The 70,968-nt window shown below is 42.4% G+C and overlaps 1 protein-coding gene across 2 annotated transcripts; it reads right to left on the bottom strand.

The window, feature by feature from the left end:
• Positions 1-12,368: 12,368 nt before the first annotated feature.
• CAMLG (calcium modulating ligand) lies at positions 12,369-62,223 on the bottom strand. 2 transcript variants are annotated; one of them, XM_075274924.1, is made up of 4 exons: positions 61,989-62,223; positions 49,440-49,867; positions 36,204-36,269; positions 12,369-12,678 (listed from the first exon to the last, which is right to left on the bottom strand). In XM_075274924.1, the coding sequence occupies exons 1-4, from the start codon at positions 62,137-62,139 to the stop codon at positions 12,487-12,489; spliced, it is 837 nt and encodes a 278-aa protein (XP_075131025.1). In that variant the 5' UTR covers positions 62,140-62,223; the 3' UTR covers positions 12,369-12,486. The 2 variants fall into 2 exon arrangements, with proteins under 2 accessions (XP_075131025.1, XP_075131026.1); XM_075274925.1 differs by having other exon boundaries at positions 49,440-49,864.
• Between the last annotated feature and the right edge of the window lie 8,745 nt (positions 62,224-70,968).

The raw sequence follows: 70,968 nt of genomic DNA, 5'->3' as shown, positions 1-70,968 counted from the left end.
ACATTGGATTTATTCAGTCCCGATGGCCAAAGGGAATTTATATAAACTCTGTTGTATTGGGATCTGTATATATACACACATATATGATGATAGAAAATAGTATGGCAATGTAGTTATAGTGTTGCAAGTATGGTCAATGAATATACCATAGTCTCCATACTTTTAGTTTAAAAATGTGTTTTTTTTTTTTTTTTAATGATAGAATCCCTCTAACGAAAACAGCAATATCTCACCAAGCACGGCACCGATTCACAAGGGAAAAAAACCCCTGTATAATACACTTCATGTGGCAATAACTTTGATATGCTTTAAATTACTAGAGTGATTGAGATTATTTTTTAGTATTTTTTTTTGACACATTGTACTTCATTTTAGTAGTAAACATTGGTTAATTTGTTTTGCATTTGTTTTTTTTTTGTTTTTTTTTTAAAAAAACATTTGATGGAAATTTGCTAAATTTCAAAATGGGAAATGCTCTGCTTTTCAGACAGTCATACCACCAAAAAACATTGATAAACATTATCTGGCATATCTCTGCTTTATCTTGGCATCCATCTTATTTGTCCTTCCATTTATTTTGGACATTTTTAAATCTTACAATTCTAACAGCATTCTTCCAGATTTCCAAACCTATTTGTCAGGGACATTAGAAACCCCCATAAAGCACTCCATTTTCAAAACAGCACCCTTAACTTTAGCTCTACGTCCCTCCCAGGGTGGCACTTCTGTGATGGAGGATGTAGCTACTATTCTATCTTCCCTACTGTTGCCGATATCTTAGGGCTGGATGGAGCTATCTTGATGGTTTAAGATTCATTTTAAAGATGATAATCTCATCTTTAAAATTAAATCACGGTCTTCATGATAGCACTTAGAGTTTTCAACAGTGAATCGCTCCCTAACAATAAGTGCTATCATGAAGACTGTGGTATCATTTTAAAGATGATATTGTCATCTTTAAAATGAATCTTAAACCATCAAGATAGCCCCATCTAACCCTGAGATATAGGGCTCTAAAGTGTCCCTATCCCTCCTGTCTCAGGAAGTATCTTACGAACTATAGTAAGAATGGGAGGGGGAAGGAGGAGCCCTGCAGCCTCCACAGAGGCGGTGAATGATTCTCATCTCTACGTAACCTGTATGTGACCCCAGGAGTGGGGTAGTAGGGGCTTATGTCCTGTTACCACCTCTTCTGTCAATCAGAGAGCATTCTATACTTTTGCTCTGATTGTCACATACAGGTATACTGTAATTCCCCCTCGGTCTTACTAGAGGGGTATTTTTATCTAATACCCTCTAAACATAACCAGTTTAATTGGTGCTGTGACCCAGATGTTTACCATTGTCCAGGTCACAGCGCCAAAAAAAAGTCGCACCAAACACATAACACACAGTAAAATACACCTCTAGCGATATCCGTTACACGCTAAAATAATAGTAATAACGATTATCACTAGAGATGAACATATAGATTGCTAAAATTTTTATACGGGGATGGAAAATAACAATTTTATGTAAAGTCCTATTTAATTTGCATGCACAAAATGGGTTGGTGCATTTCTGCGACTTTGGCGTTTCTCTAAAACCCATCCCTATATATATATATATATATATATATATATATATATATATATATATATATATAAAACTACAAGATGTGAGGAGTTCATACATGCCACACATATGTGTGTGTGGGGGGGGGGAATGCAGCAGCTACTGGAAAATTTCGAGAATTAAAATGGTCGGAGTTTTTGGGTGCAGTAGGTGCTGGGAAAGTCGAGGAGGTGTTTTGGTTGTCTATCTGCCCCTACCCTGAGCTTGAGGACTGGGTTGTTTTTCCCCCACTTGGAATTCAGCCTGGCTGAATTTAGGGTATCTGCAGTGTTCCTATTAACCCCTTCTCAATGGAACAGGAGCACTGCAGATACCCTATATTCAGTAGACCGGACACTTTCAAACACAGGGATACCCTGTGTTTTCACAGTAGTTTTCTACTTTTATATGTATATACATTTATATGTATATACTTTTATATGTATGTATATACTCGAGCATAAGCCGAGTTTTTCAGCACAGTTTCTGTGCTGAAAAAGCCCCCATCGGTTTATACTTGAGTCGAGCAAAAAAAAAAAAAAAATTCTGTTTTTTTTAAGGGGGGGGGGGTGTTTGGAGGGGGGTCTATGACCATTCACAATAGTAATGTATAGAATCTTTAAAAAAAATATATAACAAAATAGAATAAAGTTATAAATCACTTTTTCCCCAAAATACCGTATATACTCGAGTATAAGCCAACCCGAATATAAGCCGAGGCCCCTAATTTTATACTCGAGTATATACAAATTATGTGCAATATACATTTTTAACATATTAGTGAATAACAGCAAAATCCTGCCTGTAACAGAATACAGATATTAGTGTTTTTGGGAGCCCAAACTCTTGTTGTAGTTGATGTTTGCGGTACATAAACCGAGGGGGAAAAATGCAGCAGCTACTGGAAAATTTCAAAAATTAAAATGGTCAGAGTTTTTGGGTGCAGTAGTTGCTGTGGGCTGGGAAAGGGGAGGGGGTGTTTTGGTTGTCTGTCTGGCCCTTCCCTGAGTTTGAGGACTGTTTTTTTTTCTCTCCCATTTGGAATTCAGCCTGGCTGAATATAGGGTATCTGCAGTGCTCCTATTAACCCCTTCCCGATGGAACAGGAGCACTGCAGATACCCTATATTCAGTAGACCAGGCACTTTCAGACAGAGGGATACCTAATGTGTATGTGTTTCACAGTAATTTTTTTAATTTTTTTTTTTTTTGCTTAACTCGAGTATAAGCAGAGGGTTTTTTTTTTCAGCACTAAAACTGTGCTGAAAAAATTCTGCTTATACTTGAGTATATACATTATTTTAAATGTATTTTGTATATGAATCTGAGATTGAATATGCGTTTTAGGTGCAAATATGTGTTTTAGAGCAATTTTCAAAAAATTATTTGTGTTAGCCACATCCACCTTCATGAAACTTTCTGACAATCGATGACCCATTGAGACATTTGCAATCTTCAGGTTGTCTACTTTCAAAAAATATATAGGGTTTAGGGATTCACTTACTTTTCATGGTGTGTAATCCCTACATTTTATAGGATAATACTTTTTTAACATTTCCAGCTTCAAAGCAGATTTTTGTTCCTTCCAGTTCTAGCAATTTTTTTTAAGACATGTGTATGTGGGTGTAAGCCATAGTGATATGAATGAACTCTGCACATGTTGAACTCTTATTTTTAGGAGGTTTGGTGCATATAAATTTTTTGTTTGGTTTCTGCTTTTAGCAACTAATATACATTAGCATTTTTTTTTCATAAAACATTCACTTTAAATCAAAATTGCGCGAAGGTGCCTGTTCGCATACAGTACCAAGAGGCATTCTGACAATGCTGCAGGTTTCTACTTTAAGAAAATATACAGGTATAGGGGGGTTGGACAGACAAATCAAACCTAAATTGCAACATTAAAAAATCATCCATCTCAAAACAGAAAATTGCTCTGGCATCCAGAGGTGCAAAATTTCCAGAGACCCTTGGCAGTGAAAAGGTTAAAGGGATTCTTCGGTTTGCTTATGAGTTTTGGCTTCTTCTGGATTTAAAATTCATGCACGCGCAAGCGCATGTCTGCGGCCATTTTCTTGTGGCCGCTTACACAGTACGCTCATGTAACCAGCTGCAAGAAAATTGCTGCAGATATGCACAGTCGGCTCTGCCCGATGGAAGAAGACATTGCGGGGAGACATGCTAGAGGAACACAGAGGACGGCGCTGGAGAGATGTACCAAAGTAAACCGGGATAGCTAGGGAACGGCGCCGCGGAGAAGACATCTAAAGGTAGGAGAAGAATAGCCTTTCTTCAGGCTATTCCTATGTGCTATTGAGAAAAAATGCAATTTTAATGATTAAATAGTTAAAAACCACATTTATGAAGTTTGTTAAACCATTTCATGTTCCCATGAAAAACAATATGGAGGTGAAATTTAAAAATTTCATTATTTCGAATAATATGTTCATTTATCCCAAAATTTACAAATTTACAAGGGGTGATCGGGCACAACGAGTAATACTAAATGGCTACACATCGAACTGGAAGAAAGTCAAAAGCGGGGTGCCGCAGGGCTCTGTTCTGGGCCCAGTACTTTTTAATATTTTTATAAATGATCTGGATGATGGAATTATTGGGGAACTCATAAAATTTGCAGATGATACGAAGATAGGAGGAATAGCCAACACTAGAGAGGAGAGAGTGTATTCAAAAGGACTTAGACACACTGGAACAATGGGCTGAGGCGAACAAAATGGTATTTAACAGGGAGAAATGCAAAGTTCTACATCTGGGTAACAGAAATGTAAAAAACATATATAGTATGGGAGGAATAGAGCTAAGTGATAGCATAGGGGAAAAGGACTTGGGCATAATAGTAGATCACAAATTCAACATGAGCCAACAGTGCGGTGCTGCTGCAAAAAAGGCTAATAAAATTCTGGGATGTATTAAGACAAGCATTGAATCTAGATCAAGAGAGGTCATTATTCCGCTCTACTCTTCCCTGGTCAGACCACACCTGGAATACTGTGTACAGTTCTGGGCGCCTCAATTCAAGAAAGACATCGATATATTGGAGCAAGTCCAGAGAAGAGCAACCAAAATGGTGGAAGGTCTGCAAACCATGTCCTATGAGGAGCGGCTAAAAGAACTGGGATTGTTTAGTTTGCAGAAGAGAAGGCTGAGGGGAGATTTAATAGCAGTCTACAAATATCTGAAAGGTAGTCACAGTGCAGAGGGATCTACCCTATTCTCATTAGCACAAGGAAGTACAAGAAGCAATGGGATGAAACTAAAGGGAAAGAGATACAGATTAGACATTAGGAAAAACTTTCTGACAGTGAGGGTAGTGAGAGAGTGGAATAGGCTGCCACGGGAGGTGGTGGGCGCTCCATCAATGGAAATCTTCAAGCGGAATCTGGATAAACATATAGCTGGGATGATCTAGGAAAACCTGCACTCGCAGGGGGTTGGACCCGATGGCCCTTGAGGTCCCTTCCAACTCTACCATAAGAAGAAGAATAAGAAAATTCTCTGGAGAAATTGAATAACAACTGCACATATGCATCTATATGTGGATGCAAACTGATGGTTGGGCACACGGCAGTGCACAAAAAGGAAAGAGTGCCACTGGGGGGTTTGGAAAGCAGATTTTGCTGGAATAGTTATCAAATCCCCCAATGGAAACCCTAACAAGTGATATAAAAATGAAATCACTAAAATGTCACTTTATCCCCAAATCTAAAATTTTTACAAGGCGTTAAAGGAGAAAAATCACCACACAGTTTGTCACAGAATTTCTCCTGAACACGGCAATACCCCAAATATGATGATGTATATATGGTGGGGTTCAGAATGGAAAGAGCGCTATTTGGCTTTAGAGGGCAGATTCTGCTGGATAGGTTTCAGGTGCCATGTTGTATTTGCAGTACCCTAAAGTACCAGTAAGTAACCTGAAAAAGTGACCGTATTTTGGAAACTACACCCCCTATACAATATTGAGGCCAAGAGTGCTTCTTAAAAATTAATGTAAAAGTGAAAATATAAATTTTTAAAGAAATATGCCATTTCAGTGCCAAATATGTGTCAAATATGAGATGCATTCCTAAAACTTTTGAGTGGGTTATCCTGGGTACGAAAACGTATATGTGGATGTAAACTAATGTTTGGGCACAAAGCAGGGCTCAGAAGGGAATAAATAAACTGTGTTTATTTTTTTTATTTTGTTTTTGGAGTATAAATTTAGAGGAACTGGTCTTTAGAAACCATATTTTTTTGCAGGATCCTGTAGGTAGAATTACCCATTGTGTAAGGGATATTTTAGGGTATCTGCAAAGGAGACACGGTGTCCAAAAACCAATCAAATCAATCAATCAAAATATGTGCTCCAAAAGCACATAGCACAGCAGTTGATACACTCATGTATGAAACTGGATAACAATGCCATATGTGGGGATAATCTGATGTTTGAAAACATGGCAGGGTTCAGAAAAGAAGGAACACTTTTTGCCACTTTTTCAGAGTCCCTGAATTGCCAGTAAATTGGAATCTACTGACACGTGTGTTGAAATGATTTCGTTTCCAGAAATGAATGCACAGCTGATGATGAAAACTGAAAATAGCAATTTTTCCAGAAAAACATAATTTCAGTGTTGTGCTCACCTTGTGTCAGCAGAAACAAACAAGTTTGGACTCCGGTCACACGGACTAATGAAGATAAGTATAAGGAAAATGTTTGTTTTTGTACCGTGTTAGCCAGTGGGTAGGAAATATAAAAACAAAAAACTTGAGAGTCTTCAGTAGTTGATACCTTTTTTAATGGCTAACTAATAATGATGACAGATTACAATGTTTCAAAGCTCTGGGCTTCTTCTTTAGGTATATCTAAAAACAATTTCTGAAGGATGCATATTTATGTACAAAAAGACACTCAGGATTAGAATTCTAGGAGGGAGGGTGGAAGAAAGTTATTGGTACATACAAATAAACAAATCATCAATTTGCAATGTTCTTATCAGTTTAAGATTCGTCTTTTATGGTTGTCTCAGTTCAGTGATTTCTGTAGAATGCCATGAACCTATATGACAGATTCATCCCTTCTTGCAATGTTTGAAGCAGGGTCATAAACTTGTACTCATAAATCAGTCTCTCTTTCCTTGATTTAAAATTCCCTCCTAAAACCAAATTTTTCATGTCATTGGTGATATTATGATCTTCATTGCTGAAATGTTTTGAAACGGGAAGGTCCATTCTTTGTTCTCTAATTGTGTGATGGTGTGAATTCATCATCAGTCTAAGCTTCCAACATACAAATCTTCAGTGGAACATTTGGTGCATATTATTAAATACACTACATTAGGTGTGTTACAGGTGAACATACCTGGGATTTTATATTCCGTGTTAGAATTTCATATCTCTATCTTATCAGTGGTCAGTATGAGAGGGCAGGTTTTGCACCTTTTTATTATTGTTATTATTATTGTTTATTTATATAGCACCATTAATTCCATGGTGCTTTACATTTGGGGGTTTACATACAATACACAAAATATACAGGGAAGGGGAGGCAGTGTTTTGATTGTCTGTCTGCCCCTTTCCTGAGCTTGAGAACTGGGATTTTTATCCCCCACCTGGAATTCAGCCTGGCTGAATATAGGGTATCTGCAGTGCTCCTATTAACTCCTTCCCGTTGGAATAGGAGCACTGTAGATATCCTATATTCAGCCTGGCTGTAGACTGAATTCCAAGTGTGGGGGGGTATGCCCCTTTAAGCTCAGGAAAGGGGCAGACAGACAACCAACACCCCCCTCCCCCTTCCCCAGCACCTACTGCACCTCAAACCCCAACCCTCCATCAACATCAATCTAGTATTTATCCCCTAGGGTTGTCCAGCCAGGTGGTCTACGGGGAGTGCAGCGGGATGCCCTCATTGTCCGGCTCCTGCGGCAGCTCCAAGCCGGTGATGGTTCAAGTGCAGCTGCTCGTCGCTCTCTGCCTTCAGCTCCTGCCGGCCCGGACCCGCGGGGTGCGCCATCTTCCTGTGGACCCTGCCAGCATCGTCATTTAACTGCGCAGAGAGTCAGCAGTTTTGGCTGCAAGGTCGACACTGAAACTGCTGACTCTCTGCGCAGTTAGTGACGATGCTGGCGGGGTCCACAGGAAGATGGCGCTCCCCGAGGGTCTGGACCGGCGGCAGCTGAAGGTGGAGAGCGAGGAGCAGCTGAACCAACACCAGCCTGGAGCTGCCGCAGGAGCCGGACAGTGAGGACAGCATCCCACTGCACTCTCTGTGGACCTTCTGGCTGGACAACCTTCTCTCCCTGGAACAATGGCAGTAGAATGTGAGTGCAACCTACATCATGCAAACAATACAGTGTCTGGAGTGTATATAACAATATCCCCCCTGCGCTTGACTCGATTATAAGCCGAGGGGGACTTTTTCAGCACAAAAACTGTGCTGAAAAACTTGGCTTACATTATTACAAGATTACATTTTTATACGGTAAGTAAACTGTGCAGAGTGAATTGGGAACGCCAGATTCCTATACTTTTCATTAATACCATTTTGGGCTATATATGACTTTCTGATCACTTTTTATTTCATATTATCTGAGGCAAAATGAAAAAAATTGTTACTTCTAGCGTTTTTATTTCCCCGTCGTTTACTGTGCGGATTAACTAATTATTTACTTTTATTTTAATGGCCAGTTCTGGTCACGTGACTCGGCATCAAGGTTGGGGATATCCATGTATTTTATTATGAATGATCGTTAGACGTATTCATGGGAGGAGCTTAATTACTATATGGAGATGTTTCTCACTTTCTATTGGCTGGCCGAAAAAAACGTGACCGGAATAGTCTTGGTGAAGCATTTTCCCTGTGTCTCCTATCTATTTAGGATGGTAAAACTAGTTATATATAATTTTGGTCACTTTAATCCACTTTAGTTACACAACAGATCGTTACTGCTTCCAGAGAAGGGAGTTATATAATACTTGTAAGTACACTCGGTTATGCGGGTGTTGTAAAGTAGGAAATAGTTGCTGTGTGTTGATCGATTTTAGACTTAAAACACATTACAGTCCCATTGAAGCAGATGGTTGGTTGATATACTGGATACCTCTGGTGAGACTACATTGATTTTGACTTGTAGGGGGATGACAAAAAAGTGCAGCCAGTGTGAATTGAGTTATATCTGTTCATTGGTAGATAACTACTAGCTGAATTAGATCATTAGCATATTTCCGAATATAATTTAATAATTTGCTTTAGTTAAAAATGACGTAGAGGAACTAATTTGAGGTTTTCTGATAAAGCTACGTAAGATTCCTTGCTGTCCAAATAAAGAGAATTTAAAAGGTCTGGAATGAAACAATCGGAAGAAAAATGGTGAAATTATAGTCAGATATTTTTTATAGTTATGAATACTATATAAAAAAAATAAGGAGTTCATATATATGTGTTTAGATAAATTTTTGCTTATTGAAAAGAGTGAAAATGTGACGCTGCAGAAATACGTTACATGATGGAAACACATGAATGTGTATTTTGACTATTTAGATTGGGTTGTGACATTTGTTTTGTGGGTATGTCCAGGTGTACTCAATCTAATCCAATGAAGTTACGACATGTTGGAAACCTATATATACCTAAGTTAGTTTAACTAACATGCGCTCTGAGGAAGGAACTATGTTTCCGAAATGCATCTGCGTTTTTTAGGGGATTTATTTAATTTATTTTCTTTTCCAATATCACATCAATTTTTTTGTCATTTTATGGTGTTTTTTATGTTATATTTTAATATCGGAGAGCTGCCGGACAAATTTTCTTCTTTCTATTGTGGATCTTTTACACTCATGGAATAGAGTGTGTTGCCGTGCACCCCGAGGAATAAATTTTCCAAAGCCGTGAAATGGAATCAACTTTTTGGTGAGCTGAATTTTCCTTTTTCTATGGTGAATTGACCCTGAAGCAGGATCTAGAGCAGACTAGAGCAGACGAATGTGAACCTGGGGCCTACGGAAAAGGTCCTGGGCTGCAGAATTAGGTCAAAGAACCAAGTAATTGCAGTTTAGCTACTATTCATGAGCTGATCTGCAATCACCTGGTTTGCCAACTACACAGTGAATGGAGCTGTCTGCCTTGAGCTCTATGCTCTGCATATCAGCTGCCAAGAACAAATGATAAACAGAGTACCTAGTGTCAGACTCCCACCAGTCTGATACTGTTAATCTATCCTTAGGATAGGTCATCAATATTTTTGTCCAGAAAACCCCTTCAACTCAATTAAAGGAGTAGACCCACTTAAAGAAACATACCTGAAAACATACAGTCAAAAATGTATTAATATATTAATATGTTCAGTAGATCTTGATTATTAAAAAATAAAAGCAAAAGTACATCCTCTGGTTGTCATGGTAGTGTCTACCTGAGAGATGCAGCTGCTTGAAAATCAAATGGCATGTCTTTATTTTCATGGGAGGTTTCTTGTGTGTAGGTTAATAATTCCGCTCTATTTCTTTTATTAACTTTGGCTTCAGCTCTTTTTGTCATCCACTTTGTCATGTGTGTTGTCATTCAATGGGCGTATGAGAGCCAGGGGTTATCCACAGTGGATGACAAAAAGAGCTGAAGCCAAAGTTAATAAAAGAAATAGAGCGGAATTATTAACGAAAACACAAGAAACCTCCCATGAAAATAAAGAGGCTTTACCTTTAGTTTTTTCAACTCCATTCAGTATGGAAAAAAAGAAACTTTACTAATAAATACAAATTTAATAATAACAAAAAGATCTAATTCCATTAAAATTCCATTCTTAGAGTTGTCTAGTTGGTAGTACTGATGTGATCTAAAGATAAAAATAAAAATAAATTGAGTTTCCACATATATAACTTCGTGAGAATAATATGCCTATTTTTCCATAAGCTTTAGTCCCTATATTACACGTTTCAACTGAACTTGAATGTAAGATACCATAAGTAGGTTATCTTATTTGAAGGAGTTTTTTACTGTATAGTCTGCATGAGTACTTACTGGTGTGCGATTTAAACAGAATTTGTATCCCGGTTATAGTGTTGCCGATTGTGAGTAGTTTGCTTAGTTAACCATCAATGAGAAATATAAGATTAAGTTTTAGGTGTGGGTTAAATACAATCAGACCCAATTTCACATGCAATACACACTAGGCGGTTCTCATGCCGGTAGGACATTTGTTTGGTTGGTGTAGCCTTTATGGATTACTTTATTATTTATTCTAGTGAACTGATTTATAAATATTAGATTGGAATATAAATTAAAAATGTTAACCTAATAAGAGTACTACCTAGAAGATTATAATTTTGTGAAACTGATTGGAGAGGTTTTCACTATAGAGTATAAGTACCAGCACAAGAAGGGTTAGTTCTAGATAATTATGTACAGGTGTGTAGTGGGTGGATATCAGCCCCACTAAGCTTCTTAAACAACAGAATGTTAGTTTGCTGGCAGCTACGACTAAGACACGTATGTGTCGAAACGCGTCAGCCGAGATGCGGTTTTAAACACTTTATGTTTTCCTACTCTTTCACTGATGTCCATGTGTCTGTCTATGGAATTTTAAGAAGAATGAATTAAAAGTCACGCTTTATACGACTACCGGTTGTGCCGTTCCACCTATTTTTCTTCTATACACTGCTATGATGGAGCTTAAACAGTCCAAAGCTGGAACCGTGCACCCGGACCTTTGAACAGCCTGATAGCAATTCGTGGTGAGCATATGCTTATTTTTCTTTTTTATATATTAAGCAGTCCACTACATACTGTTCTGAAGCAAATAAGAAATGTTCACACTGGTATTGTTTGGTCCATGGTTCTGATCTGTCCTCTGATAAAGAAAAGTTAACAAGATATATAGACAGAACATGTATTGTTTGCATCCTTCATCATTGCGCAGAACTTAATCTTCCATTGACAAAAAAAATATTACATTTTTTTTCTTAACATATGAGTAAGGATGCAAACAGAAAGTGCTCTGTCTTCATCCTTCATTCTGTCAACTTTTCAGTCCAAGGATGGATCAGACCAACAGACTGAATAGCACCAATAGCTTTACAAGCCTCCATGTCTAAAATCTGATAAATATTAGAAATACAAGTAGAAATTGTTGCTGAATCCATTAGGAAAAACTGAAATTATTATTTCTCAGAAGAACAAAAGCCACAACAATGTCATAAGAGGCGTTCCCCACAAAAGACAGTTGTGACAAAGACCTAGGATATTCCTAAAATGTGTCAGAGAGACACCTCTGGGACACACACGTCTATCTGAAAAAAATCTCCCAAGGGTCAGTTGTTGTCAGGTTTTACAGAACCATTGTAAATCTCTGAGCTACACTGTTTCAGAATGGAGGTAACATATAGTGTAGCTTTTTTTTCATAATTCCTCACCACAATTGAAAGTCAGGATTTGAGGGACACCTGGGCGATGGAGTCTAAGTGGTTTAAATGTCTGTTGTGGGCAAAACCCTGTAACTATAACAATGTCATATATAATGTCATATATACTTCCTGTGAAAATGCCATAATTGTCTTTCAGCGAAAATCCCTTTAATAGTTGTAGAGAATGCAAAGTCTTTTCATACAGTGATTTATATAATCTTCAGAAATGCTGTTGTAATCACAGAATTTAGTACATTATTCTTTTCATATTATATTCTGATGAATGCATACATTTTATATTGTATACTTTCTAATTGATTGCTATACAAATAAAATAAAGAATAAAATAAGAAATTAAAACTTCTGAAAATTTTAAACATAAAATGTACATTAGATTAAAAAAAAAATAGGGAAGCTGCTTATTTCTCAGCTAAGTTGTTGATGATTAATTTATTTAGAATCTATATAACAAATTATTATGGACAGAAACACACAATCATGGATCTTCTTTAACAAAATATGAAAGTACTTCATGACAGAAGATAAAGGTAAAGAAGTAAACACAAAGGTCAGTAAAAACATCCACCATCTTGCCATATGTATCCAATGAACGACTTATCACCTCAGAAGGGATTCCAGATAATAGAAGAGCTGCAGTAAGGACAGTTGTTTTAGTCTTCTTCTCCCCCTAAAAAAAAAAAAAGTCAAAATAATGTAAATATTGGCACTTGTAAAACTTTTCTACACATTTTTACCCACTGAAGGACATGTTTTACTCACTGAAGGACATGTTCTGGATGCAAATGTTTAAGCTTTTTGTTCTCTGCATTTTAAAAGTATACATAAACTTGGAAACGTTTTATTTTCTGGAAGCATTTGTAACAGTGATAATATTTTACTATACTTTATTAACAACTTTTTGGCTTTCTGTGAGATTTTGTGCCCAAATCTTTTTTCTTTCCATGTTTATTGCTAGCTGAAATACACTGAATGTACACTGCCTCTAACTCAAGAATGGACAGACAGGCTTATGTGCTCAGAGAAGCTGAGGCATGGCTAGGGTTTCTTCAGGTGGATGAGATTCTGGAGTCATGTGAAAGATCAGAGAAGATCACACGTTTACCTTTAGGACAGGCATATTTTGATATATCTGTATTTTCAGCTGGCAAGATCTACAAAAATTACCATATAAAAGTTGAGAATCATAAAACGCACAAGATAAAGTGACACCTCAACCTAAATTTCCCTGCATTATACTAGAGCTCACTCATCTGTACAAAGCAGGGCTGTGGAGTCGGTAAGCCACAGTTGCGACTCCGACTCCTGGATTTTATCAGGTTCCGGCTCCGACTCCTTCAAAAATGGCCAATTCGTAATAATAAATTTACTGTTGTAAACTATTAGCATCGTGCTTATTCAGTTTCTCAGCATCATATAAGTAATCAGACCACTTAGAGCAAAAACTATATTTATTAGAATACAATTAGAATATAGCAAATAACTTTTATAAACTTTTCTAAACTCTTGTAAGTAAATATGCAAAAAACACTGTTATGCAGTTAATAAGAAGACATCTATAAATTTGTCCTCAGAAAAAGTATTGCCTCTGTCAGATCCTCCTTCATGGATGCCCTTAAATCTGATCTAATTATTTTGAGAGCAGAGAACAACCTCTCTACACTAACTTGGGTTGGTGGCAAAGCAGTAACCACTCGGGCAACATCTCTGACAATGTCAGTAACATTTATAAAATTCAATTATGAAATATTAATACTTTATTTTAAAGCTGGAGTCGGAGTCGGTACATTTCTACCGACTCCGACTCCAACCAAAACTAACTCCGACTCCACAGCCCTGGCAGTGGAAAGCAGTACACAGATCTCACTTAGCAATAATAAAAAAAAATAAGAAAAAGAAAGGGGACTTCACAGGAAGGAGTGACAACTAGAGATGAGCAAACAGTAAAATATCACAGCAAGGAGTGACAACTAGAGATGAGCAAACAGTAAAATATTCGATATTCGTTTCGAATAACTGCTCAATATTCGACTACTCGATCGAATATCGAACCCTGTTATAGTCTATGGGGAAAAATGCTTCGTTTCAGGGGAACCCACCATTCGACTCAGGGGGGTCACCAAGTCCCTCAGCAAATGACACCTCAGCAAATGATGCCAACATCTCTGGAATGCAACTGGGACAGTAGGGGAAGCATGCCTGGGGGCATCTAACAATCCCAAGTCACAGTTTTACCCCACCATCACAGCCTATCAACTACACACTTTCCACACTTATAAAAACTTCTATCAAAGTGGGAAAATACCTGGAAACCTTCTTTCTTTCCCAAATGGATGGACAGAAACCCAAATTTAAGCTAAAGAAACATTAACAAGCACCCCTTTAAATCACGTTGCCCATGACAACCACAAATGGAATAGGCAATGGGAAATCCAAAAGCCCCCACCCTTAACGGTCATTGTGGATGTGTGTGTGTGTATGTGTTTCTGGCCCTTAACATGAGCCCTTCCAAATTAAGTTAGAGGCCCTTAAGCTGAGCTACCAGCAGAGTTTTCGGCCCTTTAACTTAGTTCAGCCTTGCACCAGCAGAGTTTTTAGCCCTTTGGGGAGTTGAGCCTTGCACCAGCAGAGTGTTAGCCCCTTTAAAATTCTTAGCCCCTAAAACGGTGTTTCCAGAACCATCAATCTCATTGTGTTGGATGGATGTAGTGGATTGGACTGAGGACCCAGACATTGACCTTGATTTTGATTGGGAAATTGATAACATTTTGGCATCAAGTCCTGGGGATAGCTTTTATTTAGAGGACCGCAAAGGTAGAGAATTGGCTGTAACTACTACTACTGGTAATGGTCCTCTAATATCGGACTCTACATTACGTCTACAGGGTTCTGATCAGGAGTTAATAGTCCAAACAACATGCTCCAGTACTTTAGATGTAGATCAGAAACCACTTTCCCTTCCGACACCAGATTTAACCAAGATGGGAACTGAACAAAATTCACCAGCAGTGTTTTTGGCCCTTAGGGTGAGTTGAGCCTTGCACCTGCACGTGTCCCGTAACATCAGGCGGGCCCTAAGTTCTGCGCTAAGTTGCACAAAGTTCCACTTGACCACCGACGCGTGGGCAAGTGCATGCAGCCAGGGACGCTGCATCTCAATCGTGGCACACTGGCTGAATGTAGTTGAGGCTGGGACGGGTCGCAAACTGTGGCAGCCTGCCTCGTCTCCCCGCCCAGTATTCCTGGCAGGAGTGCTGAAACACCACCCTCCTCCTCCGCCGCCGTTAAATCGACCCCGCTACGAGCTAGAAACGCTGCAACACTGGCGTGGGGAGATGTCAGCAGGCCGTGCTGAAGCTCATCAGCTTGGGGGACAGACAGCACAGTGCCTCCGATGCCAGGGATGTCATCCTGGATGAGATGGCAATGTTTTTGGCCCCGCTGGGCGTATGTGATAAAGGCTTGAACCTGGTAGCAGATCTGGAGCTTGCCAGACTCAAACACGGTCCACACATGGCCTACGTTTTCAAATTATTGGTGCAACGGTTTCTAACAACTTACCCCAATTTACACAAGCTACTGGTTAAAGTGCGGCGCTTGTGCTCCCACTTTGGCAAGTCTAAAGTACCTGGTGCTAGCCTCAATACACTCCAGCAACGCCTACATCTGCCTGAAGCACCGGCTGTTGTGTGAGGTCACCAAACGCTGAAACCCTAGATACCGTATGTTGAGCAGGGTGTGTGAGCAGCAGAGACTTTTGATGGAGTTCCATCTACAAAACCCAAGGGTTCATCAAAGTCAGCTCCCTCAGTTTCTGCACCATGAGTTTCCATGGGTGGCAGACTTATGTGAAATCCTATCCCATCCTTTCCATTGGACAAGAAACATTAGCATGCGATCATCACAATTGCTGATATGACAGCTGCGTTAAGCAGGGTGTATGGTACAACGCAGACCAGGCCCGAGGGAACAGGTGTTACAATGGCTAGCGGATAATGCTTCCAGCTGCTTTTCCTGCACTACCTGCAGTTGTATTCATACCCAAGAGTCTGCCCCTCCTTCCTCCCAACATGCCAAATCTTCCCAACAGAGTCATCCCACCCTTGCCCCCTCCCAGGATCTTTTTTCGGGTCCTTTTACTGTGTCTCCCTCTGTTGAACCACTTCCCGAATCCCAGGAGCTACCAGACGACTTTGTGTGTACTGATGCCCAAACACTGGAGCATCCGCCATCACCTGGCGATTTTGTGGTTGTGGACCCGCAACCAGCATTTTCCGTCCTCAGTGATGATGATGAGACACAGTTGCCATCAGGGCATGCTGTTGTCATGTTCAGTTTGCAGTAGGAGGAGTGAGCAATTGGAAGAGGAGTTGGTGGACGACGAGGCCACCGACCCTAAATGGACAGGGGTGATGTATAAGCGGAGAAAGCAGGGTAGCAGTATTTTAACCCTATAAGTGCTTAACAGGAAATACAAAATGGAGGTGAAATTTTCAAATTTGATTTTATTTTACTAATATTTTTGTTTAGCCCTAGAATTTGCACATTCACAAGGGGTAAAAGGAGAAAACGCATCCCACAATTTGTTATGCAAGTTCTCCCGACTACCATAGTACCCCACTTGTGGGTGTAAACTAATATATGGACGCACAAGAGACGCAGAAGGGAAGGCACGCCAAGGAACTTTTAGAGGGCAGATCTGGCTGTGATCAGTTTCAGGAACCATGTCGCATTTACAAAGCCCTTGAGGAGTCAAAACAGTGCAAACCTCTAGAAAGTGACCCCATTTTGAAAACCGCACCCCTCAAAGAATTGATCAAGTGTTGTAGTGAGCATTAGTAACCCCGAAGTGAATATGTAAGCTGTGCGGAGTAAATTGGGTACACCATATCCCATTCTATTTTCCCACTAGCTCCTATGACAGGGAAGAGGGGCATTCTGGGGGATCAGCGCTTATCTCTCATAAGCTCTAAATATGGGGTGTCCCCTGAAAACGCTCGCACAGCTTGCACATTTCCTTCTAGTCGCAGCCACTTATGTCCTAATGATTCAGCGACTTTTGGGGTTTTTGTCTTCACATTGTACAAGCTAGATTTTTATTTTTATTTTCTGGCAAAGTGGCCATATGAGGGCTTGGTGTTTGCGGTATTAGATGTACTTTTCAATGCCACTATTTTGGGGTCCCTGTAACTTATTGACTACATTTTATTAACTCTTTCTGCGTGGGATGTAAAAGGAAACATCAATTCTGGCATTTTTTCTTAGCATTTTTTTTTCCTGTGCAGAGTACAGCATAAGTAACATGTTACCTTTATTCTGCGGGTCGGTACGGTTACGGCGATACCTCATTTATATTATTTTTTAATGCATTGCTATTTGTGCAGAATAAGATTCAATTTAGGGAAAAAAATCAATTATTTTTGCATCGCCATCTTCTGAAAGGCATAACATTTTTATTTTTCGGTAGACAGAGCTGGTTGAGGGCTTATTTTTTGTGGGATTACCTCTGCTTTTTATTGGTACCATTTTGGTTTTCATCTGACCATTTGATTACTTTTTATTGAATATTTTGTAAGGGAAAGGTAGTGAATCATTATTTTGTGTGGTTTTCTACGTTTTTAACCGTTCGGGTTAAATGTTTTAATTTTATTGTTCAGGTTATTACGGATGCGGTGATACCAAATATGTAATGTTTTTTTTCTATTTTTCTTTATTTTACATAATAAAACATTTTATATGGGGAAAAAGGGATTTTTGGGGTTTGATTTATTTCTAATTTATTTTAAAGGACAGTGATTGAGGGATAAACCCCAAAGAAACACCAATTTATTTTAAACTTAAACTTTTTTATTTTCTGCTGATCACTGCTTCACTAGATGTATCTGCAATACATGTGTTACACATGTATTGCAGAGCACAGGAAGCAGTCATCTTGTGCAGACGCACGGGATGACTGCGTCCAATCCTGGCAGGATCAACCAGGTTAAGGAGGGACAGCATGGGGCAGACCCGGGGTCACTGATCAGACCCCGGGCTGCCCACTGCCAACACCGGCACTCCCTGAAACCGTTGCGGGGGGTTCCGATCGGCGCCATTATGTCGCGATCCCTGGAGGGGTTAACACCCGCGATCGGACCCGGGTTATGTTACGGCTGACACCCGCAGGGCATGGTGTGCACACAGGTTCTGTGTGCGCAACATGCAGCGGCCGTAGTAGTATGGCGGTTTGCGGGAAGTCCTTCCCGGCAGCGCCGTACTATTACGGCGGATGTCGGGAAGGGGTTACAGAGTGTGAAAAGTGTGTGAGAAGGGAGAAGGAAGAAGAGAGGGACTCACATGAATGGTGTTTACTGGTGGTAGAGCTGGAGGAGAGGTCTGCAGGAAGACAATAGCTAAGATAGTAAGTGACAGTGCAGCTATAGGATACCATGTGGTAAAACTTGTGTTTTAGGTTGAAATTTAGGTATCGCCAACAGAGCAGGTGCTCATCTCTAGTGAGAACCTAAAGTATATTATAATATTTATTATTCAAAAATTCTGACCGAAAAAAAGATATTTGTTTGAAAATTTAGTTACTTTTTAATCTCTTCCCAACATCTGTCGTAATAGTATGGGAGATAATAGATCTTTAAATATGGTGCCTACTCAGAAGATTAGCAGGCACCATAGCCACCAAATATCTGCCTTTCTATATAGCCGAGACGAAGGGACGTGTGGTCCCGAAACGCGTTGCTCTATTCTCAGGCCAGACTTCTGCTATGATGGCACAGTTTTATTTATGATAAAATAAAAGTTAAATTTTAATCCGCGGACCTTCATTTCCATCGACCGGACGAGTGTAGCTGGCACTTTTACCACGTTGTTGTACTTGGTGGCAATGTTTGCGATTGAACTGATCCTCCAAAAAGTCCGCCATCTGGTTCCAGGGCTTAATCAAATTCACATGGTAGATTTGAAAAGGCTTCCTTTTCCCTGGTTGGCGAACCTTATAGTTGACTGGCCCTACTTTTTCCACAATTTCATATGGGCCTTGCTATTTCGCTAAGAACTTGCTCTCCACAGTAGGCACCAAAATAAGGACTCTGTTCCCTGGGTTAAACTCTCGGTCTCTGGCAGAACAATTGTAAATTCTGCTTTGGGCCTCTTGTGCTCTTTGCAGATGTTCTTTTACAATTGGCATGGCTGTTGCTCTATGACACTATGGTATGGGGAAGCCTCTATTTCCCAGGTTTCTTTGGCTATATCAAGTAAGCCCCTGGGGTGTCTACCATAGACTAATTCAAAAGGGGAAAAACCTGTAGATGCTTGTGGAACCTCTTTAATAGAGAACATCAGATATGGCAACAGGCAATCCCAGTCACGACCATCTTTTTCTACCACCTTTTTAAGCATATGCTTGAGAGTCTTATTAAAGCGCTCCACTAACCCATCTGTCTTCGGGTGATACACAGACGTCCGTAAGTGGGTAATTTTAAATAGCTTGCATAGCTCTTTCATCACCTTTGACATAAAGGGCGTGCCTTGGTCAGTCAGTATCTCTTTAGGTATGCCTGTTCTTGAAAACATATAGAATAACTCACGGGCAATACTCTTTGATGTCGTATTACGCAAGGGAACCGCCTCAGGATAGCGTGTAGCGTAATCTAAGACAACCAGAATTAATTGGTGACCTCTAGCTGACTTGACGATTGGACTGACCAAGTCCATACCAATCCTTTCAAAAGGCACTTCAATGATGGGCAGGGGAACCAAGGGACTAAGGAAATGTGGGGCTGGGGCATGTACCTGACACATAGGACAGAACGCACAGTAGTCCTTCACTTCCCTGTACACGCCTGGCCAATAAAATCTTTGGAGAATCCTCTCCTGTGTTTTCTCCGCCCTAGGTGTCCCCCAAGCACATGATTATGGGCCATATCAAATACCACACGGCGGTATGGCTTTGGTACAAGAAGCTGCTCCACAATTTCCCCATTAATTTTTGCAACCCGATAAAAGAGGTCATTATTCATAGCAAAATGTGGGAATTGGTGGTCAGCATCAGGTTCCTGAGGCACATTTTTAACAACTGTCACATTATCATGAGCATTAGCAAGAGTGGGATCTGTCAACTGTGCAGTACCAATATTATCCCGTGAGACCTCTAATTCAGGTATGTTAGGCTCAGGAACTGGGGAAGAGACATCATCCTCCTCTCCAGCTAGGACCCATAAAGGAAAGGTGTCGCCCTCCTCATGCACTTTGGGCGTAGGCGGGGTTTCCACCTTTGGCTGTGTGGTTGCACCTTTTCCCCATAAATCCCAGAACAAAGGTAAATCACGTCCCAAAATCACATTATGCATAAGGTTTTGTACAACACCCAATTCATAATAAACAGATCCTAATATAGTCTCTACTGTGACCTTGGACATGGGGTAGTCCTTGACATTCCCATGGATTCAACAAACACTCATACATTTGTCCGGGATAAGCTGACATACAACAGAGTGACCAGGCTACCAGAGTCCAACAACGCCTGGACAGAATGGCCATTCATCTCAACTTGACAGACCTGAGGCCCAGTCTCTAGTCTTGGTGCCACAGCACAGACAGGCCTGGCAAATAATGATCGAGGCCCACCAGCGTCACAGTCCATTGGCTCAGAGGTGACTGGGCACTGGGCAGCAATATGTCCCTGGCATCTCCAACACTGTACCAGCCCTGGTTTCTCCAGCAGAGAGTCCCTTCTTGGGCTGGTGGACTGCCTAGAAAAAAACATCTCCAGCTCTTTTCCCTCCGCTCTCAAATAACGGAACAGTCTTACCGGGAGGTGCCCTCTGCCAGGTGTTCTTGGGGGATGGTCGCGCTGTAGGGTCATCATGGAGTTCCGCCTAAGTCGTCAGGTGCCTTTCCAGAAGGCTGACGAGCTGGTTGGCATCTTTGGGGTCTCCATGTACAACCCAGTGCTGCAACGCAGGAGGAAGAGCTCTGGTGAACCCTTCTAGGACAACCTTCTCCACCATCTTTGCAGGGGTACAGGTGTCTGGTTCCAGCCACTTTTTCACCAGGTGAATCAGGTCGTACATCTGGGATCTGGAAGGCTTCTTCATATGATAGCTCCAGGTATGTACTCGCCGGGCACGGACAGCAGTGGTTATCCCCAGCCGAACAAGAATTTCCACCTTTAACTTATCATAATCCTGGACATCTTGCTGGCAGAGTTCATAATAGGCCTTCTGGGGTTCACCAGTCAAATAGGGTGCAATATCATCTGCCCAGTCAGCAGCTGGCAATTTCTCCCGTTCGGCAACTCTCTCAAACACAGTCAGGAAGGCCTCCACGGGGTCATCTTTTGCAAAGCTCTTTGCACAGCTCGCTTCTCATCTCTGTGCTCCACAGGTCTTTGCGGGTAGTGACAACAGTTTCTTTAAGGAGCGCAAATTGCTCCATCAGCAAATGATTCGTTTGTTGTTGCTGCACATTGGACTGTACAAGATGCTTCAGCATCTCCTCCATAGTCTGGGTCTGTATTGTGGCAGCAGCCTTCCCCCCAAGACATAAAAAACATTTTCTCCAGCAAGGAGTGGACATGTCATTGCCACTAGCAACCAATGTATCTCACAGATGCGAAAGAAAAGAAGAAAGTCTCGATCTCACCATATAAGTATGCTCCAAGATAACCCTCCGGGTGCACGGCCTTTAACCTCCGGACTGAATAAGGCAACTCCACAGCTGAATCTTTAACCAAAAATAGTAGGTCCGCACTCCTCGGGTTCCATAAAATATAAATTTTAATAAGCCATTAAAAACTCACACAACATAGAACACTTTGTGAAAAAAGTAGGAAAAAGACACATAGTGCTTAAAACCGCCGACGCGTTTCGAAGCTTTACAGCTCCTTAGTCATGGCATGGCGGTTTTAAGCACTATGTGTCTTTTTCCTACTTTTTTCACAAAGTGTTCTATGTTGTGTGAGTTTTTAATGGCTTATTAAAAGTTATATTTTATGGAACCCGAGGAGTGCGGACCTACTATTTTTGGTTAAAGATTCAACCAATGAATCCCCTAGCAACCGATGTATCCCCGTGTCCTCCACCAATTGCCAGGGTCTGGGGTTGCTGGCATAGACACACAAGTCCAGTTTCTTTTAGTCCAAAACAAAGGTAGAGAGTTTATTTTCACTCAAAAAGGTTAGAACAGCAACAAAAGAAAAACAATACAAAAATAAATACCTGCCCGGCTAGGCTCTAACTAAACACAGAATAGGTTACCTCACCTAGAATAACAGAAATCCAAAAAAAGCCAGTAGAATCATTCAGGACACAGCTCCCAAAAATATGACCTCTCTGTCAGCTCTCCAGCCAAACTCTGCCAAAGTGTTGCTGCTGGAGCTGGCTTCTTAAGCCTCCTTGACAAGGAAACTCTCTGCAGCTGAGTCGCTGCCGGAACATCACCAAAGTGTGGACTGGAGGGGGGTGGAATGACAAGACCCACTACCAATCCTACCTGTCATTCCTAAAAATCCAACCCAAAATGCTCAGCAGACGAATGTTGTCTGCTGAGAACAAATATTCCTGGAGTATTCTCGTCTCACCCACCTGAGTAATCTGGGTGAGATGTACACCCCCTCCATTACTTGACCAGCCATCAGCTTACAGACATATGTTCAGTAGGAGTCTGAACAATCTGCTAGGTGTTCCGACACTCTGATTCTAATCTGACGTATAGTGCAAAGTAGGTTGCAAGACGTGCATTCTGTTATGTACACTGTATAACTGCTATTGCATTTTAGATAGTTTGAGATTTTAAATAAAGATTTGTTTTGTGCAGTACCGAAACTGGTGGTCTTTTTACATAACTTGCAGACTGTACACCTATTATGACCACATCTATAAAAACCTGGATTCTTTAACCAAGTGGACTTAGCCTCTGTTTTGGACGTGAACATACTGGGTGAGAGAATATCTCCCAATGACTTGACTAGAAACAAACTTTCAAAAAAAAATTCAAGTATTTGCAAATTTTTCTTAATAATTTGAGTTATTTGATTAAATTGTACACTAGATGGTGTTGAAAAATCTAATGTAACATTATTGCCATATTAACTGCATGAGTAATTTTGTAGTTCATGTGATTTTGTGTCCATGTTGGCGTTTTTATATCGGAAAAACCATTAGAAATCTCTATGTGCAATTTAGAGAACATTTCAGATCCATAACTACTGGTAAGGGTTCCCCAAGATTAATAGAACATATTAATGAGGCTCATGGAGGTAGGGCATAATGTCCTTTCTTTGCTGGTTTATTACAGGTAAAAGCACTACCGCAAGGAGGCGACAGATGTCGCCGACTATTACAGGAGGAAGCAAAAATTATTCTCTGCACGTTCGCTACAGGTTCCTTAGGCTTAAACGATAATTTGGACAAGAGTGTGATTTTATAAATGGTGTCTGTAGTTCTGAAATAACCCTCTTATTGTAATCCTCTGGTTTGCTAATGCTATGTATTTTGAAGCTCTTATGAATATTCCTCTTGACCTACGTTCACAGTGAAACGGTTTTCTTAACGAAGGTTTATTCCTTCCCGTATTGCGGTTGATGTCCAGTAATTATGCGGTTCCTCGCAATGCTTAAAAAGAATATAACCTTACTGAGCGAGAGGCTTTATAGGTCACTTTGCTGACAGTCTAGTCTTGTTTTTCTCTGTAATATAGCTTCTAATTTGTCTTGTTCTCCTTTTTTATAAGTCAATTATCTGTAATTAAGATGAATATGTCTTATCCACCTTTTGTATGCAGTATTCAGTGCCGTTTTGGAGGAGGTGTGGTTTATTGTTCTTTATCGCCTCCTATTGTTTAAGAGCCACTTCTCCATCGGTATTTAGTCTTCCTTCAGGTCCGCTTTAATGGGTGTGACCTTTGAGAAGCTTGGTTGCTTCTGATTGGTGGGAAGTTTTTTTGTTTGGTCTATGAGAGATTTGCTGTGTTTAGGAGCGTATTTGAGCAGTTCTGATTGGTTGAGATTAGAGATGAGCGAGTAGTGAAACATTCGATATTCGTTTCGATTAGCCCCTCAATATTCGACCGAATATTGAATCCCATTATAGTCTATGGGGAAAAAAGGCTCGTTTCAGGGAAAACGACAATTCAACTCAGGAGAGTCAACAAGTCCACAATGACACCCCAGGAAATGATGAACACCTCTGGAATGCAACTGGGACAGCAGGGGAAGCATGCCTGGGGGCATCTAACATGCCCAAGTACCAGTTAATACTGTTAATACCAGTTAATACCAACTAGACACTCCAAATTCAATATGGAAAGTGGAAAAATACTTGGAAACCTTCTTTCCTCCATAATAGTATGGACAGAAAGACAAATTTTAAGCTAAAGAAACATTAGCATGTACCTCTTTAAATCATGTTGCTCATGACAACCACAGATGGTATAGGCAATGGGAAATCCAAAAGCCCCAACCCTTAACTGTCATTGTTTAGGTGTGTGTGATGTGGTGAGACCTTCAAAAATTACTTTTCTGGCCCTTCACGTAAGCCCTTCCAAATTAAGTTAGAGGCCCTTAAACTGAGCTACCAGAAGAGATTGAGGCCCTTGAGGTGCCTTCAGCCTTTTACCAGCATAGTTTTAGGCCCTTTAAGTTAGTTCAGCCTTACACCAGCAGAGATTTTTGGCCCTTTGGATGAACTGAGCCTCTAACTAGCATAGTTTTTGGCCCTTTAATTTAGTTCAGCCTTGCACCAGCAGTGTTTTATCTTTTGGCCCTTGGGGTGAGTAGAGCCTTGCACCAGCAGTGTTTTACTTTTTGGCCCTTGGGGTGAGTAGAGCCTTGCACCAGCAGTGTTTTACTTTTTGGCCCTTGGGGTGAGTAGAGCCTTGCAACAGCAGTGTTTTACTTTTTAATCCTTGGGGTGAGTAGAGCCTTTAACCAGCAGTGTTTTTCTTTTTGGACCTTGGGGTGAGTAGAGCCTTGCACCAGCAGTTTTACTTTTCGTCGCTTTGCATGCCAATTTCAGCATGCTTATGTGCTTATTTTACGGAAGATGCAAAAGAATCGTATCGATTTTAAGACGCTGCGGTGAGTGCCCTGTTCCTTTTTTTTACTACATTGTTTTGGCTTATTATACAGTGAGCACCACCTTACTCATAGAGAACAGTGTATGCCATCTGAAGACCCCCAGAGTCTTTTTCATAACCTTCTGCTGTAAGATTTCATGTCTGGACATTAGTGTCATCTTTTTCTCTCGTTTCATATCTAGTCAAGTCAGTGATGATTGCACAAATAGCAGGACTAAACAACCCTATGCAAAGTTCCCCAACAGAAATATTTGGGGCATGGCATGGAGTAGAATGCACGCTGCCTTTGTTTCATCTCTGTACTGCTGCTCTGTGGACCTTATACTACCTTCTCACCACTAATGGTCAAGAGACTTCTCAAAAAGATACCTCCTCTCACACCTGGACCTTCTGATCGGCCATCCAGGGCAACCCTGGATGGCTATCTGTCTCATCCTCTCCTCTCAGGCCAATGCGGCCATTTTGGGAACAGCCTGTGCCTTCTGCGCCTGCAATACAGCCGGCTCCCTGCAGCACATACTTCATTGCTGGGGACCCCTCTGTTTCCTCATTTCCGCTCGTCTCTGGTCCACTCCAGGAGTCCAACTGTCCTGGGACCTGCTGCATACTTCAGTACCTGGTGCAGTTTTCCCCTCCACTCCAGGGCTCCTTCAGTGTGCTGCCTACACCAACAACAGTGAGTAAGGGACCCTTAGTTATTCCTCCTGGACTGTACCCTGCTTCTTCTTTTGGCCTGAGTCCCCTTTCACCTCAGCAATCTCTTTTGCTGGCCACTGCATCTTCTCCTTCCATGGACTCTATTGCTGCTCATTTACCTCAGGAGTGCGCTGCTCTAGTCTCCTCATCCTCTTTTCTGGCATCTAAGACCTCTGCTATAGACTCTCTCCATGTGCCACCACAATGGATGGCCTACAAATCAAGATTTCTCATTTCTGAAATAACTGAGACCTCTCGGGTGGAGATATCTGCTGTACGAAAAGATCTACATTCCATAGCCGTCAGAGATGAAACTTTGGAGGAAGACCATGACCACACTACTGCCTATGTTTCTATGCCTCCATGATACATGCAGCGCCACTTAGAGGACATTGATAACAGGGGTAGATGTAATAACATAAGGATTAAAGGACTCCCTGAGGCTACCAACAAGGAATCCTCCATGTCACAATTTAGGCCATATTTAACATTATTCTTTAGGAGTCCCCATCCCATAAAATGAAGCTGAATAGCTCTCCTTTCCAAGAGCTCTTCCTCTACTCTGTGAGACATCATCTGCTGCATCCATGATCTCGTCCCTAAAGCAGGCCATTATGAATAGGGCCTGGAGACTAAAGGACTTTGATGACGCTAAATTAGAACTATACCAAGACCTTTCTCTCCAGAAGAGGCGTCACCTCTGTCCTTTCCTCTAGGGTGCTGTGGGATCACCAATTTGGTTTTAGTTTGGGGCTTTCCGTTTGCCCTCATAGCATGAAAAAAAGAGTCTGCCACATTCCGTGCCTATTTGGATTTGCCTTCCTTTTGTAAACTACTGGAGATTCTTATTCTGGAGTTGTCAAATTGGGAACTATCCTCACCTCCTCCGCCGCCTCCAGCAGTCCCCCAAGAGATGTCAACTGCCTTCTCAGAGATCTTCTTCCCAGAGACCTGGTCTGGAGGGTATTCCGAAGTGATCTCTGCCACTCCCACTGACTCTTATTGACTTGCTGGTTATATTAAGCTTTTGCTCATGTTACCCTATATTTTTTCATTTATAGGTCTACAGGAAAACTTTTAGTAGTTTTTTATTACCGTATATACTCGAGTATAAGCCGACCCGAATATAAGCCGACCCCCCTAATTTTACCACAAAAAACTGGGAAAACTTATTGACTCGAGTATAAGCCTAGGGGGGGGAAATGCAGCAGCTACTGGAAAATTTCAAAGATTAAAATGGCCGGAGTTTTTGGGTGCAGTAGTTGCTGGGAAAGGGGAGGGGGTGTTTTGGTTGTCTGTCTGCCCCTTCCCTGAGCTTGAGGACTGGGTTTTTTCTTCCCCCCACTTGGAATTCAGTCTGGCTGAATATAGGGTATCTACAGTGCTTCTATTAACCCCTTCCCGACTGAACAGGAGCACTGCAGATCCCCTATATTCAGTAGACCGGGCACTGTCAGACACAGGGATACCTAATGTGTATGTGTTTCACAGTGATTTTCTACTTTTGTATGTATTCTAGGAAAAGGAGTGTTTTAGAACTTTTATGTTTTTAAAATCTTATTTTTTTTTTTTTTCTTTTGCACTATTTTATGGGAGATTCTATACATTAATATTGTGGCTGATCATAGACCCTCCCTCCTAAAAAAAAAAAAAAAAAAAAAAAAAAAAAAAAATTTTTTTTTTTTTGCTGACTCGAGTATAAGCCGAGGTGGGCTTTTTCAGCCCAAAAACTGGGCTGAAAAATTCGGCTTATACTCGAGTATATACGGTATCTGGTTGTACAGGGAGGAGTGGAGCCCACTTGACTCTTACCACACATTTTTTTATTTCTGGGTACAAAGCCTATTGACACTCCACATTTGCTTCTTTCCTTGCTCTCTCTCCCTAATTGGTAAATTATACTGACAACTTATGATTGTTCCCTGGCAGAATAATTAGTCCTACCCATAACTTGATATTTGATTCTTCTAGGTTTCTCCAGTTTCCTCTCTCCTCTCTGGAAGCTTCACAAAGTGATCTACACCTTCATTGTCTGCTATCAACACCACTCTATGTTCTGCTTCTAATTTATTGCCATTTTTAACTCCATCCTGTTACAATGGTTAAATGCATTACTATGAATAGCAAGGGCTTGGTGATTGATATTGCAGGAGAGGCGTTCCCTGTATGCCGATGTTGCGTTTCTTCTAGAATCGCAGTATGATCATACAGGAACATTTAATTTTGTTAAGCAATACTTCCCTGTTGCTTACATCACTTTTTGCAATCAATGTAGAGTGGAGTTAGCTATTCTTCTCTTACTCTCTTGCTTCCCACATTTATGCACAGGGACAATCCATCATCCCAGAGGACCTCATTCCCTGCAGCTCTATTATTTTGTGTTATGTTTACAACCCCCCCCAACAACTCCCAGATTTCTTTCTCATGCAGGGTTATGAATCACCTCTGCTCCCACCGCTCAATGACCTGGCTCCTGGGAGGTGATTTTAACAAGGTGTTTTTGGAACATGCAGACAGATTGTCAGTACCCCATTAGCCTCTAAATTGTAAGCAGGTCCAATTAGCGAGAGAATTCTGACATGTAATAAGATCCCATGATTAGTGACTAATTTACTATATGGCTAGTAAACAACCTCATGGCGCACTCCTACACATTTTAATACACACATGCATGCACATAGATTTCTGCTTCGGAAGCGTCCTTGCCCTTAGACAAATGGTAGACTTTGACATTGACACCCTTTCCTGGTCTGACTATGCACCAGTTGTAGTGACCTTATCCTCTTCCCCAGCTCCCATTAGATTTGGCGCCTTAATAAATCCCTGCTAAAGATTCCACACTGTAAAGGACCCATCTGCCAACTTATTTTCAAAACAATCTCTCGGTCATGCATGGGCACTGTATTGCTCTGTACTCCTGCTTTAAAAAAGATAGGCAGTTGCAGAGATGGCAGTTGTTCACACGGCTCCCATTTGGGCTCTTTCAGAATGCACTTCCCTGGGGGTCCAACAGCAACTAGTGACAGACCAAGTTGACCTGTCTTGGTCTCTGATCTGAGGCTTAGATACTGGACTCATCAAGTGCCATGTCTTCTCCTATACACCCACCAACGCTACTATGAAAGAGGCAATAAAGCTCATGCTCTGTTGGCCAAGACTCTCACGGACTTTCAGGAGTAGGTGTAGGCGTAGGCCCCATGCTGTTCGTGACTGCTCTGGTCGTTTGCATCGTCATACTGAAGTCATTGTGTCAACATTTTGATCTTACTGTTCTAAACTGTATAACTTTGCCCCCGGGTGCGTCAACGTCCGTGGACAACCCCCCTTCACTTGCAGACTCTCTCAGTGATTGTCCCCTTCCACGGTTGCCCTGAGAGGCAGTCTTTTTCCTGAACGCCCCTATCACTGTTGAGGGGGGCCCAGGAGCCGATGGCTTTACTTACTCCTACTATATAACCTTCAAGTGCAAACTATTGCGCACTTGGTAGAATTGTTCAATTCTTGAACACAATAGTTGGGGAAGGGGGGTAGTAGACAGCCCAAGTCCAAGACAAGGAGGGAGACCCCCGTACAGTATCTGGGATCCTCAGCAGTTCGAGCCTCCATTGGGCATTGAAGTAGGCCAGGGGTAGGTGTCATAATCATTCGAGAACCCGGATACTGCGTGTGGCCTGAGGAGGGGCGTAACCCAGGCCTTACTCGCTTTTATGGGTCCAGTGGCCTAAGATTTTTGTATTGTTCTTTTTGTCTATTTGAAGAATCTTTTGATAAACACTGATTAAACATAAAATGCCCCATTAATCCTGATTTTGATTTAGGTCATAATCACCAAGCCCTACCTTATATAGAGAGGTTGTTAGGGATTATTAAAGGGATCCTATCATACAAACGTTTTTTTTTTTCTGAGTAACACGTTGGAATAGCCTTAAGAAAGGCTATTCTTCTCCGCGCCACCGTTCACCTGAAATCCCACTTTTTGTCGGTATGCAAATGAGTTATCTCGCAGCACTGGGGGCATCCCCAATGCTGCGAGAGAACTCTCTGCAGCACCGCTTCCATCTTCGTCAGCAACGTCCTCTTCAACCTCTTGGGGTAGAAGAGGTAGGAGTAGAATTGCCTTTCTTAAAAAAAAAAGCAGCGTTCGCTTGATAGGATCCCTTTAATAATCCCTAACAATCTCTCTACATAGGTAGGGCTTGGCGATTAATTAAAATCAGGATTAATGGGGCATTTTATGTTTAATCTGTGTTTATTAAAAGATTCTTCAAATATGACAAAAAGAACAATACAAAAATCGTAGGCCACTGGACCCATAAAAGCGAGTAAGGCCTGGGTTGTAAGCGCGCAACTGCCTTTACGCCCCTCCTCAGGCTACATGCAGTGTCCAGGTTCTCAAATGATTATGGCACCTACCCCCGGCCTAAAAGATACTACCTACTTCAATGCCCAATGGAGGCTCGAACTGCCGAGGATCCCAGATACTCTTCTGGGGTCTCCCTCCTTGTCTTGGACTTAGCCTGTCTACTACCCCCCCCTCCCCAACTATTATGTTCAAGAATTGAACAATTCTACTAAGTGCGCAATAGTTCGCACTGGAAGGTTAGACAGTAGGAGTAAGTAAAGCCATCAGCTCCCGGGCCCCCCTCAACAGTAATAGGGGCGTTCAAGAAAGAGACTGCCTCTCAGGGCAACCGTGGAAGGTGACAATCACTGAGAGAGTCTGCAAGTGAAGGCTGGTTCTCCACGGACATTGACGTACCTGGGAGCAAAGTTATACAGTTTAGAACAGTAAGATAGAAATGTTGACACAATGACTTCAGGATGATGATGCAAACGACCAGAGCAGTCACAAACAGCATGGGGCCTATGCCTACACCTACGCCTGAAAGTCCACGAGAGTCTTGGCCAACAGAGTATGAGCTATGCCTCTTTCATAGTAATACATAATCCATAACGTAATTAGGGGTAATGGGTGTAATCTATTTTCCATAGACCTCAATGTCACTGGCTATTCAGTTGAACTAGTGTCCTGGCAGTAAGTGTTCTCCTGTGTTCTGATTACCTGTGTTTCTGACCCCCTTGCCTTGATCTCTGAACTTGCCTTTGGCTCCTGATTTTGTACTGTGCCTGTTCCTGTTTATGACCCTGTATTGCCTCTAGACCGCCGCTTCCTGAATTACTGTTTTGTACTGATTAGGCGTCATTGCTTCTTTGGACAATCTTCTTGTGGAACATTTTTCTGTTCAGGAATGCATGGTTTGGTTTTATGAGATTTATAATATTTATGTATTTAAACTTCCATACTTGTGTGAAATATTTAAATTATTACCATGTATCATTTATACACTTGTTTGGGTCACTCAAGTTTTTTTATGCAATTTTTATGACAAATATTAATTTATGATTTTCTTTTAGAAGTAAATCTGCCTTGCTTACCTTGTATTCTTTAGGAAGAATATGCAAATCTGTCTTCCATGATGTAATTAGGAAGTCAGCTGCTGCCTCAGTGTTGCAAACCAATAGCGGGCGCTCACAGCATGCAAGCCTGTCTTCCCTGATGTAATTAGGAAGACAGAATTTCAGTGAAATAACCCAATAAAGGTTTGCTCCCTTTAGCATCATGCTCGACCTTCCAAGAGGCCTTTGTTTTGCAATGACTGAGGATGGCCGTTTCGATGTACTTGCATCTCATCAGCCCGATGTAGAGAAGACTATAACCTGGTAGAGGTGAGAGGCTTAGACAGGGTTTAGGGGATATTGTTACTCCTTGGGGAGAGACCACCATATAGGTGTGTGGAGACTTATTAAGCCTTTAGCACTCCACTTCGCAAGGGACCATGGGAAGAATATGCAAATCTGTCTTCCATGATGTAATTTGGAAGTCAGCTGCTGCCTCAGTGTTGCAAACCAATAGAGGGTGCTCACTGGAATGTGCAAGCCTGTCTTCCCTGATGCGTATTTTTCGGACCATAAGACGCACTAAGGTTTTAGAGGAGGAAAATAGGGAAAAAAAAATTAAGCAAAAAAAACTGGTAAAATATTTGATAACCTAATAATATAATATTTCACCAATGTAAATAGAACCGGGGGTTTTCGGACACAGGGATACCAAATGTGTATGTGTTTCAACGGTAATGTTTTTGTTTTATATGTATTCTAGGGATATGGGGGTGATTTGAACATATATATATATATATATATATATATATATATATATATATATATATATATATATATATATATATATACACTAGCTGGTACCCGCGACTTCGTCTGCGGTGATTGTAGCAGTGGGTATATACAGGCATGGGTAAGGTTTTCGTACTGTGTATAAAGTATGGGCTAGGAAATGTAACTTTGTATCTTGTTTTTGCTGTAATTCAGAGAATACGTGAGACTTTTGTGTTGAAGGTAATTTGTATTTCAGCTGCTATACGGTGTTCTGAGAAACTTTACATAGTGACTTTGGGACAGAAATATTTGAAGTTAACCCTTTCCCGCCGATGGCATTTTTTGACTCCCCTCCTTCTAAACCCCATAACTTTTTTATTTCTCTGCTCCCAGAGTCATATGAGGTCTTAATTTTTCCTGGGACAAATTTTTCTTCATGATGCCGCCATTAATTATTCTATATAATGTACTGGGAAGCAGGGAAAAAAATTCAGAATGGGGTGGATTTGAAGAAAAAATGCATTTCTGCGACTTTCTTATGGGCTTTGGTTTTATGGCGTTCACTGTGCAACAAAAATGACATGTCCCCTGTATTCTGTGTTTCGTTACGATGCTGGGGATACCAAATTTATATGGTTTTATTTACATTTTGACCCCTTAAAAAAAATCCAAAACTGTTAAAAAATTTTTTGAAAAATTGCCATATTCCGACAGCCGTAACTTTTTTATACGTGCGTGTACGGGGATGTATAGGGCGTCTTTTTTTGCGGGACCGGGTGTATTTTGTAGTTCTACCATTTTCGGGAAATGTTATTGCTTTGATCACTTTTTATTCAAATTTTTATCAGAATCAAAACAGTGAAAAAATGGCGGTTTGGCACTTTTGACCATTTTTCCCGCTACGGCATTTACCGAACAGGAAAAATATTTGTATAGCTTTGTAGAGCGGGCGATTTCGGACGTGGGGATACCTAACATGTATGTGTTTCACAGTTTTTAACTACTTTTATATGTGTTCTAGGGAAAGGGGGGGTGATTTGAATTTTTAATCCTTTTTATTTTTTTTATATTTTTTTTTACTTTTTTAAAACATTTTTTTTTGCATTTATTAGACCGCCTAGGGGTATTGACATGGGTGGGCGGTGTCGCGGATTGTCAGAGCGGTGGGGGTCGGAAAACATGGCTGCTCCGGAGCGTTAAAGAGAACCTCCTGGAGTATCGTTAAGGTGAGGGGCAAAGTGGTAAAGTATATGTATATGAGATTGTGTGAGGTTAGGGGCGAGGCTGGAGAGGGCAATATGAATTTTGTGGCTTGCTATGGTCCAAAGTGTGTGAGATTGCAGAGATGGTGGTGTGAGTTTGGGTTTTGTGGCGGTTCTGGCACAAACGTATGTGCGCTATTGTGACGAAAAGTAGCCTATTGTTTAATCGGGTGTATTAACTATGTTTGTGGAAAATTTCAGCCAAATCGGTGGAGCGGTTTTTCCGTGATTGAGGAACAAACATCCGAACATGCAAACATCCAAACACACAAACCCACAAACTTTCACATTTATAATATTAATAGGATATATATATATAAATGTATATATAAATAATATGTTGTTTCAATTAAAATTGTGTCATGCACTTTGTGCACAGGTTTGGCATCCATGGATGGAAAGAGACACCCTGCAGTGAAGCTATGCAAGAAGAGAAAAAGGGGCGGGCCAGACGGGTGAAGGAGGTGTGGTTTTCTAAGCAAACTTGAAAACACGTCTTTCACCCGTCTGGCTCGTCCCTCCTTCACTGCCTCTCAGATCTTGCTCCTGCAATGAAGCCACACAGGCAGGGAAGTAGGGGCAGGCCAGACGGGTGAAGGAGGCGTGGTTTCAAGCTTGCCGAGAAAACCACGCCTCCTCCCGTCTGGCCCGCTCCTCCTTCCCTGCCTGTGTGGCTTCATTGCAGGAGCCAGATCTGAGAGGCAGTGAAGGAGAGGCGGGCCAGACGGGAGAAGGCGTGGTTTTCTCGGCAAGCTTGAAACCACGCCTCCTTCACCTGTCTGGCCCGCCCCTACTTCCCTGCCTCTCATATCTCGCTCCTGCAATGACGCGACACAGGAAGGAAGGAGGGGCAGACCAGGCAGGCACCATGCTGCTCTCCTTTTGATTCGCACAGACGGGACACAGACGCTGCACACGCTGCATTCGGACTATAAGACGCACACCCATTTTCCTCCCATATTGGGAGGAAAAAAGTGTGTCTTATAGTCCGAAAAATACGGTAATTAGGAAGACAGAATTTCAGTGAAATAACCGTCCTCGGTTGAGAGACTATACCTGGTAATAATCCCAGCGTCATTGCAAAACAAAGGCCTCTTGGAAGGTCGAGCATGATGCTAAAGGGAGCAAACCTTTATTGGGTTATTTCACTGAAATTCTGTCTTCCTAATTACATCAGGGAAGACAGGCTTGCACATTCCAGTGAGCACCCTCTATTGGTTTGCAACGTTGAGGCAGCAGCTGACTTCCTAATTACATCATGGAAGACAGATCTGCATATTCTTACCATGGTCCCTTGCGAAGTGGAGTGCTAAAGGCTTAATAAGTCTCCACACACCTATATGGTGGTCTCTCCCCAAGGAGTGACAATATCCCCTTAACTTTGTATTCTTTACTCATACATGTTCTATTAGCATTGTATATGAATTATGCACTTACCCTTTATAATTTCTGACATTCATTTAGGATTACTGATACTAATTTATAAATGATCAATTGTATAATTATTTTGTACATTTGGGATATGAGTTTTTGTGCTGCTCACTTCGCACCTTAGGAGTTCTTTACGGTCTGCGAATATGATTGTCTTATGTGCAGTTATCTTTGTCTACTGGTCCTAAGGATGGACGTTTTCCCCATAATCTGGTCTCTCAGCCTCTCACTTCTAACAAATCAATTCTCTCCAGGCTGCGCTGATGAAGTCCAACCAGACAGAAACGGTGCCGTCCGTAGCTGAGAAATTGATTTGGTTATAACCCCGCATTACGCAGTAAAGACTTCTGGGAAAGTCAGGCATGATGTTCAGGGTGCTTCCCATAGAGGGCAACATAACAGAGGCACTGTTTCCCTATTTACATCTTGGGAGACAGATTTGCATATTCCTCCCATTCTGGTAGTTGGGGTTTCTAAATTTTACATATATGTAGTGATTTGGCAGGGCATCTGGCATCACTGACTTAATTGCATTGTGATGTCAGGGACTCAGTGGCGTAACTAGGAATGGCGGGGCCCCATGGCAAACTTCTGACATGGGCCCCCCCCCCCCGACCAACGCCAAAGACCTCGACTAACCCAATCCCCCCCCCCCCCGCATTTATGTGAACATTATTATGCCCCATAGTGGCCCCTGCAAAAAGTATTATTCCCCATAGTGGCCCCTGCACACAGTATTATGCCCCATTGTGGACACCAATGAACAATTATTATACTCTGGGGTCTTTTCATAATAAATCGGAGACCCAGGGGGGCATAAAAACATAAAAAACCACTGTTACTCACCTGCACTCTGCGGTAACGGCCTTTAAAAAAAAAAAAAAAAACAACCCTGCAGTGGTAGCCTCTAATGGGCCCCTAATGTCACGGCCCTGTGGCTGCTGCTACCCCGGTAGTTACGCCACTGCCGGTGCTCATTACTATAGCGTCTGGTCTCAACTTCTCCCAGTGTAGGGTCACAGTGATATCAGATGCTGTATCTTGCAGCAGTAGCGGCTGCACATTGGCAACTGACGGAGTACATCTGCTTATTGGAGGCAAATTTCACTTGGTCAAAATTTATTTTAATATTCTGCACCTATATTTTTCATATTTAATTGGCTAATTAAAGCTTTCCAGTAACGGGCAAGTTTAGGGCACGTGAAAGTGAAGGCTGAAACAAACATTGGAGGATTGTTTTGGTCTGCATCTCCCTAATTATTATGAATATTTAGTTGCATGCATTAGTTGCAGACAGTATATAGATACAGTAAAACTCCCCCTCCCCCCTTCCCTATCAGCATGTCTTTCGAGTGTGGGAGGAAACCCACGCAAACATGGCGAGAGCATACAAATTCTTTGCAGATATTGTCCTAGGCAGGATTCGAACCCAGGACTCCAGAGCTGCAAGGCTGCAGTGCTAACCACTGAGCCACCGTGCTGCCGCAGTAAAAACTTTTTAGAACAGTGAATACAATATTAAACTACTATGAAAAGCGTAAAAAAAAAAAAATGAAATTTTTTTTACCTTTGGAAAATACTTGGACAGTCCCATGAACGCAAGTTGTAATGTAAGAAATGGAGCAAATATTGACTGTAGAAAAAAAACAAACAAACAATTAAATACTGTATCTTTAAAATTTAAGGAAGTTGGAAAAAAAAATTATATTATATTATAATATATATATATATATATATATATATATATATATATATATATATATATACATACACAGTCCTATGAAAAAGTTTGGGCACCCCTATTAATCTTAATCATTTTTAGTTCTAAATATTTTGGTGTTTGCAACAGCCATTTCAGTTTGATATATCTAATAACTGATGGACACAGTAATATTTCAGGATTGAAATGAGGTTTATTGTACTAACAGAAAATGCGCAATATGCATTAAACCAAAATTTGACCGGTGCAAAAATATGGGCACCTCAACAGAAAAGTGACATTAATATTTAGTACATCCTCCTTTTGCAAAGATAACAGCCTCTAGTCGCTTCCTGTAGCTTTTAATCAGTTCCTGGATCCTGGATGAAGGTATTTTGGACCATTTCTTTCTACAAAACAATTCAAGTTCAGTTAAGTTTGATGGTCGCCGAACATGGACAGCCCGCTCTCAAATGATCTGAAAACAAAGATTGTTCAACATAGTTGTTCAGGGGAAGGATACAAAACGTTGTCTCAGAGATTTAACCTGTCAGTTTCCACTGTGAGGAACATAGTAAGGAAATGGAAGACCACAGGGACAGTTCTTGTTAAGCCCAGAAGTGGCAGGCCAAGAAAAATATCAGAAAGGCAGAGAAGAAGAATGGTGAGAACAGTCAAGGACAATCCACAGACCACCTCCAAAGAGCTGCAGCATCATCTTGCTGCAGATGGTGTCACTGTGCATCGGTCAACTATACAGCGCACTTTGCACAAATAGAAGCTGTATGGGAGAGTGATGAGAAAGAAGCCGTTTCTGCACGTATGCCACAAATAGAGTTGCCTGAGGTATGAAAAAGCACATTTGGACAAGGCAGCTTCATTTTGGAAACAAAAATTGAGTTGTTTGGTTATAAAAAAAGGCGTTATGCATGGCGTCCAAAAAGAAACAGCATTCCAAAAAAAACACATACTACCCACTGTAAAATTTGGTGGAGGTTCCATCATGCTTTGGGGCTGTGTGGCCAATGCCGGCATCGGGAATCTTGTTGAAGTTGAGAGTCGCATGGATTCCACTCAGTATCAGCAGATTCTTGAGAATAATGTTCAAGAATCAGTGACGAAGTTGAAGTTACGCCGGGGATGGATATTTCAGCAAGACAATGATCCAAAACACCGCTCCAAATCCTCAGGCATTCATGCAGAGGAACAATTACAATGTTCTGGAATGGCCATCCCAGTCCCCAGACCTGAATATCATTGAACATCTGTGGGATGATTTGAAGCGGGCTGTCCATGCTCGGCGACCATCTAACTTAACTGAACTTGAATTGTTTGTCCAAAATACCTTTATCCAGGATCCAGGAACTGATTAAAAGCTACAGGAAGCGACTAGAGGCTGTTATCTTTGCAAAAGGAGGATCTACTAAATATTAATGTCACTTTTCTGTTGAGGTGCCCATACTTTTGCACCAGTCAAATTTTGGTTTAATGCATATTGTGCATTTTCTGTTAGTACAATAAACCTCATTTCAATCCTGAAATATTACTGTGTCCATCAGTTATTAGATATATCAAACTGAAATGGCTGTTGCAAATACCAAAATATTTAGAACTAAAAATGATTAAGATTAATAGGGGTGCCCAAACTTTTTCATAGGACTGTATATATATATATATATATATATTAAACTCACTGTTCCCGGTGCTCTGGAGTCCTCCCAGTGCAGTCTGGTCCTTTTGCTTCCATGTCTCATTGTTCTCTCCCTGAGTTCTGCTGGAGCCGCTGATTGGCCTCAGCGGTCACACATAGTGACATCACATGCCTTTCGCTGAGGCTTTGGCCTCAGACATGTCGAAACAGGACAGAGAAGACCAGACCACGCTGGGAGGCACTCGAGCACTGTGGAAAGGAGTGTATGAATTTTTTTTTTACATTTTTTTCACTGCCCCCCGGCTGATTTAAAAATTTAATGGGTTGTCTAATTTTGCCTGGAAACCCCTTTAAGCACACCATTTTAAATAGTTCAAACTAAACCATTGTACATTATAATTTGTAAGTCATCATTCCTATATTTTTTCTAGAGCATAACATTACACTCACCGGCCACTTTATTAGGTACACCATGCTAGTAACGGGTTGGACCCCCTTTTGCCTTCAGAACTGCCTCAATTCTTCGTGGCATAGATTCAACAAGGTGCTGGAAGCATTCCTCAGAGATTTTGGTCCATATTGACATGATGGCATCACACAGTTGCCGCAGATTTGTCGGCTGCACATCCATGATGCGAATCTCCCGTTCCACCACATCCCAAAGATGTTCTATTGGATTGAGATCTGGTGACTGTGGAGGCCATTGGAGTACAGTGAACTCATGGTCATGTTCAAGAAACCAGTCTGAGATGATTCCAGCTTTATGACATGGCGCATTATCCTGCTGAAAGTAGCCATCAGATGTTGGGTACATTGTGGTCATAAAGGGATGGACATGGTCAGCAACAATACTCAGGTAGGCTTTGGCGTTGCAACGATGCTCAATTGGTACCAAGGGGCCCAAAGAGTGCCAAGAAAATATTCCCCACACCATGACACCACCACCACCAGCCTGAACCGTTGATACAAGGCAGGATGGATCCATGCTTTCATGTTGTTGACGCCAAATTCTGACCCTACCATCCGAATGTCGCAGCAGAAATCGAGACTCATCAGACCAGGCAACGTTTTTCCAATCTTCAATTGTCCAATTTCGATGAGCTTGTGCAAATTGTAGCCTCAGTTTCCTGTTCTTAGCTGAAAGGAGTGGCACCCGGTGTGGTCTTCTGCTGCTGTAGCCCATCTGCCTCAAAGTTCGACGTACTGTACGTTCAGAGATGCTCTTCTGGCTACCTTGGTTGTAACGGGTGGCTATTTGAGTCACTGTTGCCTTTCTATCAGCTCGAACCAGTCTGGCCATTCTCCTCTGACCTCTGGCATCAACAACGCATTTCCGCCCACAGAACTGCCGCTCACTGGATGTTTTTTCTTTTTCAGACCATTCTCTGTAAACCCTAGAGATGGTTGTGCGTGAAAATCCCAGTAGATCAGCAGTTTCTGGAATACTCAGACCAGCCCTTCTGGCACCAACAACCATGCCACGTTCAAAGGCACTCAAATCACCTTTCTTCCCCATACTGATGCTCGGTTTGAACTACAGGAGATTGTCTTGACCATGTCTACATGCCTAAATGTACTGAGTTGCCGCCATGTGATTGGCTGATTAGAAATTAAGTGTTAACGAGCAGTTGGACAGGTGTACCTAATAAAGTGGCCGGTGAGTGTATATTCTTTACAACATAGAGCAACACAACTTAGGAAGTACACTTGGTTATAGCTACTTAGTCAGAAAAGTATACAGTAGCTTAGAAAAGTATACAGCAACATGTGAACAGAGTGAGAGAGCATGCATACAATGGGTCGGTCGGGCTGTATTATTTACATCACTCCGTACAGAGAACTAAATGATCCTGCAGTGTGTCTGTGTTTCTTTCTTTTTAGTTGCTATGATTCCTAGGATTTCTCTATCTGCCATGAGCTTTTATGTGTTTTTCTCTCTTGTTATATACTACTGTACCATCTATGAAACTGTATCACTGAAATTTCCCCATTGTGGGACTATTAAGGGATTATCTTATTTCTGCGGCTCTCTTAGGGGCTTCAGTTTTACAGCGTTCACTGTGAAGCCAAAATGACATGTCACCTGTATTCTATGTTTCGGTACGATTCTGGGGATACCAAATTTATATGGTTTTATTTACATTTTAACCCCTTAACAAAAATGTTTTTTACTAAAAGTTGCCATATTCTGACAGCCATAACTTTTTTTTTATACTTCCATGTACAGGGATGTATAGGGCGTCTTTTTTTGCGAGGCTGGGTGTACTTTTCAGTTCTACCATTTTTGGGAATTGCTTTTGCTTTGATCATTTTTTATTAAAATTTTTATCAACAGCAAAACAGTGAAAAAAATGGCGGTTTACCGTACAGGAAAAATATTTTTATAGATTTGTAGAGCGGGCATTTTCGGACACAGGGATACCTAACATGTATGTGTTTCACAGCATTTATCATATTTTTCGGACTATAACACGCACTTTTTTCCCTCCAAATATGGGAGGAAAATGGGATGCATCTTAAAGTCCGAATGCAGCGCTGGAAATACGGTGTGTCTGTGTCCCGTTCCTATCCCGTCTGTGCGATGCAGAGAATGGCTACAGATAGAGGGTACAGGCGGCACAGGCAAGTTACAAGAAAGCCTGTGGCGCCTGTACTTGTTTATCATGCCCCTTCCTGACATCTGTGAGGACGACGAGGCATGTTGACGAGTAGATAGATACTACTGTACATTGACTTGTCTATCTACTAGACAAGTCAATGTACAGTAAAATCTATCTACTCGGGAACTTCGCTCAACTTACCTGCTCAGAAGTGCTGCCGCTGCCCACTGCTTGTCCGGTCCTCTGTCCTTCATGTGGCTTCAGAGTGCCCTGTGCCCCGCAGACTAGTATTATAGAGAAGGCGGGGCTTAGGAGAGTGTGGGCGGGTACTGGGAGGGGAGACTTGAGTGATGCACTCACGTCTCCCCGCCCACACCAAGCCCCGCCTACTCCTTGCATCTCTACAATAGTAGTCTAGGGAGGTGGGGGGGGGGGAGGAGCAGGGCGCTCTGAAGACATGTGAAGGACAGAGGACCAGACCGGACCAAGAAGAACTGGGAGCTGCAGCTGTGCGGGTAAGTGGACACCGGTGGGGTGGGGGGGAAATATTATATTATTATGTTATTAAATATTTTACAAATTTTTACAATTTTTTCCCCTTTTTTCTTCTCTTATGGTCCGGTGCGTCTTATAGTCCGAAAAATACGGTAACTACTTTTATATGTGTTCTAGGGAAAGGGGGGGTGATTTGAATTTTTAATACTTTTTTTTTTGCATTTATTAGATTGCAAAAAATCATCATTTCTTTTGCAGGCTGCATAGACAAGCCTGCAAAAAAAGAGATTGCAGACTAGCTGGGGAGTCTTTACAAGGCAACACAAATCACTTGTCAATCCACTTCAATTTAAACTTGGGTTTAATGAAAAATGTTGTAATTGCACTTGATCATGATGAAAATGGTTTCCAGTATTTGAAGGAGAAGTTTGGCACACTGAAAACAGAGGCTAAAATAAAGGGTAGAATCAACTAAATAATGCATGATGACACATTCAGAAAAAAACTCAACCCTCTAGAACTTGTAGCTTGGGATGCATTTGTGCTAGCAGTGCAGAACATGTTTGGGAACAGACGAGCTGAAAATTCTGCTGAATCAGTAGACAACCTGCTTACAACATATGAACGACTTGTCTGCCGAATGTCATTGAAAATGCATTTCTTACATTGCCATCTGGACTTTTTCCCACCCAATTTGGTACACGTAAGTAACGAACATGGAGAGCGGTTCAATATAGATATTTCTACAATGGAGAACAAATATCGAGGCTGCTAGAATCCCAACATGATGGGAGACCACTTGTTTTTGCAACGGGAAATTATGACCATTCACAAACACAAAAGCAAATGCCTGAAGCACTTTTAAAAGTCCTGGGCCTTGCTCAAGTAAGGCTTTTTAACTGAAAAACGAGATTTTTTTGAAATTTTATTATTCCATTACATTTTCATACACTGTTTACTACGAAAACTTTGATGTAGATCACATTATAATTGTTCAATGCTTTCCAAATGCTAATTCATTGAGGCATACTTATGCATACCAAAATTTTCAAATGTGTTACAACAATTCTGACTTCGGATTTGGAATCTGCACACTCGATTTGGTATAGGACAAATGTTTTTTGTCCAGTAGCAGACGAAAAGTTATTTTTTGTTGCGTGGTGTTATAACCACTAAGCATTTAGCTACCTCTGATAAAACAGAAATTAATGTGGAAATGCGTCAAGTGTTAGATTGTGTGTTATATCATAGCTACTGTGAAGGAAATATCTGATCCCTTGCCGATTTTGTAAGTGCCCGATCTCCGTTTTCAGGTTTCCGTCTTCTGCCGACAGAAGATGGAAATCTGGCAGACCGTATCCGGCCATGAGCGACTGTGAGCGGTTTGTGCTCTCCACGGTGAAACCGTTTTTCTTTCCTGTATGTCCGACTTTGTGTCCGGTTAAAAAACAAAACGGTTTCGCTGCGGAGAGCACAAAACGCTCACAGGTGCTCACGGCCGGACACTTTCCAAACTGCAAAAATGACTGCAGGTTTCTGTCTCCTGTCCAGTTTCAGCCAGGAAATGGAAACTTGCAAAACGGAGACTGGGGTGCAGATGTGAACGAGCCAAGACAAAGACATGAACAGTCTATAAATGAGTGATAGAACACCAAACACCAAAAATAAAATCCAGAAACCCATATTGTATAAATTTTATAAATATAGTTTCATTTTGCATATAGAAATAAGTATTTGATCCCTCTTAATACTTGGTGGCAAAACCCTTGTTGGCAAGCACAGCAGTCAGATGTTTTTTTGTAGTTGATGAGGTTTGCAAACATGTCAGTGGTTAAGTAATTTAGATATGCATTCCTGACAATTGTTTCTTATAATACTCATTTAGAAAAATGCTGTCTTATTATCTAAGAGCTCTGCTCCTGCTCCATTCACATTGGGTACTTACCATGGTCAAGACACGGTATAAAAGGCTACCTGGGGACTCCCTGGCTTCCCTGCCACCAAAGGTATCAATTTCCACCTTCTTTACCCCGTGAGGGGAACAGCAGGGATCAATTATGTCTGAGGCATGCAGGGATCCACAGGCTCCATCTCCCTCCTCCTCTAAGTAGATGGCAGCGATTCAGCCTCCCTGCTGGATCTGAGGCAGAGGGACCAGGACTCTCCTGGAGCTCTTGCTGATGACTTGGGCCTTCCACAGGTACCTGCTTATCCCACTATCTGCTCCAGCCCCTGACCCTACCCTGGCTCCCACTCGTCCCCTGGACATAGCACAGCAGAGATCAGCGGCGGCAGGGGCGCCGCTGCTCTCCATTGCCGCTTCTCAGGCTGGTGGACTAAGAGACTCTCAGCAATCGCTACAGATGACCCTTCCATTACTTAGACAGAGTGGCTGGCAACCATCTGCACGTGACTTGGGCCCTGATTGGGGCGTTAGCCCACCTTCCAAGAGATCCTTGTTTAACTCCCCTAGGCCTGCCTAGCAGCGCCCTTTACCTGGCTCAGATTTCTCCTCGGATGAGGACATGGTACCGCCTGTCACTTGCAAAAAAACTCAGAGGCCCAACTCTGCTCCTGCGGCCCTCCGTGCTGAGGTGTCTTCTTTTGTATCTTTCCTTCCACCACCAGAGGAAGCTACACTTACTTTACAGAAGCATCCAGAACTACAGGCCCTCCTCGCCCTGAGTACAAGGGACATGGACAGTCTTGCTATTGATCTGAAACATGCATGGTGCCAGGACCTGCATGTAGTGAAATCTGACATTTCTGACCTGCAGCACCGGGTGGCGGCCCTCGAGAGTTATTGAAAACCATAACGGCCGCAATAACATACGTATTCGTGGCCTCCCGGAGTCCGTCCAAACGGTTGACCTCGTCTCTACCCTCATGAGTATTTTTAACTCGATCCTTGGCCATCCCCTCTTAGTCTCACATCATACCTCCCAACTTTCAAAGAAGAGAAAGAGGGACAAAATGTGCCCCGCAGCAAATTTAGCTCCGCCCACTTCTAAGTTGACTCCGCCTGTTATCCATTTTTTTCCATGTGCTCCCACAAAGTATAATCCTCCTACAGTCACCCTAACGGGATATGCCCCCACATTATAATGTTCCCTTCCAATTGAGCCACAGTAAGAAGTCACGCTCCTAGTGCCCCAGTATAAACTGGGGGAAAATAGGAAGTGGAGGACATTAAACAATGGGGTAGTTGGAGGGGGACAAATTAATGGCAACTGGAGTGGAACATTAAAGTGGGTGCAACTAGAGGGGGGAGATTAAACTGGGGTAGCTGGAAGGGGAACATTAAACTGAGAGCAACTAGAGGCGGACATGCTGTCCCCAGTTTAATGTGCACTCTGCACCCCAAATCTCTCCTCCCACACTACACCCCACATCTCTCCCCTGCACACAGTGCACTCTGTACCCCACATCTCTCCTTCCATATTACACCCCACATCTCTCCCCTGCACAGTGCACCCCACATCTCTCCCCTGCACACAGTGCACCCCACATCTCTCCCTCCATACTACACCCTACATCTCTCCCCTGCACACAGTGCACTCTGCACCCCACATCTCTCCTTCCACACTACACCCCACATCTCTCCCCTGCACACAGTGCACCCCACACTACACCCCACATCAGTGCCTCTTATGAAGCCAAGGTACAGCAGTGATAGGTAAAGGACACAGCGACTCCCCAACCCAGAGTTTGGAGCGACTGGAGTGGTACTAGTCAAGAATGAGAGTGGCAACCGCAGCCGAAAAATATTTAGCACAATCCGGGACAGCCAACCCGCTTCTCCATTTGGACCTGAACAGGGTGGACCTAGCGATCCGTGGTGGCTTAGCAGCCCAGATTAACTTCCTGAAAACCTACCCCACCACTGAGAAAAACCGGGATGGTAGAATCACAGGCACAGTTTGGAAGAGTTACAACAGTCGGAGGAGGACATTCATTTTTAATAAGTTAATGCGGCCAGCCATGAAAGGCCCTTGATGTCCCATTGTGCTAGGTCAGTCTGCAAGGTGCGTTGGATCGGGAGTAGGTATCCGTCAGATTAGTAGGGAGGTGCACCTCCAAGTATTTGGGGCACCAAGGACCGTCTCTGGCAGGAAAACATTAAGGGCAGTACTTTTAGTTACTGTAAATGCCATAGACACTGATTTCCCTCAGGACGGGAAGCGGATGAGTAACAAAAAGGAGGACATTGTCCGTGAACGCTAATACTTTTAAATGGAGACCAGAGACCTGGAGGCCCTTGATCCATCAACAACTGAATATTTATCATTTTTTTATAATACTCCTTCTCCAAACAAAAAGAAAAGTGTTTTTTGTTAACTCAACAAAAATGCAAGCAAACTTACCCAAAAGAATCAACAGATAATTTTTGTTGCATCCAGAAAAATGGCTGCTTCCCAATCTAAAATAAAATTTGTGATATAAAGCAAAGTTGCTTTACCTTCTCCTCTTAGGTAAGAGAAGAAGAGGAACTATAACAAATAGATATGAGCTCATACCATTCGATCGAGTAGGGATTCGATCGAATATTACGGTATTCGACATATTCGATTCCGATCGAATACCACGCGGTAAATACAGTAAAAATTCTTATCCCCTCCCACCTTCCCTGGCGCTTTTTTTTTTGCACCAATAACTGTGCAGGGAAGGTGGGACAGGAAGTAGGAAAACGTAGACAGCGAAAAAAAAAATAGGAAAAAGTCATTGGCTGGCTAAATCAGGTGACCTTGGATTTATAAGAATAGTGTCAGCCATATTCGTGTCAGATGTGGTTTGGTGAGAGAGGGAGAGACATCGTGATCAGGGTCAGAGAGAGATTTTAGCTTCTGCTAGGCAGGAAAACTGAAAATCAACAGCTCTTTTCAGAGCTACACTGCAGGAAGTGTATATATACACCTCCAGTATATAGACTCAACCTGCCAAAATTTCATAAAAGCCCTCTTTAGGGCTCAATTCACCCCAAGGGCCAAAAATTAAAACTCTGTTGGTGCAAGGCTCAAGTCACCTCAAAGGCCAAAAACACTGCTGTTTAAAGGCTCTGCTGTTTAAAACTCTGCTGGTTAAAGGCTCAATTCACCCAAAGGGCCAAAAACTAAAACTCTGCTGCTACAAGGCTCAATTCACACCAAGGGCCGAAAACATTGCTGGTTAAAGGCTCAACTCACCTGAAGGGCCAAAATCACTGTTGGTTAAAGGTTCAATTCACCCCAAGGGCCAAAAACACTGCTGTTTAAAGGCTCTGCTGCGACAAGGCTCAATTCACCCCAAGGGCCAAAAACTAAAACTCTGTTGGTGCAAGGTTCAAGTCACCTCAAGGGCCAAAAACATTGCTGGTTAAAGGCTAAACTCACCCAAAGGGCCAAAAATACTGCTGGTTAAAGGGCCATTTCACCCAAAGGGCCCAAAACACTGCTAGTTAAAGGCTCAATTCACCCAAAGGGCCAAAAACACTGCTGGTTAAAGGCTCAACTCAACTCAAGGGCAAAAAACACTGCTGGTTAAAGGCTCAATTCACCCAAAGGGCCAAAACACTGCTGGTTAAAGGCTTAAGTCACCCAAAGGGCCAAAAACACTGCTGGTTAAAGGCTCAACTCACCCCAAGGGCGAAGAACTAGAACACTGCTGGTTAAAGGCTCAACTCACCCCAAAGGCCAAAAACACTGCTGATTAAAGGCTCAATTCACCCCAAGGGCCAAAAACACTGCTGGTTAAAGGCTCAATTCACCCCAAGGGCCAAAAACACTGCTGGTTAAAGGTTCAACTCACCCCAAGGGACAAAAACACTGCTGGTTATAGGCTCAACTAACCCAAAGGGCCATAAACTAAATTACTGCTCAATTCATCCCATATGCTCCTACAATCCTTAATTCATCCCAAGAGCCTAATAATCTGCTACTACAAGGAACAATTCACCTTAAGGGTCTCAATCTCTGCTACTACAAGGGTCAACTCACCTCAAGGGCATAATACTCTGCTGGTACAAGGCTCAACTCACTTCAAGGGCCTCAATCTCTGCTACTAGAAGGCTCAATTCACCTTAAGGGCCTCAATCTCTGCTGGTGCAAGGCTCGACTCATCCAAAAGGCCAAAAACACTGCTGGTTAAAGGCTCAATTCACCCCAAGGGCCAAAAACACTGCTGGTTAAAGGCTCAATTCACCCCAAGGGCCAAAAACACTGCTGGTTAAAGGTTCAACTCACCCCAAGGGACAAAAACACTGCTGGTTATAGGCTCAACTAACCCAAAGGGCCATAAACTAAATTACTGCTCAATTCATCCCATATGCTCCTACAATCCTTAATTCATCCCAAGAGCCTAATAATCTGCTACTACAAGGAACAATTCACCTTAAGGGTCTCAATCTCTGCTACTACAAGGGTCAACTCACCTCAAGGGCATAATACTCTGCTGGTACAAGGCTCAACTCACTTCAAGGGCCTCAATCTCTGCTACTAGAAGGCTCAATTCACCCCAAGGGCCTAATACTCTGCTGGTGCAAGGCTCAACTCACCTCAAGTGCCTCAATCTCTGCTGGTAGCTCAGCTTAAGGTTCTATAACTTAATTTGGAAGGGCTGACCTCAAGGGCCAGAAAATAATTTTTTTTGAGGTCTCACCACATCTCACAATGAAAGTTAAGGGGGGGGGCTGTTGGATTTCCCATTGCCTATGCCATCTGTGGTTGTCATGGGCAACGTGATTTAAAAGGGTGCTTGCTAATGTTTCTTTAGCTTACAATGTGTCTTTCTGTCCATACTAATGTAGAGGAAAGAAGGTTTCCAAGTATTTTTCCACTTTCATAGAGGTTGTATTGAGTTTGGAAAGTATCTAGTTGATAGGCTGTGATAGTGGGGTAACACTGGGACTTGGGCGTGTTAGATGCACCCAGGCATTCTTCCCCTGCTGTCCCAGTTGCATTCCAAAGGTGTTGGCATCATTTGCTGAGGTGCCATTGTGGCTTGGTGACTCTCCTTAGTCGAATTGTGGTTTCCCCTGAAACAAGCATTTTTTCCCCATAGACTATAATGGGATTCGATATTCAGTCGAATATTGAGGGTCTACTGGAAACGAATATCGAATATTTCACTACTCACTCATCTCTAATAACAACGTAATTATGCTGTTACAACAGACCTATCTACATGAAAGAACATTTGATCTCTAGAGCCTGCAGCTGTCACTGCCAACCAGGCCTACTTCCTGTAGTTACTACGGTATCTGAATCCACTAACTTTTAAGTTCATATGTTCAGTACATAGGAATATGTTTGAGATAAATGACCATTAATACTAAATTGTACTCAATTAATAAACATTCCTTTTCTAGGTTTCTATGTTATGTTAAGCTTAACATCAGAAGTATCGGCGTCCACCATCAGGGCGCCGAGAACTGTGGTTTTTACTGCATCCTCTAATCTTGGGGTCTCTGAAACTATACATCCGCTACATAGAAACTCTCCTGATGAACCTAGCATGGAGAATGATGCTGGGGGAAACGCGTAGAGGGAACAGTTTGTAATTAAAAACTAATGGAATAGTGCATTAGCAGAAATATCATTGAGCTGCAATTCAGAGATTTAGTGCAGACAATAGTGCTATGCATATCCAGAATGTTTTACTGCGGTTAGGGACAGAATAGAAACAATGTATCTCTGTCCGACCCCTGAATATATGCTAATATATAGGAGGATATAGACAGTAATCACGGGCATAATATAGTGGTTACAGTGTCATTTACTGAGCATCAGCGACGTAGTGACAAATTTAAAGTGCAAGGATCTATTCAAATCAAGGCTTTAGCACTTACTACTGCAGTATTCTTCTTGTTTGAATTAGGTGGAGCTTTAGAAGTGGGTGTGTGGGTGAGGTTGAGTTCATAGTGTTGAACTAGTGCTATCGTATCCCCCACAAAACTGACACTTTTGCTTCACCAACATTAAACCTATTCAGGCAAAAAAACAATTTTGGGGAGTGAGCTACTCTCTTGATGCTCAGGATATGTTTTTAACCAGAGTGTTTTCTATCATTGCCCTACAATACAATACCGACTAATATAGGGCTACAGGCTCCTCACTTCTCAGTTAGGGATTGTTCATACCTTATGCTGAGGGTAATTTATTTGGAGGAGTACAGTTTTCACGTATGTTATCACTATATATATGGTTTTAATATTCCCAATAAAGAATTGAAGTTTTATCTTATATTTTTTTGCCACTAAATTTACTTTACAATTAGACCCGCCTGTGTTTCTAGGTTTCTATATTGACTATAAAGACAACTGCTGCACCCATTGAACAAATACTAAAGAATAAGAAGTACAAAATATTTAAGTAGTAATCTTACCAGGTACTTGCAGATAAACAGTCTAACGGTCAATGCCAAAATAGCACTTCCGGCAAGCCTGAAAATGCGGAAAGAGTCCAATTCTTCCACTGCACTACCGGTTTCAGTAGCTGGCTTGTCACTACCGAGCTGGTTTCTAAGCTTCATAGCCTCATCAAATCTAGTAATGTATTGGTTCAGGCCTGTTGGCGCAGACTCAAAGGTCACATCTGTTCTATTTCTCAAAACATTGCTGTCGTTCTTGAACTCAGAATTCTTGCTTAAGTCTTTAGTTTCCATTGTGTATAACTCCATACAGTCCACTCCGGCACAAGGGTGATCACTTGAAGTTCCATTGTCTCCGGCAAGAATAGTCTTTCGCTTCATTAAAGATGGTTGCAACAAGAAAGAGTCTGAGTTATCAAGTTGTTCCATTCTGAGTTCATCTACTGAGAAAAAACAATGAAAGAAAGAAAGAAAGAAAGAAAGAAAGAAAGAAAGAAAGAAAGAAAGAAAGAAAGAAAGAAAAAAAAAACAACTTTACCAGATATAGAGTTTGAGTTTTCAAAAAAAAAAAAAGTTTTCTAGAATAAATGAAAAAATTAATAGGAAGACTGCTAAACCCTGACAATTATATTCAGATCCTTGCAAACATGCTTTACTCCTTTTCAACCTTAAAGGTTATGGACACATTTGCGAATTTAAAAAACAAACAGAACAAAACAAACAAAAACTTGGTGAGCAAGCTGTGAAAATTCATTCCTATTCAGCAGCCCTTATTTCCAATTTACAGTCTCTATTTTCAGGGTCCATTCACACGGAGGAAAGTGGTGCTATATTTGGCACTGAAGAATTTTCCACGCTGAAAAAAAAAGCCTCCTATTGACTTCAATGAGTTTCTGCTAGTTTTTTTTTTTTTTTTTTTAACACTCGTGCAATTTTCTGCTAGCGAGTAGAAAATAAAGCTAGTGGAACCCATTTAAATCAATGGGAGGCTTTTTTTTTCAGCGAGGAAAGTTCAGCGCCACTTTCCTCCATATGAATGGATCCTTAGGAATTCACTAGCAGTGGCAACACAATCTCTTTGTTCTCATTTCACCTGCACAACTTCAGCAATCACCCCCACCCCTTCCTTGTTCTTTGCCTGTTTGTAGTCTCAAAAAGTGCTTGCTCGCAATGGCATTCAATGGCTCATTGGGAAAAGTAATTTTTAACTAATCACATACTTGCATGGGCTTTAGAAATGCTATTCCACACCTACCTGAGGTAAATTGCCTCAGTGGTTTTTGAATAAGTCAATTTTTATTCATATGCTAATGAGCTTCCAGCCAGCACAAGAAGTTCCCAGCAGCACTCGTCTCTGCTATTATCTCCTATGTGTGTATGTGCAAGCAGGAAGCTGAGTCGTCATGATCATCATCATCAGCAACCTGTGCTGTATACACCCATAGGAAACAATAGCAAAGAGGGTGCACAATGCATATGAATAAAAACGGATTTATTCAGAAACCACTGAGGCAATCTATATACTAAAGGTAGGTGTGGAAAAGCCTTTCTAAAGGCTATGCAAGGATGTGATTAGTTAAAAATGACTTTTCCCAATGATAGAGCACCTTTAATATAAAGGAGCCTGGCGTCATATGATTTATGTACATGCCCCTTTCCAATAGAAAAAGTAAAGAAAAAACTGAACATGTATGACAATGCTGTCTTTATTTGAGGTATGTGGCCTCTAGTGAAAGTAAAAAAAATATAAATGCCCGCATACAAAATATTACATCAATCTTAGGTTTTTTGACACACCAGGTCAAAAAACTGGTCTTGAAAAAGACCTATTCATAGGATGTACCCATATCCCATTACAAAATAGAGCCCTCTGTTTAGTATACAGGCTAATACTATTAGATGATCATTGTTTCTATTGGTATTGGGGAAAAAGAGTCAAGCGGATAGTGTGTTTATTTAGATCGAGGCACTGCATGCACGGCATGCATAATTCACTAAGGTTGATGGAGAGGAGATATCTTGATATATATATATATATCAAATCAAATCAAACAAGCTTTATTGGCACGTCCGAGTAGATATTTGGCATTTGCCAAAGCTAGTAAAGTGTGTGTGTGTGTGGGAGTTGGATTCGGGTAGGTGAGTGGTGGGTATGGGAGGTGGGGCGGATGGTTCGGGGTATAACAGTCCGTGGAGTTTCATCTTCCTCTTAATTGGTGACCGCTATATGGGGAGGTGGGGTGGGGCGGGTGTATTGGGGTAAATATAACAGTCCGTGGAGTCTCATCTTCCTCTTAGTTGGTCACAGCTGGACATGTATCTCCAGCGATCTCCACAGTGGCCTTCTTCAATACAAGGTGATCTAAGCAATAGACATTCCCCAAAATGGTATAACTAAAAAGTACATCTGGCCTCGCAAAAAAACAAAAACAAACAAACACTCTATGCATCTCCTACAGCTGCAGGGTCACCTGTCAATGTGGCCTTGCAGCTGTTGCAAAACTACAACTCCCATATATTAAATATTTTACCATTTTTTGCTTCAAAATTTTTTTCCCCTATTTTCCTCCTCTAAAACCTAGGTGCGTCTTATAGTCCGAAAAATACGGTATATTTTTTTTTAAAAAAAGAAAACTTTTAAATCACCCCCCTTTTCTCTAGATAATATATAAATAAACATTAGGCATCCCCAAGTCAAAAAATGCCCAAAATATTAAAATGCAAAAACATTTGTCCTATATGGTAGCAGGAAAACAAATCAAAATGGCTGATTTGGTGGGGTTTTTTTTAGCCAAATTGCCTTCCTAAAAAAAAATTATATATATATATATATATATATATATATATATATATATATATATATATGGAACAAAAAGTGATCAAAACAGCATACATTCCCTGCTCACTCCAAAGTAAAAAAAGAAAGACATAAGAAAACAGCTGTACTGCATTTTTTTTTCTCAATTCCACCTCATTCTGAATGTACAAAATAATAAGTGGTACCATTTTGAAGTACAACTTGTAACATAAAAATCTACTTCTGTTTACTATGTAAACAGAAAAATGAGAAAGTTATGTCTTTTGGAATGCAGGGAGTAAAAAAAAACAAACACACTATAATGAAAGATGTCTGCGTCTCCTAGGAGTTAGGGGGCGTTCACACTACCGTCCCTTAAAGGAAATCTATCTTTGACATTTTTAACTAAACATATCTTTGCATAGCCTTTAGAAAGGCTATTCAAGAGATATCTTTTACTTTCTCATCAGCACTGGCGTTTTTGAAATATTCCAATTTTAGTGATATTAAAATTAGACAGCAAGGAGCACCACCAGCCTTCCTCTTCTCACTGCCCTCTAGAAGCAGTGAAGAAATGTAGGAGGAGGGATCCTGTGTAAAGAAGAAGGCGTTGAGAAGGGGAAGGCCGCTTCTGCGGCGCTCAAGCAACAGTTAAAAGGCTTCCAGTCCTCCATGCCGGCTAATTTGCATATCACTAAATCCAGGATAATAAAAATTGCCAGCATGATAGAATAAAATGTATCCCTGGAATAGTCTTTCTAAAGGCTATGGAAAAATATGTTTAGTTAAAAATGCCTATTGCAAACTTAGATCCCTTTTAACCCCTTAGTGACCCAGGACGTCTTGACTCGCATGGGGATGTATGGAGAGAGCCATACAGGGCAGATGCCGGCTGAATAATACAGCCAGCACCCGCCACTAACAGCTAACTGTTTACCCTGTAGATGCTGAGGTCAAATGGGACCACAGCGTCTAAATTGCGCAGGCGGCATGGGCACCACCTTTTTTCGCTGATTGCTGCCCTCCTGAACGTCACCAGAGGGCGGCAATCGGTTACTATGACAACCGGAAGCCTACTGAAGGAACCCAGGCTTGTCAGGGCTCATTCACATCTGCCTCCGGGGTCTCTGTTATACAGGTTTACGTTTCCTGCACGAAACTGGGCAGGAGACAGAAACCTGCAGTCATGTTTCAAACCCATTCATTTTAATGGGTTTGAAAAATGTCCGGCTGTGAGCGTTTTATGCTCTCCGCGGTGAAACAGTTTTCTTTTAAGTGGACACAGAATCGGAGATACAGGACTTTGTGTATGGTTTAAAAAAAAAACGGTTTCTCTGGAGAACATAAAACGCTCACGGCCGGACTCAGTCTGATAGGTTTCCATCTTCTGCTGGCAGAAGACGGAAACCTGATACGGAGACCCGAACGCTGGTGTGAACCCAGCGTCATAGCATTGATTCTATTGAACTGATGGCATTTTGCTATTCACTGCAATACAGTAGTATTGCAGTGAATAGTATGAGCGATGAAACCCTCTAGGTTTCAAGGATCCTAGGGAGCCTGATCATAAATGTAAAAGAAGAAAAAAAAAAAAGTTTTTGGTACTATTCCGTTATTGGGCCTGCAGAGCTTATCAGCACCAGCAGGGGGACAGCAGCAGTCAGCATCGGGAATGACATCCGAGGACTGACTGCTGGCCCGATGCTTGTGCCCAGCTCTCCTTCCATCTGACCCGTATCCCTCTCTGGCCCAGCTCTCCTTCCATCTGCCCCATACCCCTATCTGGCCCAGCTCTCCTTCCATCTGCCCCGTACCCCTCTCCCCGCCACACGACTAGGCCTGACCGACATTACTAGTTGGCGGGATGCTGCAGGAAGTTTGTCCCTCCGGGTTGCCATAGCTCCCCGCCGTTACTATGGTCGGCGTGTCCCTGAATCTCCGCCACCACTTTCAGGACCCTTTATTGAGCCCCGGTGTGTGCTGTTTTCTTCCTTCCGGTCTCTGTTCTCTTTACCGGCCATGGCTTCCAGTGCCAGCGTCTTTCTTTCCTCCTGAACGCGAACGGCCAGATTGAGAGCGCCGAGGTGAGGCCTAGTCATGTGGCGGGGAGAAGGGGTACGGGGCAGATGTAAGAAGAGCTGGGGGGCAGCACTGGGAGGATGGGCATCGATGTACTGGCTACTAGACACAGGGCACCAGCAGTCAGTCTCGGGGCGGGCCATAGAGGGGTACGGGGCAGATGGAAGGAGAGCTGGGCCAGAGAGGGGTACGGGGCAGATGGAAGGAGAGCTGGGCCAGAGATGGGTACGGGGCAGATGGAAGGAGAGCTGGGCCAGAGAGGGGTACGGGGCAGATGGAAGGAGAGCCGGGCCATAGAGGGGTACGGGCAGATGGAAGGAGAGCTGGGCCAGAGAGTGGTACGGGGCAGATGGAAGGCGCACTGGGCACAAGCATCGGGCCAGCAGTCAGTCCTCGCATGTCATTCCCGATGCTGACTGCTGCTGTCCCGATGCTGGTGCTGATAAGCTCTGCTGGCCCGATAAAGGAATAGTACCAAGTTTTTAAAAGTATTAAAAAAAATACAAAAGTTCAAATCACCCCCCCCTTTCCCTAGATCATATATAAAAGTAAATAAAGAAAAGTAAACAAACATTTTAGGTATCCCCGCGTTCCAAAATGCCCGAACTATTAAAATATTTATCTCTTACCGTGAATGGTGTAGCGGCAAAAAAAAACAAAATAGCCAAATAGCATTTTTTATAACACTTTGCCTCCTATAAAAAATTGACATGGCGACACAAAACTTTTTTCTATTTTGCAAAGTTTTTCATTTTTTAAAAAGGTATCAAAACATTACAAATTCTATATACAGTATATTTGGTATTGCCATGTTCGTACTAACATGCAGAATACAGTGAACACTGTAAAAATTAAACCCATAAGAAAATGGAGCAAATGCATTTTTTCTCCAACTCATTCAGAATTTTTTTCCAGCTTCCCAGTACATTGCACAGCATATTGAATGATGCTATTACAAAGTACAATTTATCCCGCAAACAATAAGCCATCATGTGACAGTGAACTGAAAAATGGAAAAAAGTTATGGCTAGTGGCGTAACTACCGGGGTAGCAGCTGCCACAGAGCCCGGGGCATTAGGGGCCCGGCGACAGCCGCTACCGCTGCGTTTTTTTGTTTTGTTTTTTTATAGGCCGTTACCGGTCGAGGTCTTCGGCGTCCGTGTCAGTCGGGGGCGGTGGGGCCACTAGTTATGGCTCTTGAAATGTGAGAAGGGAAAAACGAAAATGCGAAACCGAAAAATGGCTGGGTGGCCGAGTCCTTAAAGAGGACCTTTCATCAGATCGGGCACATGCAGTTTTATATACTGCTGGAAAGCTGACAGTGCGCTGAATTCAGCGCACTATTGGCTTTCCCGATCTGTGCCCGGTGTAAAGCGCTATCGGTCCCGGTAAAGTAGCGCTTTACAGTCGAAGGGCGTTTCTGACACTTAGCCAGGGACGCCCTTCTGCCCAACAGCGCCTATTGCGCTGTGCTCTGAGACCGGGGAGGAACGCCCCCTCCCTCTCCTGCTAATACTCGTCTATGGACGAGCTGTGCAAGCAGAGGGAGGGGGCGTTCCTCCCCACTCACACAGTACAGCGCGATAGGCGCTGCTGGGCAGAAGGGCGTCCCTGGCTCACTGTCAGAAACGCCCTTCTGACACTAAAGCGCTACGGTACCGGGACTGATAGCGCTTTACATTGGGCACAGATCGGGAAAGCCGATAGTGCGCTGAATTCACTGTCAGCTTTCCAGCAGTATATAAAACTGCATGTGCCTGATCTGATGAAAGGTCCTCTTTAAGGAGTTAAAGCAACTAAAACAGGGACCTACAGTTCTCAGTGCAGCCCACAGGTAACTTACCCACTGCGCTTGAACATGCCCACTGTATGATGAGCATGGAATGAGTATCCTTACACTACTGAGATTTCCACAGCTTAACCGGTTAAGGACCGCTGGCCGTAAATTTACGGCCAGCAATCCTGGTCTCTAAAGACCAGCCGATTGTAAATTTACTGCCGGTCTTCAGAGACTCACTAGGCAGGGGGTGGGGCGGGGGGAGGGCAGGGGTTAGGTGTTACTGACACCTAACCACCCCCTCAACAACGTTCAGTCGGATTCAGTTCCGACTGAACGTTTTAACCCTTTCGATCGTGCCGTGAAACATCACGGCGCGATCGAAAGGGATCCGCCGAAGATTGAACCTGATCGGCACCCCCTGCGGCGAGATCGGGGGGTGCCGATGTCAGTAAAAGGTAGTCTGGGGTCTGGCCAGTGACCCCAGACTACCGGAGCCCCCACTTACCTGGTGATCCTGCCAGGCAATGGAGGAAGTGAGCGATGCAGCTCACTTCCTCTGCAGCTTACAGGACACGAGCAGGCTTGTGTCCTGCTCGTGTCCTGTCTGCTAATGTGCAGAATCAGTTGATGCTTTCATCAAAGCACATGAAAAAGTAAAAAAAAAAAAAAAAAAAGTAAAAAATAAAAATAAGTGTATAAAAAAAGTAATAAAGTTATAAAGACCAAAAATCCCTTTTTTCTATACAAAATGAATTATATAAAAAAAGTACTAAAAATTAATAAAAACAATGCATATTTGGTATCGCCGCGTCCGTAACAACCTGTACAATAAAACTGAAATAATATTTAATGTATACGGTGTGCATCTGAAAAAAAAAAAAAAAAAACGGAAAAAACCCGCCGGAAGTAATGATTTTTCACCATATCACCTTACAAAATATGCTATAAAAAGTGATCAAAAAAATCATATGCACCCCACAACAGTACCAATAAAAAGCGCAGGTTGTCCCGCAAAAAATAAGCCCTCAACCAACACTGTCAACCGAAAAATAAAAATGTTACGCCTCTCAGAAAATGGCGATGCAAAAATCACTGATTTATGTCCCCAAATGTGTTATTGTTCTGCAGAAATAGTATCGCATAAAAAAATACTATAAATGAGGTATTGGCGTAACCGTACCGACCCGCAGAATAAAGGACACATGTTACTTATACTGTGCGCTGCATGGCGCAAAATTTAAAGTGCACAACTCAATGCCAGGATTAATTTTTTTTTTTTAATCCAGCAAGAAAGAGTTAATAAAATGTATTCAGTATGTTGTAGGCACCCAAAAATGGTGTCATTATAAAATGCATCTCATCCCGCAAAGAACAAGCCCTTATATGGCCACGTCACCAGAAAAATAAAGAAAATATAGCATCTACCAATGTGAAGACAAAAAACCCCAAAATCGCCAAATTATTAGAATACAACTGGCGGCGGCAGGAAGGGAATGTATAAGCTGTGTCAGTGTACATCAGGAGACACCCCAGATTTACAGCTTACAAGGGAAAGACACCAGAAGTGACCCCCAAAATGACCCCAGAGTGACTCCCCCAATCATAGGAGCTCCTGGGACATAGTAGGGAATTTGGTGTCCCCAATGTTCTCCGCACAGCTTATATATTCCCTCTTCGCCATCTGCTGTGCAGTCACGTCTGGGATACTAATACTCACTACACCCCCTGATAAATTCTTTGAGGGGTGCAGTTTTCAAAATGGGGTCACTCCTGGTACCCCATGGAATCCACTTTTCTGGTACCTTACAGGCTCTACAAACATGACATGGCGGCCAAATATCAAATATTCAAATCTGTACTCCAAAAGTCGCATTGCGCTCCTTCCCTTCTGCGCCCTGCTGTGCGCCCAAACTGCAGTTTATGCCACATGTATGACACTGGTGTACCCGGGATAACGGACGTAATGTCATATGTGGTATAAACTGATATTAGGGCACAGCCGGACACAGAAGGGAAGAAGGGTTATTGAGTTTTTGGAGCACAGACGGTTTGGTTTTTGGATGCCATGACACTTTTGCAGAGCTGAAACACTAGTAAAGTGGAATCCCCTGATATGTGACCTTATTTTGGAAACCACACTCCCGAAGGATTTACCCAGGGGTACAGAGAGCATTTTTAACCCCCAAGTCTTGCTATAACTTATTATCCATAAATGAATACGAAGCTGATTGTGAGAGGTGAAAATGACCATTTTTCCAGGAATACGTAATTTCAGTGCGTAATATGTTGTGCCGGCCTTGTATCAGAGATGAACGCTCTAAAAGCTGTTGTGCCCGGGATACCCGCTTAACAGTTTTTGGAGTGTCTCTGCTGACATAAGTTGGGCACAACATATCGGGCACTGAAATGGCGAATCTCTGGAAAATTTTCATTTTTAACTTCTCATTATCAGTTGCGATTTCATTTCTGGAAACTAAATAAGTGCAACACTCAAGGGTGAAAAATGCTCGCTACTCCATTTGATAAATCCCATCAGTGGGCTAGTGTCCAAAATAGGGTGACATGTCTGCGGATTCCACTTTATTGACAATTCAGGGGCTTTGCAAAAGTGACGTCCAAAAACCAAACTGTGCTCCAGAAACCAAAATAGCGCTCCTTCCCTTCTGCGCCCTGCTGTGTGCCCAAACTACAGATTATGCCACATGTATGACACTGGTGTACCCGGGATAACGTACATAATGTCATATGTGGGTATAAACTGATATTAGGGCACAGACGGACACAGAAGGGAAGAAGGGTTATTGGGTTTTTGGAGCACAGACGGTTTGGTTTTTGGATGCCATGACACTTTTGCAGAGACCCTAAACTTGCCCCTACAAAATGGGGTTTACAGTTACCTCCAGGTCTCTCCAAAACCAACATGGCCCCCAGAAAGTCTCTCTATATCTGTACCCCAAAAGCTAAAAAGCGCAGTGCTCCTTCCCTTCTGAGCCCTGCTGTGTGCCCAAGCAGCAGTTTACACCCACATATATATTTTTTTGCCCCTCGGGATGTCCCCTTAATAGTTTTAGGAGTGCAGGTCTCTGATAACACAAAGTGGACGCAACGTATTGGGCACCGAAATGGCATATTTCTTTCAAAATTTCAATTTTCATTTTGGACATTCATTTTTTGGAAGCATTTTAGGCACAAAATGATAATACCCCTTGATTCATTCCTTGACAGGTGTAGTTTATAAAATGGGGTCATTTTTGAGGGGTTTCCATTGTATTGATACTTTAGGGCCTCAGCAAATGCGACATGGCACCTGAAAACTATTCCAGCAACATCTGCCCACCAAAATCCAAATAGCTCTCTTTCCATACTGAGCCCCACCATGTACCCATACAGCAGATTATGGCCACATATGGGGTACTGCTGTGTTCAGGAGAAATTTTGTAACAAACTGTGGGGGGCTTTTAATTCTTTAACTACTTGCAAAATTAAAAATATGGCGCTAAATGGACGATTCATTGGGAAAAAAAAAGTAATTTTTCATTTTTACGTCCCAAGGTTAATAAAATCTGTGAAACAACTGTGAGGCCAAAATGCTCACTATACCCCTAGATAAATTCTATGAGTGGTGTAGTTTCCAAAATGGGGTCACTTTTAGGGGGTTTCCACTGTATTGGTACTCTAGGGGCTCTGCAAATGCGACATGGGACTTGAAAAATATTCCAGCAAAATCTGTCCTTCAAAAGCCAAATAGCCCTCTTTCCATTCTGCGCCCCGTCATGTTCCCATACAGCAGATTATGGCCACATATGGGGTATTGCCGTGTTCAGGAGAAATTGTGTAACGGACCTTAGGGAACTTTTCCCCCTTTATCCTCTTGTGAAAATGAAAAATTTGGGGCTAAATTGACAGTTTATTGGAAAAAAAGTAATTTTTCATTTTCATGCCCCAATGTTAATAAAATCTGTGAAACAGCTGTAGGGTCAAAATGCTCACTATACCCTTTCATATGTTCTGTGGGGGATGTAGTTTCCAAAATGGGGTCACTTTTAGGGGGTTTCCACTGTATTGGTACTCTAGGGGCTCTGCAAATGAGACATGGCACCTAAAATTATTCCAGCAAAATCTGCCATCCAAAAGCCAAATAGCGCTCTTTCCATTCCAAGCGCCGCCATGTACCCATACAGCAGAATATGGCCACACATGGGGTATTGCCGTGTTCAGGATAAATTGTTTAACAAACTGTGGAGGGCTTTTACTCCTTTATCCCCTTGTGAAAATTAAAACTTTGGGGATAAAGTGACATTTTAGTAATTTTTCATTTACACATCCCAATGTTAGTAAAATCTGTGAAACAACTGTAGGGTCAAAATGCTGACTATACCCCTTGATGAATTCTGTGAGGGGTGTAGATTATAAAATGGGGTCACTTTTGGGGGGGTTTCCATTGTTTTGGTACTCTAGGGTCTCTGCAAATGAGGCATGGTGCCTGAAAATTATTCCAGCAAAATCTGCTGTTCACACACCCAGTGTCGCTCCTTCCCTTCCATGCACTGCCGTGTACCCAAAAATCAGTTTACACCCACATGTGGGGTATTTCTGTGCACGGGAGAAATTGCACAACAAACTGTCAGATGCATTTTCTCCTTTAACCCTTTGTGAATGTGTTAATTTTAGGTCTAAATGAATGTATTAGTGAAAAAAAATGAAATGTCTAAATTTCACTTCCATATTATTTTTATTCTTATGAAAAACTTAAAGGGTTAACAAACATCCCAAATGCTGTTTTGAATAATTTGAGGGGTGTAGTTTTGAAAATGGGGTGATTTATGGGGGTTTCTATTATACAGGCCTTTATAATTCCTTACAGAACTGAAGCGGTCCCTAAAAAATTGGTTTGGGGAATTTCCTTGCAAATCTAGAAAATCGCTGTTACACTTGTAAGCCTTGTAACATCCAAAATAAATTAAAAGACAATCAAAAGATGATGCCGATATAAAGCAGAGATATGGGAGATAATATTTATTCATGTATTTGGGTGGTATGACTATCTGCCTGAAAAGCAGAGAATTTCACATTTTGAAAATTGCAATTTTTTCCAAATTTCCATCAAATTTCCTAGTTTTTTTTTATAAATAAATACAAAAATATTGATTAATATTTACCACTAACATGAAGTACAATGTGTTACGAAAAAACAGTCTCAAAATCACTTGTGTAAGTTTAACCGTCTCAAAGTTATTGCCATTTAAAGTGACATGTCAGTTTTGAAAAAAAAGGCCTGTTCTTTAACATACTTTTGGGCCCGGTCCTTTACCGGTTAAAGGAATCCTATCATATAAAACACAATTTTTTCTCGGTACCACGAAAGAGAAAACTCATTTGCATACCGACAAAAAACAGGATTACAGGTGAACGGCGGCGCGGAGAAGACAATGAAAGGTAGGAGAAGAATAGCCTTTCTTAAGGCTATTCCGACATGGTACCTAGAAAAAATTGTGTTTGAATGATAGGATCCCTTTAAAGAGTCAAGTAATCAAGTAATTATAACAGAGCTAATTTACCCTACACATACAATTGTTGGGCAGAATACTGAGGTACTGAGGAAGAACAACGTATCACATGGAGTGCCCCTGGATCCGAAGGTTAATTCACTTAATATCACGATGCCAACAGTGCATATGCATATACTCGAATCTGGGAAACTAGGTTCTTTCCACCTTCATATTTATAATTTAACACTAAATATGGCACTTCAACAATATGCCAGTTTCATATATCAGGCAAATGTATTTTTTTCCATAATTATTTGACCTAGATCAGCTACATAGAAACTGCAACACAAATCAGCAAGTATTAAGAATAACAGATCCTACATCTACAATACAATATGATCTTAAGAAAAAAATCGCACCGGTGCTGGCCGGCTTGTGGATACCCATTATCCTATTCATTCTCTCCTCCGAATTGGTAATTAGCTTTCGTCGCCGGATTTCAGCTCTCCTTTGAGATGCGGTCATTGTTACATCGGTAACCAAGTCTCCGATTTTGTTCAGGGTTGCCATAATGTATACGTAATTTGCCAGTCCCTTGCAACCTTCCTCAGTTCTAAACGCAATAAACTGCTGACATCTCTACGGTAGTAGCAGGGTGGTGTCGCCTTCTTATGACGTTATACATAAGAGAAATAGTGCCATCTTGCGGTTGACCACCGAATATATACGTACATATGGTTAGTTTTATAATTTTAGCCGCTAAAACAGGCTATAGGCTAAGCGTACTCTGTTGGGATGGCAGCCTTCTTTTTTGGGGGTAGTTTACCACTTGCCGCCGACCTTAATCAAGTTAATTTATCTCCCATCGCTATATTATCTATACGTTGGAGCGCTAGTGATATTTCCGAACTGCAGAAGCAGCGCCATCTTGTGGCTGATTATAGGTTATGGTTAGGTAGTTTGTCTTTTGGCTGACGCTAAAGCAATAATATAAATCATAATAATCAGAATAATTTTATTCATACATTTCCAATTTATTCCACAGCACATTACAAATTAAAGGGTACATTAACAGGCAAGATTAGGCGTTTACAATATAATAATTAACATATCAATAGGAGTTAGGGCCCTTCTCATGAGATTTTACAGTCTATTAGGAGATGGGGAGATACATGAAAATCAGAAATAGAAATAACAGTAGATTTGTTTTTTTGATCCGTTTCAGGCTGAGATTGCATGTTGTGAAGATGCAATGTTTTGGAGTACCTGCAATATGGATGCATGCAATTCTGGCTAATCCCATCCACATATTGCAGAAAAAATTCTGCAACGGAAAAGCTGTGTTTTCAACAATGTTTGCATTTTTAAAAATCACAGCATGTCATTTATACCTATAGAGATGCTAGCATTTTCCGTATAGGTTTAATAGGGGAAAACTATGGACTGTGGACTTTCTGTGAAAAACGTTAAAGAGGACCTTTCACCATTTTTCACACAGGCAGTTCTATATACTGTCGGAAAGCTGACAGTGCGCTGAGTTCAGCACATTGTCGGCTTTCCCGATCTGTGCCCGGTGTCAAGAGCTTACGGTCCGGTACCGTAGCTCTTCTATGGTCAGAAGGGCGTTTCTGACAGTTAGCCAGAGACGTCCTTCTGCCTCGCGGCGCCAATCGCGCTGTGCTGTGAGAGCCGGGAGGAACGCCCCGATTGGCGCCGCGAGGCAGAAGGACGTCTCTGGCTAACTGTCAGAAACGCCCTTCTGACCATAGGGTACCTGACCGTAAGCTCTTCACACCGGGCACAGATCGGGAAAGCCGACAGTGTGCTGAACTCAGCGCACTGTCAGCTTTCCGGCAGTATATAGAACTGCCTGTGTGAAAAATGGTGAAAGGTCCTCTTTAAGCAAAAAAAACCACAATGAATTTCTGCCATGGTTTTTTTCACAGTGTTTTTTTGCTGCAACTTACTTAGCCTCAGCTTATTTGTATCAGAAACTTACACTCCTAAAATAAATTGAATATTTCATCATTATTTATATAGTGCGATCACAACAATTTATAGACCACAGTATTGGAATAAGACAATATAAAGCTAGCATCACACTAATATGCTACTGTCAGGGAAATAGCACTGCATGTTTCCATGTAAGCCACTATACATCTGGTGTTTACCTGGTGGCTAAGCCCACACATAGATCTGTTGTATCATCCAGCAGTGGACCCCCCTGCATTTCATCTCTATATCTGGATCTGTTTCCAACCTTTGAATTACAAAGGTTGAAAGCCGTGCTGAACCTGTGGCAAAGAATTGACCTGCTGCAGGTATGTAAAAGGTAATAGTAGCTTATTGAGGAACAGAGATTTCAACCTAGGAGAGCCCTTCACAGAGAGATATTTAAAGACTCAGTTCCTCACATCTATTGATTACATAGTAGTATTACATATTGCTAGAGATCCATCAGTGCACTAGTGCTATTCTTCCATAGACTTTTATTATAAGGAAAATGTTTGTTCTCGTACTGTGTTAGCCAGTGGGTAGGAAATATAAAAAAACATAATGGTATTACATAGTGCTAGAGATCCGTCAGTGCACTGGTGCTATTCTTCTATAGACTTTTATTATAAGGAAAATGTTTGTTCTCATACTGTGTTAACCAGTTGGTAGGAAATATAAAAAAAACAACAACAACAAAAAAAAAACTTGATAGTCTTCAGTAGTTGATACCTTTTTAATGGATAACTAATAATCATGACAGATTACAACGTTTCGGAACTCTAGGCTCCTTTCTCAAGTAATTTAAAAACCATTTCTGAAGGATCTTCTCTGAAATAAACTTCCTGGGCGCAGTCATCAAGATACAGGACAACAAAATTGAGACATCGCTGTATCGGAAGCCGATTGAACGACCAACCTTCCTAAGATGGGATAGCTTTCATCCGAAATACATAAAGAACTCCATTGTATACAGCCAGGCTATCAGATACCATCGCATATGTTCAAACCCTGCAGATAGAGACAAACACCTTGGAGGCCTCGAAAACACATTCTTGAGGCAGGGTTACCATCCAAGAACACCAGGGCCACCAGAATACCAAGATCGGATTTATTAAAATACAATACCAAAAAGGAAAACAATCGGGTGCCCCTGGTTGTCACATATAACCCACATCTGGAGACGCTGAGAGGAATCACACGCAAATTACATCCACTACTACAAAAATACCACCGTCTAAAATCCATATTTCCAGACCCCCCCCTCTCCTGTGCTACAGAAAGCCACCAAACCTCAGGAATATGGTTGTTAGCAGCTCACTCTCACCTCCAACTAACACAGGAACATTTCCATGCGGACAGAAAAGGTGCAAAACATGCCCTCACATACTGACCACTAACAGGATAGAGATACCAAACTCTAACAGGGAATACCAAATCCAAGGTACGGTCACCTAATGTAGTGTATTTAATAATGTGCACCAAATGTCCCACTGAAAATCTGTATGTTGGAGAGACCGGACAGCAGCTTAGAATGCGTATGAATTCACATCGCCGTACAATTAGAGAACGAAGAATAGACCTTCCTGTATCAAAACATTTCTGCAATGAGGATCATAATATCACCGATCACATGAAAATTTTGGTTTTAAGAGGGAATTTTATGTTTATGAGTATAAACTTATGACCCTGCTTCAAACACTGGAGAAGGGGTTAAATCTGTCACATGGATTTATGGCATCTTACAGAAATCACTGACCTGAGATCCTGAGAACTGATAAGAACCTGGAATAGTTTACATTGTTTCTACCAATTACTAATAACCGTCTACCCCTGCTTCCTCCTAGAATTCTATCCCTATGTGTCCATTTGTACGTAAATATGCAGCCTTCAGAAATGGTTTTTAAATTTACTTGAGAAAGGAGCCTAGAGTTCCGAAACGTTGTAACATTATTAGTTAGCCATTAAAAAGGTATCAACTACTGAAGACTATCAATTTTTTTGTTTTTTTTATATAGACTTTTATTGTCAGGGTGTCGTTCCTCACAGCACAGTGATGGCACATACTACATACTTCAGATTTATGGAGTTGGTGCAAACTTAGGCTTGGGACACCCACTACTATGGAATGGTCAGCAGTAACGCATAGTGTAAATTATGTTTGAAAGCTCACAGACAGCATAATGGACACAGCATTATGCATCATTCCATTAAGTGATATACTGCACAGCTTGCACTGGGAATACATTTTTAGTCACATCAGTACAGCACCCTCAGTTTGTTCCTTAAGTAGTCCAGCAGACGGACGGACATTATTGCTGGGACTTCTATGTAGCAAAAGCATCAGATGGCACATCTGCTAGTTGTGTTGCTTTCTGTTTCATATCTATCAATCTATCTTACAATTATTTGCCTGTATTGTAACAGAACAGTTGCAGCTACAGGGAGTTGATCTTCTGTGTAACATAACAGATTCTACCAATTAGAGTATATTTACAGAGAGGAATCTCCCATGGATTTTGGAGTGGATTCTGTCCCCAGAATCCATGTCAGAGTCTGTCCAGAATCTGACTCCCATTGTTGTCAGTGGGGGCAGATATCATTATAGGAATTGGCCTGCCGATGTAGGCCTATTCATCCTGGTCTAATCAGTAGAGGAAAAATGAGAACGCTGTTGCAGGGACATCACCAGCGGCACAATGTGGGGTATTTCTGCCCCTGTGTGCTGGTAGGACAGGCGGATGTTTAATTAGCCAATAAACGCATGGCTTGCCCTATAAGAGGGCACAAGAACCTCCCCCCTGCGTGTTTTTTTCTGTCCTGTGTGACCGGACGGGTGGTGAGGAGGCCTGCGGTCTCCTGTAGGGGTTGGAAGAAGGTGTTTGTTAAACCTTCTTCTTTCCTTCTTTCTCTTTCCCTTTTCTTTCCTCCTGAGAGAAAGATTTAGATTTTTTGTCTTACCTGCTTTGCAGGGTGTCCGATTGTTCAGCTGTGCACAGCTCATTCACTGCCCAGTAAGGTAAGCTGAGTCCTAGCTCCAGCTTTCCTCTGTGTTTAGTGCAAACTAAAAGCACTGATACTTTTTGCTATGGGCACTCTGTCAGCTTCCTTTCTGTTGTGGAATTTGTGTGGGAGCTTCAATTTCCCTTCATGCTTAGTGCATAGTCTGAGCACTTATGTCTATTGCAATGGCCTGTATGTGCCTGTCTGTGTTACAGTCAGGCAGGTAAATGGTGTGGGAGCGTTCAGCTTCCCTTTAGGCTTAGTGCATAGTCTGAGCACTTATGTCTATTGCGATGGCCTGTATGTGCCTGTCTGTGTTACAGTCAGGCATGGAATTTGTGTGGGAGCTTCAGCTTCCCTTTATGCTTAGTGCATAGTTTGTGATTGTCTATTGTGATGGCCTGTGCGATTGCTATGGCTTGACCGCACCTATCTGGCCGGGCTTCGCCCGCTGCCCTAAAGCACAGATAATGTGAACAGCAGCCTGTGAGATGGCAGTGAGTTTATCAGCAACTCCCACAGCTCTGGTGAGGTAGGCAGAAGGTGCACCAAGACTACTTTTGTAGGGAGTTTTTTTGTGTTGCTGTCTGTAAGGAAACAGACTTTTATGTTGAGTGCACCGGATCTAGAGTTCTATACTGTTTGTACTCTACCCGAAGGCTCGATCTGCCTGCTGCCATCTGCGGCATTTGCCTGTGGGCTGCCTGACTAATGCCTACTGTGTCAGCTTGACTACCTGGCTCATCGCACTGTTGCCTACTTGGGCGGCCATCTGCAGCATCTGCCTGACTCGGCTACTGGCCTTCTAGTGGGGGCTACCTGCCTTGAGTACCTGCTACCTCTGCTCCTGTAGGAGCATCATGAGCATAAGCATATTGCTGGTGCAAATTATAGACCCTCCTCAAAGGAGATGGTTTGGTGAGTACGGATCCGGAATAAAAGTTAAAGCATTTCCTCACTTCTAGTAGACATCCGTACTTCCTTGTCTCAGCTCGCAAAGAAGCCATGCCCTGGAAGGCTTTCCCTGTCGCTCCCCTCTATGAGGCTCCAGGAAGACGACGACTCCACTGGCCGAACTTATGAGTCAGCAGTGGAAACAACCGGAGCCGTATATTTCTTTTTTCCCTGACCACGTACAACTCCGGTTCCTCCCGGGGTTCCGCCCCAAGGTTCCGTCGAAGCAAATATCAACCAGCTTATTTCCCTTCCAGTTTTTTTCCCTTTCCCTTCCTCACCGGAGGAGGAAAAGTTTCATATGCTGGATGTGGTCCGGTGCTTGCGAGTTTACCTGCTTCGCACCCGAGGAAATCAGAAAATTTACTGATTAATTATAGGGGGAAAAACAAGGGCTCTAATATGGGGGATATTGGGGGATATTGTAGCCTCTAAGGCTACAATATCACGGGGGGGGGGGGGGGTGACCAGTGGATGACCGAGACCATTAAGGTCGCATACACCTCCCAGGGGCTGTCCCTGCTGGCTTTCCTGCACGCCCACTCAACCAGGGTGGTATCCACCTCATGAGCAGAAAGCAGAGCACTTTCCTTGGATTAGATATGCGTGGCTGCCTCATGGGCATCTGAATCCACCTTCATCCTGCATTACTGGCTAAAGGATCGAGTTGCTGGCTCTACTGCCTTTGCTCATACCGTACTGAGCTCTTTCGTAGAGTGATCCCGCCCAAATAGGACAATTACTTGCTATCTCCCCACATTGTGCCACTGGTACGGACGACAGGGAACAAGTGTTTATGAAGATAATCTTGTTTCCCTTAGTCCTAACAGCGGCACAAGATTTCCCACCCTGGGAATCATGTCTTATGTATATAACTATATGCAATGTTTCCGATATTACTTTTGTATAAACACGCAGGGGGGAGGTTCTTGTGCCCTCTTATAGGGCAAGCCATGCGTTTATTGGCTAATTAAACATCCGCCTGTCCTACCAGCACACAGGGGCAGAAATACCCCACATTGTGCCACTGTTAGGACTAAGGGAAAGAAGATTATCTTCATAATCACTTGAAGCAATAAATGTGAAGAGCAGTTTAACAGCCAAAAAAGTAATAAAACACATAGAGATGAGCGAACACTAAAATGTTCGAGGTTCGAAATCCGATTCGAACAGCCGCTCACTGTTTGAGCGTTCGAACGGGTTTCGAACCCCATTATAGTCTATGGGGAACATATACTCGTTAAGGGGGAAACCCAAATCCGTCTCAGGAGGGTCACCAAGTCCACTATGACACCACAGGTAATGATGCCAACACCTCTGGAATGACACTGGGACAGCAGGGGAAGCATGCCTGGGGGCATCTAACACAAAGACCCTCTATTACCCCAACATCACAGCCTAACAACTACACACTTTCCACATTCCAAAAAACCTCTATCAAAGTGGGAAAATACCTGGAAACCTTCTTTACTCCCCAAATGGATGGACACAAACCCCAATTTAAGCTCAACAAACAGTAACAACCACCCCTTTAAACCATGACAAACACAGATGGAATAGGCAATGGGAAATCCTTTAGTCCTCACCCACAACTGTTATTGTGTGTGTGTGTGTGTGTGTGTGTGTGTGATGTGGTAAGACCTTCCAAAATTGACTTTTCTAGCCCTTAACATGAGCCCTTCCAAACAAAGTTACAGGACCTTAAGCTGAGCTACCAGCAGAGATTGAGGCCCTTGGCATGAGTAGAGCCTTGCACAAGCAGTGTTTTTGGCCCTTAGGGTGAGTTGAGCCTTGTACCAGCGTGTGTCCCTTAACATCAGGCGGGCCCTAAGTTCTACGCTTTGCACAAAAGTTCCACATTAACTAGGCTGAATGGTACAAACCTTAGTAGGCCCGAGAACCAGGAACAGGTCTTGCAATGGCTGTCGGATAACGCTTAAAGCACATTGTCCACCAGCCAGTCAGCCTCTACCTCCTCTCCTCCTCTTACCCAACAGTCTTGTCCTCCTTCCACCCAAAATTCCCAATCTTCCCAGAACAATAACCCCAACTGTCCCTGCTCCCCAGAGCTGTTCTCCCTTCCTTTGACTGTACCGCAACCTGCCCCTCCATTTCGCGATTCCATGGACCTAACAGACGAGTATCTGTGTCCAGATGCTCAAACACTAGAGTCTCCCCCATCTCGATTTGGTGGCGGATGACCAGCAACCCACCCTCATCGACGACGAGAAGCAGTTGCTGTCAGGGCAGCCAGTTGACATGCGCATTGTGCAGGAGGAGGAGGTGAGACAGGAGTTGGAAGAGGAGGTGGTGGACGACGAGGACACCGACCCCACCTGGACAGGGCGGATGTCAAGCGGGGAAAGTAGTGTGGATATTGAGGCAGGTGCAGAACCAAAAAGGGTAGCTAGAAGAAGAGGTCAGCAGCTTAGGCGAAGCCAGGCCACACCCGGAATCTCCCAAGATGTTCCAGTTTGTACCCAGCCCCGAAAAACTCCCACCTCGAGGGCACGTTTCTCGAAGGTGTGGAGTTTTTTCAAGGAATGCGCCGAGGACAGATATAGTGTTGTCTGCACAATTTGCCTCTCGAAATCGAGTAGGGGCTCTGAGAAGAGCAACCTGTCCACCACTTCAATGCACCGTCATTTGGAATCCAAGCACTGGAATCAGTGGCAGGCAGCAACGGCAGGACAAACATCGCCCGCCATTCATGCCACTGCCTCTGCTCACAGTGCTGGTGATGCACTCCAGAGGACGAGCCCGGACATCACTTCATCTGCCTCCGCCACTTTGTTGACTTCTCCGTCATCCTCCCCTGTTCCTGTCTTATCTCCTTCTCCTGCACCATCAAAGGCACCATCAGGCGCTTCTTTACAACAACCCACCATCTCTCAGACATTGGAGCACCGGCAGAAATGCACCGCTAACCACCCACCCGCGCAAGCCTTGAACGCCAACATCGCTAAACTGCTGGCCCAGGAGATGTTGGCGTTGTTTGAAACTCTGGCCTTCCTGGACTTGATGGCAACTGCGGCACCTCGCTATGCCATCCCTAGCCATCACAACTTCTCCCGGTGTGGCATCCCTGCCTTGCACCAGCACGTGTCACTCAACATCAGGTGGGCCCTTAGTTCTGCGCTTTGCTGCAAGGTCCACTTGACCACTGACACATGGACAAGCGCCTGTGGTCAGGGATGCTGCTTATCTTTAAGGACAGGCAGGGTGAATGTGGTGGAGTCTGGTCCCGGGGTGCAAACTGGGGTACCCTATCTCCTCTCCCAGGCCAAAATTCATGGCAGGAGTAGACTGAAACCCTACTACGCTGCAACCTCCACCCCAGCTACTAGCGGCAAACGCTAAAACACTGGCATGGGGAGACATCAGCAGGCCGTGCTGAAGCTCATCAGCTTGGGGGACAGACAGCACAGTGCCTCCGAGGTCAGGGATGCC

This window comes from Leptodactylus fuscus, chromosome 5, assembly GCF_031893055.1.
Source record: "Leptodactylus fuscus isolate aLepFus1 chromosome 5, aLepFus1.hap2, whole genome shotgun sequence".
Lineage (NCBI taxonomy): Eukaryota > Metazoa > Chordata > Amphibia > Anura > Leptodactylidae > Leptodactylus > Leptodactylus fuscus.
The sequence above is the reverse complement of the archived record's forward strand: the minus strand, read 5'-3'. Positions and strand labels throughout refer to the sequence as shown.

Bases quoted from the DNA above. Each gene is read 5' to 3' on its own strand.
- CAMLG (XM_075274924.1), bottom strand. From the start codon at position 62,139: ATGGCAACCCTGAACAAAATCGGAGACTTGGTTACCGATGTAACAATG. The intron at 49,868-61,988 runs GTGCGATTTTTT...GTTTTTTCTCAG, and splicing joins CCACAAGCCGGCCAGCACCG to TAGATGAACTCAGAATGGAA. The intron at 36,270-49,439 runs GTAAGATTACTA...TTTTTTCTACAG, and splicing joins TGTTTATCTGCAAGTACCTG to TCAATATTTGCTCCATTTCT.